This window comes from Carassius auratus, unplaced genomic scaffold (genome assembly GCF_003368295.1).
Source record: "Carassius auratus strain Wakin unplaced genomic scaffold, ASM336829v1 scaf_tig00016526, whole genome shotgun sequence".
Taxonomy (NCBI): Eukaryota; Metazoa; Chordata; class Actinopteri; order Cypriniformes; family Cyprinidae; genus Carassius; species Carassius auratus.
In genome coordinates this window covers 115,903-187,991 of record NW_020524685.1, presented here as the reverse complement: position 1 = coordinate 187,991, position 72,089 = coordinate 115,903, and the positions used below count along the sequence as shown (strand labels likewise).

Below are 72,089 nucleotides of genomic sequence, written 5' to 3'. Positions count from 1 at the left end.
TCAAGAGATGAACTACTACAAGAGCCTACACTTTGGGCCCTCCCGTCTATAGGTGTGGTGGGACTCTCTGCTCCCCCTCGTTCCTTCTTGTGGATTCTAGAATGGAGGACCAACTGATGATATGTCCGGAAGATCTTGCCACACTCTTCGCAGTTTGTTGGCTTGTCTTTACGAATCAGACTTTTTTGCTCAGGTGATGGTGAAGGAGTCTCGCTAGGCTTGAGGTCACTTCGTAGGCCTCGTCTGGGTTTATCTCCAGCCCCAGAATCCCAAATGGCCCCTAGTTCCTCTTTTTCAGAACCAGAGTCCTCGTTGTCAGAGTTGGAGTCGGCATTGAGCTCCTTGGCCAAGTTCGGACCTGCTGCGATCTTGCCCCTGGTGGCCAACTGCCAAGCCTGGTAGGTGTTAAAAGGATCAAGTTGGGATATCCAGCGTCCAGATGGATGACTCTGTTCAGCTTCTTCTCTTGCACCTGAAGGATGCAACTGTAGAGTCTGCAAAAATTCCTTCTGAGATACAGGAACCTCCTCAGTTGGTTGGCTAACAGAGGAGTCCTTCTCATCCACTTCCAGTTCTCGATTGTGGACCTTGCTGTGCTCAGCCAGAACTTCCTTGTTTAGGAAAAAGAAGCCACATACCATGCACATTTTGTATGACGTGTCCACAGGTGATGGAGGTTGGTCTTGGATGACGTCATTAACGGTGGCAGGGATCTCCTGGTCCTGGTTTTTGTTTTTAGCCTTTCCACCATGGGTTCTCATGTGGTTCTTCAGGAACCACGGCTCTTTGAAACGACGTCCACAGAGGCCGCAGCTGTACGTGAAAGAGTCCTTGTGTTTCCGCATGTGCGTTTCCAGCTCAGTTGCATCTGTAACGGCCTGGCCGCACACAACGCAACAGAGCTCCTCATTCTTTTCCACAGCTTGGCAGGTCTTAGAACGAGCCCTTTCGCTGGGAGTTAAGAATTCTGCTTCCACGCGCAACACTGCAGGAGCGTGGAATGTTGTGGGATGCTGGGAAAGAAGGTGTGGTCCCAGGTCTTCCTGATGCAGGAAAGTCTCCTCACAAAACATGCAGTCTAGAGGTAGGCTACTTTCTGCCAGTGTGTCTAGTTTTTCCACCACGCTGGCGTGGGGCGTCATGCTAGATCCAGTACCAGGCATGCTTGCATTGCTGTGGCTGAGAATGTCATGACCTAGTCCATCAGGACTTTCCAAATATGGGAACAATGGGTGGGTAGGCATGTCAGCAGGAATTTACTTGGGTATTTCTTTCTTATTTAGTTTCAGTTGAAAGCTTGTATGAAACCATATGTTGAAAGTTATGAGACATGTGAAGAATCATTCATTTGAAACACTCATGAAGGACATCATGCATTAGATTACACAATATCAAATAACTCAACACTTCCATGGAACTTGCCAAATTTTCCAAACAGGCTTTTTAAATTTCAGCACAGTACGTATGCTAAGAGTTTCAGTAAACCCCTGTGAGGCATCATGTACAGGAGAAGCAGTCGAGGCTTGCCAGTCACTGCCAGGTAATGGGGCATACACTTGATCAGTTGATTTCTTGTGATTCACACAGAGGAATTGTCCTGACAGGCAAAACCTGAAATGAAAAAAAAAAACAAAAAAAAAAAAACTAAGTCAGGTGTGGCCAGTTCTGTGGAATGTAATCAACTCTACCACTACACTTACAGATGATAAAATTAATGGGGGAGAGAAAACAAGTGCTCATCTCTTTTGTACTGTTACTTACTTAATATGAAACATGATCTGTCACATGGATCATTAAAAAAAGATTAGCAACCACACAGGGCTAAGTTTGATGTTTTGCTTAAGTTTCTAAAGTAAACTCGAGACAAAAGAAAAGTTGTTTTATGTACACTTCACCAGTTGCAGCAAATGTGGATTAAATACAGAGCAAGCAATAATCTAAACTCATTTCTAAAACAAAAACAAGCATTCGATATTTTGTTGTTACAGCAGCTTTCATTTTAATTTAGAATACATGTATCATTATTTAAGGTAACATAGACTGGGTAAAACACAATAATAACCTTGCTGTTAAAGATCTGGGCTAACATCCAAAGCTTGTGACCCCACCCTAAAGTATCTGAATTGGGAATAAACCAGCAGCTAAAGGCTTCTAGACCAGTTTGGAGTAGACATCACAGTTACGTCACTTGCAGCTGCATGCGCATTGTGGTGGCAGAAAAACACTGGGAACAAGTGGAGGGAAACAAGTAAAAATAAGAGAAAAAAAATTTATGGTTGTGCCTTTGGACGTCAGAATCGGAATGAGAATAATTCTTATAACATACTGTTGTCAAAGACGCTATGTGAAGCTCAACGCAGACTAGGGCTGCACGATTAATCGCATGGGATTGTCATGCGTCTCTTTAGTAAAGCTGGTTCTGTGATTAGTACTAAATATCCATCCCCTGCTTTCAAATGGAGTGGCTTTTACTACACCGAGCCGTAGTTTACTGACAAGCTACACAATATCGGACGGACAGACTATGGATGAGACCTGCTATGATTACCCTGCTTTTAAAGCATAAAAATTATTTTAACAATATGTCTATATAATATTAACATAGGGGGCATAGTATAAACCAAACAGTTAAAGCATGAAATACTATTTAAAACTATAACATTTACATATTTTGTCTCACAATTTTCTCACAAATGCAAGTTTAAACCTCCCAGTTCAAACGAACTCGACCTAACTCAGCAATTTGTCAAATGTTTTTCAATTCTGAGAAAAAAAAAAATCAAATAAAAAATCCAGAAGTGTGGGATTGTAAATTCGTTATTCTGAGCAGAGGGGAAAAAGAGAGAATGATGAGTTTATTTTTCTTACCAGATTTAATAGGTATAATTTCGGAATTGTGTGGGAAAAAAATCTGAATTTTGAAATTTAAACTCAAAGATTACCTTTATTATTTTATCCCATGGCTTCCATAGACTGCTACTTTAAAACTCATTTTCTGCCACCAGTTAGGCTCCACCCACAACAAACATCACTGTTTGCAAACTGTGAAAATGGTCTATTGAGAATACAGTGTTAGTCTATAATAATTGTGCCCTTGAGAAAAGTTCTCTTTGCTTGTTGCTAAGTTATTCCACTGGGAAAGTCATGCAGCATGATCAAGACATGTCTTAATAAGATTTAACATTAAAAGATATAGGCCTATAAGTTTGTAAAGGAGATGCTGTAACTTGTTTGTTTGTTATTTTTTTCACAAGTTCATATTAATGCTCCAGCATAGCGACAAATTCATTTTTAATTGCTCAAACATTCATGTAGTAATCTCAGTTAATAAGAGGAATTAAAAAAAAAAAAAAACCTGCATGACCAACACATTATAATAATATATAATAAAAATTAGAAGCCACTTTATAGCTTTGACTAGCATTTGACAAATAATTTTGATGTTATTTGTCTTTATGTAAATTATAAAAACTAAAATGGAAACCACTGTTAGAATGAACTAATAAGAGAAATAAATAAATTATAAATAATTACACACACACACACAGGCATACATACATTACACAAAGCCCAAGTGAAAGTATAATTTCGGTGAATATGTGTCACGAACAAAGAAAAACTTTGTCTGAGATCTAATAAATTACACATTGGTCTGAAATCAACTGTTCTGTATTGGTACATTTACACAAGTAGGGAAAACCCAATTTCAGATCTTTTCGAAAATTTTCCGGGAAAAAACTGACGAAATGCCATCATTCTTTAGATGCATTACTGTGAGGCAACAGGAAGCCAGAGGTGTATCTACAGCGGTGTCCTTCACAATGTATGTGAAACCTCACTCGTGAGGTCTAAGGTGGAGTTGCATTGTTCTAAAACCCTGTTAGCCTTTCATTCATGCTGATACAAACCAATAAGTATAAAGAACCACATTTATCTATTATATAACACCCAAATGAACATACAACACTCTTATTCAAGCCCAAATGAGAAGTTTCAGGCATCTTGCCAATTAGTTCTGAACTGCACACACACAAGTGCTTATTTTACAACGCCTTAAATACAAAAGATAAAAAGAATCAATCATGAAAAGTCAACAATCTTCTGCTATTCCCTACACACACACACACACACCACAAGTTAAACTCACTTTTAGGGAAATGCAACACAAAAATAGGCTTCGCTAATGTAAGGCACCAAAAAAGAGAAACAGAGTCTGAAGATGAAAAAAAAAAAGAGAAACGGAGGCTGAAAAGGAAGCTTTAACACATCAGTTATCTACCGAATAACCACTGTTAAAAAAAAAAAAGTGAAAAAGAAACAAAACAATCTGTGAATTCTTTTACATTATGCAGACATACTCTAACGACAGGCCTCGCTGTGCTGATTTCAACAGTTTTGCTTCTCAAAGTCCTTTAGATGGTAATCACAAAGTAATCCTGAGCAAAGCCATTTACTTTCAAAAGCATTTAGATAACTTAAACAGTACAAAATGATAAAGTTAATGGCCCCACCTATGCTTGAGTCATTATAATAGCCTAAAACACGGTTAGTTGACATGCTGAAGAAGAAACAGCTAGAGACCAGCTGCTGTTTGTCTTACTCTTTTGTTTGGGCTTTGCCATGCAACCTGTTCACAAGAATAGCATGTTTGTTGGCCCCCAAACCATCCAAATCTATCAAAAGAAGTTCTTAAAAAGACACAGTGTCTGTTACACTTGTAATAATTGTCTTATAGAACAATAAATGGTGTGGACGGCTCATGCAAATAAGTGAAAAACTGGTTAAAAACACACCCGCCACTGGGAAATTATCTTAGAAGAAGCTCAAAACTGAATAAAACATTATATGCATTAAGTCTATATTATATATGACGTGTCTATGTCACACATAATACATATATACACATATATACATATTTGGTGTGTAAAACGGGGTATTCAAACAAATCTACTTCTGAACACAAGTGACGTCACGCACAAGTGGAGAGATGTAGCGACGTCTGCTAATTAAAACGACGGTTACTGACGTAATGATGCAACGTTTAAATGTATCGGTTTTTAAAAACATAATAGACACTATGGAAACGACGCGCCTTATAAACAAAATCATGGTTTGTATGGATAATAATGCCTCGTGTGTGGAAGCGTGTCTTTAATGTGGCTGTAATTTCCTGACACGTGATCATTCTAACTTGATCAGCAGCTTTAGTAGTTATTTTACTACACACCTCGCCAATATACCTGATTGTCTATATATATATTTTTTTTTTTTCTTCGTCTTTTTGGAAGGTGATACAAAACTCCTCCCTAACTACAGTCGAGTTGTTTTTCCTACAGAACAATGAGATCACTATATGGTGAAGCAGAAGTTAAAGAACTTGAATAAATCACTTATCTTAAAACCATGTGTGTAGTTGGATGAAAGAAACAATAAAAACAAAGCGGAATAGATATTCAACCAAAAAGAATAAAATAAAATCATTATTATGACCAACCAAACCAGACTTACACAAAAGTACATTCTTCTTTGTAGCTATCTTAATAACTTGTTTGATCACAGGGCTGATATATATATATATATATATATAATGTTATATATATAAACAACTTTATGACTTTGTTTTGGGGGCATGGCTGAGACGTTTGTTGAAAGTTGTTTTCTATTCTTTCCCCTTTCAAGATAAGAAAGAACATCAAAAGGTCTTAATGCAGTTCCTGCATAACAAAAAGAGACACCAACTTTATCATCCTCTTCTATTTCGTTTCACATAACAGAGTTTCGGTGTTAAACTAAAGCATATGTCCCAGTTCGTTAACTTTGGTCAGGTTTGATCAACCTGTGCTCGTGCTGATAATAGAAATTTGGCTAACGACACGCTAGCGATGAGTGATATTGAAAATAAGGAACTCACCCTCCATAACGTACCTACCATTATGTTCAGACTTCGTCAGGTATTCTTATTGTGTGCCAACAATCGTTATATTAACTAATTATATCTATGGGGTGTTAGTTTGGTAGCTTCTTTCTTTCTGGAAATCTGATTAGCTGAGTTAGCCAATTGTTAGCAGGACGAAATGCCTTGCTTTCAATGTTTGCAAATCACTCACTATGCAGCTGTTGCGTTCAGAGAGAGAGAGAGAGAGGGCGCGCTCCCGTGGATGTCTGATTCGTTAACGCACAGTTGAGTCGGATCTTTGCAACGAATCATTTGAACTGGTTCGCGAAACTTTTTTTTTTTTTTTTTTTTTTTTTAAACAGGGAACAAAAAAAAGCAAAGGGAAAGAAAATGCACATGCAACCAGCCATGTTAGATAACAACAAAGTAAATTTACGTCTGAAGAAGACACAAATGATGAATAAAGAATCAAAAACACAGCCCGAGCTGTAGTGTTATTATCAAATGAATCACTCGTTTTACTGAATCAAATACATAAAGCTAGTTTGATTCCCATGAACAAGTGAATCGTGATCCCGTTCCTTTTTAGTGAATCAAAACATTTATGTATCAATCCCAGCGGTTACTTAACTCATCACAAGAATTACTTTTGTTACTTTGTTCGACACGTAATGAACAAAAATGTTAATAAAAACAACAATATCAAAATAGCACAAGTGTTTAAAATAAAATGCATTGGAAGTTTATAAGAGCAAAAATTACCCTGGAGGAGTTGTGAAAAATGATTGCATGAGTATTAAGTATATATTATTAAGTATAGGCTCTGAATGAATTGTTTATATGAACTGAATGTTGGCTCAACCAAACTGTTCTGGTAATCATTAAACTAAATAAAACATTTACTAAAAAATGTGGCTTTATTGAAATGGTCAAGAAGAGAATGCAGTATGCCACGCTGCCTGGACCACGTGGTGACGCAATAACGTCCTCGCGCAAAAGAATCACTGAATTGCTTCGACGAACCGTTCAAAAGAACCGTTCACGCAACCTACACCGTTCTATGGAGCGTCGCGACTCGCGCACCTCTGATCACATGGCCTCCTTAACTATTCTTCATCTAGATTGTTACAGTGGAATTGTGGTTTACGGTTGTTGCTTATTATGATCTGGGGTATGAGAGTTATGCACAGACTCTGACGCGAGGATAGCTTCCGTAAGTAGTAATGAAAAGGAAGTTAAGTATTTAGCAGTCATGAGCCCGCATTGTAAACAAATGTCCCTTCATAAACCACGACCCGCAGCTGGTACCCGTATGTAGGCGAAATGAAGAATAGACTAAATATGTTTACAAAAAAAGTTACAAAACACGTTTTTATAAAATATTATCTTTATTTTATATTCAAACCACGACAGAACTAACAATAATTTAAAGTTCACATTAGTTAATTGGTGTTTTCAGCTTATATATATATATATATATATATATATATATATATATATATATATATATATATAGGCTATATATAGGCCTATATGAAACAATGAACTCTGTTTCGCTAAGGTAGTATTTTATTGATTCTAAAACTCTCTGTAAGCCTAAATATACTTAAAACTAGTGTCATTTGACCGGAAATCATTCACATCAAAATGCATTGCTTTTTGTCCTGCAGCCTTTGACCTATTTATTCCAGTTCACATATATAGCCCCATCTCATGATGGCATCTTCCTAAAAACTTGTATTTCAAATTCCAGTTTTTGCATTTAGCTGTTACTGTGCAGAATAGAAGTGGGCGAAGTTGCTTTCTCTCCTCCCTTAACCTTTCCAGTCATTATTTCTTCCGCAAACACAGATAAGCATTGAATCATCTGCAAGTGCATGAAACTGCAGGAAATTTGGCTGTTATTTGAGAGAGTAGATACCTATCATGTCCCCTGCTTCCCTCAACACACACACACATACACTTTTCATGTAGAGTGGGGGAGGGGAAGAGACACACACACAAGAAAACACATGAATGTAAAGACCATAGAACAGGGTTTGTTACTGTTACTTTAAAAGCTAAAATCCAGAATTATAAAGCATGCTTAAAACTAAAGATCTAATTATTCAAGCAAATGTGAAAGAAAAGCACCATAAAGCATCTGTATTCAAATAAGCAAGTAAAACTTGTGGGTTGCATGAACTTTGACATAAAAATTTTGTAGTACAATCATACAAGGAAATAACATTTATATTTGTGTTCAAAACATAATAACTGTTATGACTCTTAATGCTTAATGCTAATAGAGCATGCATTTGTGTGACACAGAGACCATGTTGATTGTAACTGGAACAGGAGAGTAGTCGGGATGTAATGCTTCTTCAGAAGTGAGAAATACTTTAAACACCCTCAGGCGAAAAAGCTCACAACTGTTAAGTTGTGCAATCATCCAGTCGGGGAAACTTTGTTATTGAAATTACTCAAATACAAAGACCTTTGTGTTAGCATAAAAAATCTGACCTTCAAGACATGAAAGGTGCTTTCAACTTAAGGCAATGCAACAACTTGTATACAGATTCTGTACATTTAATATGGAAGGCTGGATGTCCTTCTGGATCAGTTCAAATCTTGATTTTAAGTTTAATATTATGCATGTGAATGAAGCGTCAGCAATCCTCATCACCAACCCACATGGAAAGGAAGATGCAGCTTTTGGGAATCTCCCTAAGGCCATGTGCTCGTGGATTGTTCTTGTGTGAGGATTTAAAAGTTATTTTATTAAGAGAGCCTCATTGGTTTGATGTTTCAACAAAGGAACCACTGTGATGTTTTGCGGTATATATTCAGTTTTGCTCATTATAATGAGCCATTGATTATACAAACCTTCGTATAGTGTCATAACGGATTTCTTTGGTAAGAACTATTAATTTCAGTATCCAAAGTCAAACCTCCCATTCTTTTGTAGCTACAGTAAATCCATTGAAGAGTGTCTGTGTTGTGTGCTTCCCATTCATCTGTGCTCTGAATGCTGGCTTACAGACGGATGGGCTATCGCAGTCATTTCTCTGAGAGAGAGGCTCTCAGTTACGGCTCACAGCTGTCAGCAGGCCAGACAGTCAACAAATCCACATCAGTCTCTGATAATATAACTGCCCAAAGACCTCAAGGAGCACTTTTTGTTGAAATGTTTAGTAGCTTACACACTAAATGATGTCATTCCAAGCAGGAGCGTAGCTTCTGGGGGGACAGGGGGGATAATACACCCCCCACCCCCCAGTGTTTGAATTGTGTCAAAGCTCTCGGGGGTCACCCTAACCAGTTTAATAAATAAAATAAAACGTTATATACATATGATGCAAATAGTTTGTTTTATAAGACCTAATTATAAGATAAAAGATTATTTTATGATGATCTGTGAATTAGGTTTAGCAAACAATCACTAAGCAAAGAAGAATTAAATATCAAGCCAAGGGGTGCGATAAAAATAAAAAATAAAAATAAAAAAAATATATATATATATGTATATATGTTGCGCTCACAAGAGTGACAGAAATGAATCTTTTCCCTCTATTCTTAAATGTAATCAAATAAAGTAAATTACAACAATATGACATTTGGGGCTGTTACCAAACAAATACAATCATTATCAACAAAATTCATGCAATGCAGAGGAAACACAGAAGCTGCGTCTGAAGTGTCATTTAGATGCATTTACACACTGTTTAATGCAGGACATGAATGCATTTAAACTGCATTACAAATGTATAAATAATGTTTTGGCATTTTAATCCTAAAATGCTGAATATTGATATTTAAAAAAAAAATGTATAAAAAAGTACTTTAAATGTGAAATGAAACCACCAGTAGGTGGAAGTGAGTCACTGTTAATAAGTGAGTCATTGCAATTGAAACATTTAAATGGTTGATTAATTCAGGAACGAAACACTGACATGTTTTTCAGAGACTGTTTGTATTAGACTGAATCATGAAGTGAAAAATTCTGTCAAACTATTGCCAATAAATAATATAATATGGGTTACATCACACACACATACACACATATATATGTGTGTGGGCATCTTAATATTTTTGTAGTTTCAAAATACATAAAAAACTTTTTGCCAATCAACCTCTTTATTAGACTGCTGATTGCCTGTATCAACAAGTATACAAAAATACTAAAAACCAAAAATTACTAAGATTAAATGTATTTAAATACAAAATACATTTGACTTTTTTTCAAATGTATTTAAATACAAAATAGTTTTTTGCCCATCCCTGTGTGTGTGTAATTGTTAACTATGATGTTACTTTATTGCACCAACTTTATATATAAATGATAGCACAAAAGACCATTTTCACATTATTACAAAGAGTCAGTCTTGCCTGGGTTTATTTTGGTGATAATGACTGACTCATATACGATGATTCACATTTTCTCAGCCTTGTGTCATATTGGTCACATAAAACATGAGGTTGAGATTAACAGAGATGTCATCTCTTTTTCTATAAACATACCTTCGAAAATCACTGTGGACCAAGCGTAAATATTGACATAAAGATAGCATTTCAATCCACTGCTGCCACCTTAATCGAATTAATCATTAATATGACTTAAATGACTGTATTCATCTGTTTAGGTAAAGCGAAGATATTAATAGCACCTGGGTTATTCTTGCTGCATCCTGAGTGTGTCACACACAGCAGTGTCGAATGTTAATCAAAGGCAGCTCATGTGACTCAGAGGCCTCCCGCTCACTTCCTTTTGTTCTGACATCACAAAGGCTTTGGGGGCAGCAGGAATCAGGAACGGCATTATTATGTCTGCCGTGATCAACCCCTGTAAAAGACCTTTTGAGATCCAGAGGGGAGAAGAAGTTGAGCTGTTAGAAAGATTTCATACACAACATTATTATCAGTCATATTTTAGAATCATTGATAGAGTTCGGTTAAGAGTTTTTTTGTTTTTGTTTTTTTTTTAAATAGGGATTTTTAGTAAATTCACCTTAATTTGTGTAGCACTTTATACAGTGAAGATTGTTCCCAAGCGGCTTTACAGGAATACCAACCTGTTAATGATCATTTCAGTTCCTTCCTTACAGTTAGAGTTTTGTCTTTCATATAATATAGAATGCATAGTTTTTAAATTATTGAACATTTTTCTAGTTAGTTTTAGATACAGTATTTTAGTCCTTTGAGTTAAAGTAAACAAAGACGAGAAATTCTGCCTTGCCAACAATAGCTGAAATAATTTTATATTTTGTTATTATTTTTTTATTTTTTTTTATTTCAGTTAACATTTTTTTTGTCCATGTTATTTTAGTATCATTAACATACTATTAGTTTTGATTAATATTTCTTTTAATTTGTATGTTTTTTATATTTAAATGTTTTACTTTAATTTTAGTTCAAGTTTTAGTATTTTTGTCGTATGTTTTTACCATTTTTATTTTTATGTTTAAATGTTTATATTTGTATTAACTTTCATTTATTCGTTTTATAATTTATTTAGTTTTAATCATTTTATTATATATATATATATATATATATATATATATATATATATATATATATATATATATATATCATTTCACTTAAATTTTAAAGTTTTTTTTATTTTATTTAGTTTTATAGTTTATTTACATATTATTTTAGAACTTTAATATTTCTTTATATGCTTATAGAATATTTCTATGTTTTATTTCAATTATTGTTAATTTCAGGTAAAACTATTTTTTTTTAATGTTTTTAATTTGAGTCAACTATTACAATCTGATTCCTCTCTCCTCCGAATGATGTGTTTTGCGGTTCAGCAGATCTGGATCATGGTTCTGTGATGCCGATCAGAATCAATGACAATGTTTGTGCCGCTCAGATTAGCCTTTCTGAGGAGTTCACTCAAAAACACGTCACCAGGATCCTCCTGATCTACATGAGTTTACAACTTCATCTTGGCCATCCAGTCTAACTAGATAAGTTTGTCCGGTTTCCCTGTTAGTTTCACTTCCTAATAAGCTAGTTTTGCAGGGGCAATAAATGGCAGTGTCCCGAGCGTTAGCTGGGAGGGGGTTGTGTTGGTCCCCTGAGGATAATATCAAGCCAAATGGCCGCTCAGCCAATAATGATGGAGAAAAGTGGGGCAGAAAGCATCATCACAGCGTTTGGAGAAATACAAACTACTCACTGATTAGGGTGACACATGAACAACTTTAGATAAAAAAAGAGTGATGTTAAAATGCACCAGATTTATATATTATAAATAATAGTTAACTAAAACCATATCAGACTTTGTCTTTACTTCAAATAAATTTAACATTAACTGAAATAAATCAAGACAAACTAAAATGTTACAAAATACTAATATGTATAGAAATAAACTATAAAACTAATAAATAAAATATACGTATTAGCAACATTTCTTATTTTTATTTGGAATAATAATAAAAATAATAACAAAGATAATAATAAACAATCGGTAGAGAATATTATAATTATTATTATATTATATTATTATACAGATTTTTAGAAAATATTTATTTATTGGCAATTTTCTGTTTATATATAAAGTTCTATAAACATAACAGCACAGCTAAGTTAACAGAATTTGTTGATGAAACTGGAGTTCTTTAAGAGTATGTATTGTGTGTGTGTGTGTGTGTGTGTGTGTGTTGAGCAGACAGCACACGTGTTTGCTGAAGCTGGTTTTGTCTCGATGGGTCAGGAGCAGCTGACTTCATTGTTCTGCCTCCACTGCTCTCTGTCAGGAATCAGCTCTACACAAGTGTTTCTCCCATTAATGCAAAGATTGTATAAAAATATATGAATGATGTCTAAAAGACTTTTCACCTGTAAAATGGTGAATACGTTGAAGCAAGGATGAGAATGTCATAAAGATTTCAACGTAGATTTTAAGCATTAAACCATTGTTTAAATGATAAATAAATAGTAAAAAGTAAAATATATATGAAAAATAATATGATATTATATTAATAAAATAAAAAAGTTCTAGTCCTAATTCTATTATTTTATAGCTATATAATTTTTTATGCAAAGTTGTTATCTTTAATTATTGTTTAAACCATTGTTTAAATAACAAATAAATATTTAAAGTAAACTTAATAAATAAATAATATATGATATTATAAAATCAAAAAAAAATCCAGCTCTAATTACTATGAATATTTAATACAGAGTTGTTATCTTTATTGTTTTTGCAATGGTGCTATCATAATTTATTTTAATTGTTTACGTTAAACCATTGTTTAAATGACAAATAAATAATATAATATAATATAATATAATATAATATAATATAATATAATATAATATAATATAATATAATATAATATAATATAATATAATATAATAAATATAGGTCTTATTATATATTTTTATACTTTTTTTAGCTAAATTATTTTGTAATTTGTAATCTTTAATTATAGTTTTTTTTGAGGTGGTGGTATCATGACTGATTTTAATTGTTTAAACCACTGTTTAAATTATAAATAAATTACATTAAATATGAACTACTTTCTGCTGTACTTGTTTTTTATTTATTTCTTTTGTGTGTTTGTCTTGATTTATAATAATGTATTTTTTTTTCATTTAATTATTTAATAAATAAACAAATTTAAAGATATATTTAATTTAATATTTAGCAAGGTTTTTTTTCTACAATAAATTATTATATACTTAAAATAATTTATTTAACCATTTTAAATTTAATTTTTCTGTTGTTCAGTGTTTGGTTGGGTGTAGGGCTGAAAAAAAAAGACTAGCAAACTTTAGATCATATTTACTAATAAATCTAATCTCTACAAATCAGCTTACGTAAAGCCAGCATTCTAGCTTTCATTTTTTATAACACCAAGGTTAACTATTTGTGTCTTCTGCATGAGTGGTTTTGAAGGTGGTGGGTTTTTACCAATAAACCGAAGTGAATGTGTGTGCCGAACTCCAGGAGGGTTTGAACTCTCTTATCCTTCAAATGCTGCAGTGAGGGTGAATATCTTGGAGCTTTTGAAATGGAAACATGCATCTTTGTCATGATGTGAGCTTGACACAGACAGCTTTCAGCTTCACTCGCGCTTCACGCCTCATCCTGCTGACTGTGACTTTTCAACAAGTTTGTTTTCTAGTGAGGGTGGATTCTACTGAAATCAACTCCCCTACACACACCAGATGATAGAATACGGGAAAACACCTTTGAAAATAACTTCCTGTTTGCTCGAAAGGAAGAATACAATTTCCCCAGTGATGGACTCTGAGAAATGAAAAATATGTAAAGTGAAAGGATCTGCCTGTACAAGAAAGTAATTAAACAGGATGTGCTGCTCACAGATCAGTGGTGCGTCTCAGACAGGAGCAATGCCAGTAATAATGACGAGGGGGCGCTAGTGAGTACCACATGGAGTAGACCTGTTTTTCTGTGCTCTTCATTTCCCTTGATAACACCTTATTTTCACCAATAATTTTATAGTTAAAGTTAGCTCATTACCATCCTTTACCAAAATCAAAGAAAGTGCAGGTGAACAAGGCGTCTGTCTGTCATTCTGTCAGCTCCGAAGACCCTGTTAATCTCGCTGACATTATGGAGACCATCAAATCAATGAACGGCTCCATGAATGAAAAATCGCTGTCTCAGATGTTGGCCAAGCGGACTGAAGTTACTTCACGAGTTACAGAACTCAAAAATACTTTTTGTGTTTTCATATAGACATAAACATAACTTTTCTACAAGAGTCTCACATTAAACATGGTGAACAGTATCGTATGAAATGCAATTGGATTTCCCAATCCACTTTTCGTAATTCAGTTCTGTTTAAACATAAATCCACCATAATGGTCTTTATGTTCTTGTCACTGGTTTAATTGCCCCCAAACACTTGACTTTTTAAAATCTCTATGTCCCTAATTACTTTTACTTTTTACCTAATTACTCTTCTCATCCAATTGCTCTTCTTAAAGGGTTAGTTCACCCAAAAATGACAATTAGTCACCCCTGAGGCATCCTAGGTGTATATGACTTTCTTCATACAGACGAATCCAGTCAGAGTTATATTAAAAATTGTCGTTGATCTTTCTAGCTCTATCACTGCAGTCAGGTGTTGCATTGCATCAGTCCAAAAGACATGAAATAAAAAGTGCACTTACTTTAAAAAAAAAAGTGTCTTGGGGGAGTGAACAAAAGCCTCCTGTAGCAACTCGATGCGTTTTTGTAAGAAACATATCCATATTCAACACATAATAATCACTTTGATCTAGCTTGCACCAAAAGTTGTACATGACGTAAGATGTCAGCGTTGTACATGCGCCGGTGAGTCTCTTGAAAACCAACGTTTGTTAACAGGAGCAAAGTTTCCTCACATTAGCAAAGGAAAACCAGTCTCCCTTGGCTTATACAGAAATCCTCCGTCATTCTTCTTTACAAATCCTTGTTTTGTACTTCTAATTAGTGACCGTTGTTTTGTTTTAATCTCTCCGCTGCATTTCTGCATTCGTCACTTCTGAGCGGCGCATGCACAAAGCTGACCTTGAATGTCTTTCACCCGGAGCAAGCTAGATTTAAGGGATTATTACATTTTGAATAATCGCTATATGGTTAGCGATTCACTACAGGAGGCCTTTGTTCACCCCCCGGAGCCATGTGAGACAGTGTTTTATATGGATGGGCGCTTTTTATTTCATGTCTTCTGGACTGATGCAATGCAACACCCGCTGACTGCAATGATAGAGCTTGAAAGATTAAAGACAAATTTTAATATAACTCGGACTGGATTCGTCTGAAAGAAGAAACTCATATACACTTAAGATGCCTAGGGGGTGAGTAAAACGCAGCCTAATTGTAATTTTTTGGTGAACTACCCCTATAATACTGATTTGAAAGTGTTCATCAAAATTTTGGCAACTAGATTTCAACTATTATTCATCACCCTGACCAGGACGGCTTTGTCCCATATATATTCTCCATTTTCAATGTCAGATGTTTTCTAAATATAATATAGTCCAAACAAAAGAATATATTCTTATATATAACAGAGTACACTGTTCCACCCCTGTTGGATTTATTAAACTTACCTAGTAACCTTTTTTATGTTATTCTGTTAATTGGCAAAAAAGCGAATTCATGCCCATTTGGCAACAATACAGATCCAGTCTTCATGCAGTGTATGCCATTTAAATTGGCTCCAAAATACCTTGGCGTGGTTGTCCTTAAGAATACAAAGGCTTTAGTTCAATTAAATTCCCTCACGCTACTAGACAACATGAAGCAGGACATATCAATGATTGCCCCCATCCATGTTAAAATGGTGAGCCTTCGGAGATTCTTATATCTTTTTTAAAAAGTACCCTTCATACCCAAACCACTCTTTAAAACTCTTGACTCGTTTATTATGCCTTTTACATTGGGTTTTTAAAAGTGCTTGTATATCCACAAGTCATTTGCATATACTTAAGCATTTAGGGAGTTTGGGTTTGCCTTACTTTCGTCAGTATTACTGGGCAGTAAATTGCACAGTTTTAATGCATTGGCAGGATTCTTTTCCAGGCATTGTTCAAGCAGACACTCCCTTCTGGTAAATGATAGAACACAGTGACGCTCATTCTTCTCTTTCTGCTTTGCTTTTTTTTAGCTCCCCTGCCTTATAAAGAGATTCCCAGAAAAAATTTAATCCTTAATAACTTTATCTAAATATGGTACCAAATTAGAAAGGTAGGCCTAATTAGGTTACGTCTCCACTGTTATAATCATGCAAATAATAATGACCAAATAGTGTAAAAAATAATACAGATCTAATACAATAAAATAAAAACATGAAACGGTTGAAGAGGGTAGGTGGAAAGTTTTATTTAGCTTTGTTTCAGTTCCTTTTTAAGGAAAGCAAACAAAGCTATATGACGTATGTAATGTGGATGAAACTTGTAGCAGATTATATGTGCTGCTTGGGGAGTTTTAAGCCTCTCTCTCTCTCTCTCTCTCTCTCTCTCTCTCTCAATATATATTAACGTTTTAAAGATAAATAATTTCTAACATAACATATTTCTGGTTTGGTGTTGATGAAGGAGTCATAGAGCCTTACACATGGAGCTGTGAGATAATTAATAATAATAATAATAATAATAATAATAATAATAATAATAATAATAATAATAATAATTTAAAAAAATAAATAAAATAAAAAAAGCTTGGAAAACATGGTCTAATGTAAAATCTTGGACCTGGAGCAAAACCAGTTGAGAACAACAGGAGTAGAGACACCTTGTGGTAGAGCGAGGAACTTTACCAAAGAGCTTTTATAATTCAAACCAAATTAAAATAATAAAAAATATATAAAAAGGAATATTTCTTTATTTTATACATTTATATGATAGAACAATGAATTTCACCAACAACTTTTTAATATCAAATAAAATATCAAGTAAAAAAGTAATGAAAAAGAGGAATATTTCTTTACGTAATATATTTCTATTGTAGATATAATAGTGAGTTTAATCAATTAAATGCTTCTTTGACAACGTAAATAAAATGTCCACAAATTTACCATAAATGAGTGTTTCCTGCTAGTTAAATATGACATACATAAACAAAAATCGGTCTCTAAACCTCTCTTTTTTTGAATCAAAGTTTATATGGAAACTATCAAAAGCTCTGCTAATACTATAAAGCAGCCAACAACTGCATCTCTATAGATTTATCCTCAGTGTCCTCTTATGGAGTAAATGTATTACTTTTATTTATTTATTGTTTATTTTTAAAAAAACAGCTCCATGTGTAAGGCTCTCTCTCTCTCTCTCTCTCTCTCTCTCTCTCTCTCTCTCTCTCTATATATATATATATATATATGATTTTTTTTTTTTTTACCAGGTTAAATGTTGATTATTAGTTACTCAAACCTCTTTATCTAAACCTTTAACTATCGGTCACACGCACCCATCATGTTTGTAGTTTTTTTATGCTATTTATTCGTGTTTGTAGTTCTCAACCGAATCATTCATAGAAGCACAATGGATTGTGGGTAATATTAGCCGTCAGAGTGTGCACGGATCCATACTATGCTTTGGGACACACTTATTCTAATCTCACATACTATTTAGGATGGATAGCATGAACATTGGGACACAGGGCTGAAGTTAATCAAAAGATTCACGTTATGTCCCCTAAAGTCCCAAACTGAATCAAATGATTCGCAAACCGGTTTCAATCCCGATATAAATCTTTATACACACTGCTTGATTTTATCAAGCCAATAAGATCATTGCAAATCACACTGTGTGACATGGATCTAATAAACTTGGGTACAACATGCATGCAGACTGTATGATGATGATGACACCTATTGACTCATATGATACGACACTTGTTTTTATACAATAATAAAACATCATCAGCACGCACTAGTGGTAAACTAAAAGAGCATGATGAATCAAACTTTGGCAGTTGTAGTTTTTAGGTGTGCGGAGAAAGAGGAAGCAGTGAAAGAGGAAGGAATAAGAGCTTGAGATATGCAGTTTTATGTTTTAGCGCCATGTCATGTTGATTTCATGTCGCATTTTATTGGTGGTCAGTGAAAATGAGTCTTAGCAGCAAACACACTGTGTGATGATCATGCTGAATTTCTGTCACTGTCTGGCTCTGATCTTTTCTGAAAGGATCTTTGGTAGTAAGACGTTGACAACGGCTGTCTTTGAACATCTCTCACTGTACGACACAGGACTACCGATTATGAGCCACGGTCACTCACAGAAATCACCACGATTGTATCACGATGCCAAGCTTTCATCTGGTACAGCCAAAAATCGTGCATGTGTTTTGTGCTCTGATGTCCCAAAAATTCGGGAACCTACTCCGAAGTGTCAATCTAAATAAAAATTTTGCAATCCTCCAAAATTCTGTGGCAATTATGTATCAGAATCATATATGGAATGCATTTGAGTGTGAGCTGTAAGAAAACAACATCCACAGAAAAACTGAAAACATAAACTTTATCATTTAGTGGAACTGTGCACATACTGTGTGTTTGAAACACTTCGGCTAACTTTATGTTCTTATTCTGCAAATGTATTTGTTACTTTTCAGGTAATATCAATAGTAAGACTTATTTCAGATGCAGCATAAATTACAGCATTGGTTACTTGTGCATATATTTAATTGCTTGATCAAAAGTATTGGTAGGGACACGTCTCTAGCATCCCTACTAAATTCTACGCTGACTCATGTTCTTCCGACATTGCTCATGTCATGTTGAACTATGTCTTTAATAGTCAGCAGGCCTCACGTGAGGTTAGCGTGAGGGTCTCAGAGATATCACATCTCTCAGAGAAGCATTCATAACAGTTAGGAGAGCGGCCGTGAGTCTGCGGGACAATAGCAGCTCTGTTCTGCCTCCCTCTGTCAGCAGCTCTCTTAATTTACAAATACTTGAAGATAGCACACCTAACGAATCCTCCTCAAGCACTTCCACAAATGCTGGAACTCTATAGCCAACATAGCTGCATTTTTATCCCAAGAATGCTTATGTCTGTGAGAGAATGTGTCTAGATGCTTCTAGAGCAGGAAATTAGAAGGATTTCTGAAGATCATGTGACACTGAAGACTGGAGCAATGATGCTGAAAATTCAGCTTTGATCAGAGGAATGAATTAAATTTGAAAATATATTACAGTACAAAACAGTTTTAAATTGTATTAATATTTCACAATTTCACTGTATTTATTGTATTTTTAATTCAATAAATGCAGCTTTGGTGAGCAGAAAAGGCTTCTTTCAGAAACACACAAATCTTACCAACCACAAATTTTGGGGTTTATAAATATTTAAATAATTGTGGGAGAATAATGAAGACTCTGGGAAGGTCCCGGCCCCCTGAGGCTTTAGGAATCTTATCCAGACTCTGATCTCTCTGTCTGTCGGCTGTGACACACATTAGTGCTGACAAGGGTTCTCCAGCCCCAAACCCATGATCTCGTGCACACACACACACACACACGCACACACGCACGCGCGCGCGCGCGCACACAAACACACACACACACACACACACACACAGCTGGGACAGTGCGCCTGCGTGAGAAAACACCAGCCTGAAGAGCACACTGCCATCACAATAAGTGCCTAGAATGCCATGCATCTTTTGTCACATGTTAATTGTTTTCCAAATATGTGCTGCCATTGCTGATAGCGAATCATTTGAGTCAGTTCGGGAGTTCGGAGCGGGATCACGAATCATTTGAGTCAGTTTGGAGGAGCGGGTTCGCGAATCATTTAAGTCAGTTCGGGGATCGCAAATCATTTGAATCAGTTCGGGAGTTCGGAGTGGCTTCGCGGATCATTTGAATCAGTTCGAGAGCTCGGAGCGAGTTCGCGATTCATTTGAGTCAGTTCGGGAGTTCGGAGCGGGATTGCGATTCATTTGAATCAGTTCGGGAGTTCGGACCAGGTTCGCGAATCATTTGAGTCAGTTTGGGGATCGCAAATCATTTGAATCAGCTCGGGAGTTCGAGCGGGATCGCGAATTATTTGAGTCAGTTTGGGGATCGCAAATCATTTGAATCAGTTCGGGAGTTCAGAGCGGGTTCGTGGATCATTTGAATCAGTTCGAGAGTTCGGAGCGAGTTCGCGAACCATTTGAGTCATTTCGGGAGTTCCATACGGGTTCGCGAATCATTTGAGTCAGTTCGGGAGTTCGTAGCGGGTTCGCGAATCATTTGAGTCAGTTCGGGAGTTCGTAGCGGGTTCGCGAATCATTTAAGTCAGTTCGGGAGTTCAAAGAGGGTTCACGAATCATTTGAGTCAGTTTGGGGATCGCGAATTATTTGAATCAATTCGGGAGTTTGTAGCGAGTACATCTTTGTGTACTCTCGATTTAAACACTCAATTTAAACACCCTCTTTACTGTCAGGTATTTTGTCTTCTTCTGATGGTGGATTGACAAAAAAAAAAAAAAAAAAAAACTCTAGGATGTGAGTATCTGACTTGGGGCACTTAAAAGTAGGCCTAGGCTAATTTAAAGTTGAGCTGGAGTGAGTGTCTTTCTCTTCTCTTGGTCTTAGCTCAACCTGAATAAACAAATTATGAAATGGATAAAAAAAAAAAAAAGGTTTTATTCCAAGATAGCATGGAATAGATATTATAACAGCATATTATATAATCTATTCCATGCTGTCTTAAAATGAATTTATTACTTAATAATCTTAATTAATTTATGCAGTAATTAATCTTACTGCACAAATAATAATACCACATCTAAATGAAAATACACTATTACAAATGTAACTTCTGTATTCTAAATTTTCAAAGTTTGTAGGCACTGTAGGTACTGTAGGCGGTCCTGACACATGCCCTCTTTGGAAATATCATGTCCCCCCCCCCCCCCCAGGAACATGTAAAACTATATATTTAATGTCTTAATGTCTTCATGTTGTAAATAAAGAACAAGTCATTTTACAGAGGAGAGAAATAATTATTTTATTTTTATAAATTGGTTAAATAGACAAAAATGCAACAAAAGAGATACAGAAAGTCTACGATTCATGGATATTGTCTAAATTCTGAATTAGGCCCATCTATTCTTTACAAATGTAGCGATAATTAGGAAGAAAATCATAAAACACATGTGATTACAGCTGAGTTGAATGTACATTATATATTGCATAACTATATACCGCATATTTATTTCATACTGTTCTAATAAAAACTACAATTTTCAGAAAATAAGAAAGAAAATAAAATATTTTACTAGCTTAATTTCTTTTTAGTCTACTCTGGTCAGAACTGGACGGCCAAGCAAATAAAAAGACAATAATTGTAATGTGGTTTAGTTAGTAAGTTATGTTTAATAAACAATCTTAGAAATGAAAACAATTATTATTATTATTATTCTATATAGAAACTGGGCTGAACTTAAATAAGCAAATAAATTGGAATAATAATATATGGTGCTCTATTTGATTGACATTATGTTAAATAAATACTTGTGATTTCTATGGATTTATTAAAGTGATGCAGAAGTTTTGCATGGAATTCAAATTGGCTTTATAGGTTTCAGTGATTGAAATCAGCAGACGACGGGTCAATGTTTTCACAATCAGATAGTGTATGATTACATAAATAGATTCTTTTCACATGCAAACGCACATGATGTTTGCTTTATCCCGGGGAAAAGGCATCTTAATGCAGCGGCTTTAATGCATGATGCAATATGAGTAGTGTTAGTATGGTTAACATATTTGACATTTTAACATGCACATAAAAAAGGGAGTTTATCTTCAATGCAGGATAACATTTTCACTTTCACTTTTCCATCTCATGCCACACCACACAACTCTGACACGTTTCTCTGTGAAAAACAACACAAGTTCCTCCCTCTGGTCATAAACACACGTAGCACTTGCTTAACAGGGAGATCGTTACACTTACTTCTGCTCTCACTAAATGCATGGAGATTCAGATTATAATTTCATAGTTACTTCAAACTTTGGCCTTGCAAATCAGCATAATACCTCCCAACTTTGGTAAATATGTTCTTATGTGCATGGCTGCCAATGGTTTTGGCACAGATGAGCGATCAAAACAAAGGCAGGGTTTTATTTGGCCTTCTCGGGTGCCACAGGGTCCGTTTGCACTCCGGCATCAGAATGGCGTTTTTGGCCCTGTGAGACACACCAATGCATAACGCAACATTAGTGATCCTAACTTAGTAAGAAAGTGTGTGTTTTTTACTGCTCGTCCGTAAGGGTGCCTGAGGCAAAACCTGTTTGACAACTGGGCCTTTATTTGCAAAAGCGGATCTTGCTCCAACACGTCTTCAAAGCGCAGCTTTGGTGAATTTGTGTGCTTTATTATCTGAGATCATTTAGCTGTCATCACACTTTTGTCCGAGATACATTAACAGGGATGATCCCGTTTGAAATAACCATAATTGTAGATAGATACAATTATATTATGTGACAAAAAGTATTTTTTTATTTATTTATGAAGAAGTTATATATCGCAACAAAGATTAGAATTACATGTTTAGATGATGAGATTGAGATTTCATGCAATAAAAAGAAAATTACATGCTAAATTGTAGTGTCCTGTTTAATTAAATAATTCTAAATATTTATTCCACTTTATTAAAACGCAACACAAACAAGCTTCTGTGGAACGGATCGAATAATCTAGATAGGTTGGTAATTGAGGCCATCTAGTGGTCATACACTGTAAATCTTGATTTTTGTCACCTCATAGATTACTGTTTTCAGATTAATAGCCAGCAATATCGGAATAATCAGGATGGTTAGATGTTGGACAGAATTACGAAATGTTTCTCGACAGCATTTAACTGGAAAACTACATACAACTGAAGAGTTAAACTACACAGATGATGAATGCTCCCACAGTTGTGTGGGTGGGATCCCTAGCCCTGGAGAATCTCTGGGTTTCTACTTAACCAGGTTTTTGAAGAACAGCTGGAGGGAGTTCCTCTTCTCCAGCTTGCGGGGCATGTTGGGGGAGGCGTTCTCTGTGCTGTCGGTTGATTTGTTGTCCAGGGCCCCTTGCGTTACAGGAGTGGAGGGTCTCGGCTCCTCTTTGGCCTTCGCGGGTGGAGCAGCTTCTGCCACGGGAGGAGCAGCTGGAGTCTCCTTCTTGGACTCTGGTGCCTTGTGTTGAGAGTAACGAATGGTGTTTAATGAGATGATTTTTTTTTTTTATTGTTTTGCACATTATATTTTAGATTTTGTACACTCTTGTTCGAAAGTTTGGAGTCAGTAAGTTAATGTTTTTATTCAGCAAGAATGCATTAAATTGATCAAAAGAGACAGCATTTGGCATTCATAATGTCAAAAAAAAAATATTCTTAAAATAATTATGTTCTTTTAAACTTTACGTTTGACAAAGAATCCAAATGAAGAGGTAAATCTGGTTTCAACATCAAAAATAATTAAAGTTGTTATTTTTTCACCACGTAAGAATATTATAATGATTTAAGTCATTTTAAATTGTAATCATATTTCATAATATTACTGTAATATTGATCAAGTAAATGCAGCCTTAGTGAAGACACTTCTTTTAAAACCACATAACATTTTGGTCTTCAAACTTTTGAATGGTAGTGTATACACACACATACACTAACACACATGCATACACACACTAAAGATATTAATATATTAAAGATACAAGAAGACTAAATCCACTCGAAAGAAAGAAAGAAAGAAAGAAAGAAAGAAAGAAAGAAAAGGAAGGACGGAATGAAGGAAGGAATGAAGGAATGCTATTTAAAAGTGTTTGAAGTTTGAAGTTTTGAAAGGAAAGAAAGAAAGAAAGAAAGAAAGAAAGAAAGAAAGAAAGAAAGAAAAGGAAGGATGGAATGAAGTAAGGAATGAAGGAAGGCTAAAAAGTTTTGAAGTTGTGAAATTTTGAAAGGAAGGAAAGAAAGAAAGAAAGAAAGAAAGAAAGAAAGAAAGAAAGAAAGAAAGAAAGAAAGAAAGAAAGAAAGAAAAGGAAGGACGGAAGGAAGGAATGAAGGAAGGATATTTAAAAGTAAGTTTGAAGTTTTGAAGTTTTGAAAGGAAAGAAAGAAAGAAAGAAAGAAAGAAAGAAAAGGAAGGATGGAATGAAGTAAGGAATGAAGGAAGGCTATTTAAAAGTTTGAAGTTTTGAAATTTTGAAAGAAAGAAAGAAAGAAAGAAAATGAAGGACGGAATGAAGGAAGGAAGGCTATTTAAAAGTAAGTTTGAAGTTTTAAAGTGTTGAAATTTTGAAAGGAAAAAAAGAAAGAAAGAAAGAAAGAAAGAAAGAAAGAAAGAAAAAGGAAGGATGGAATGAAGGAAGGCTATTTAAAAGTTTGAAGTTTTGAAATTTTGAAAGAAAGAAAGAAAGAAAAGGAAGGATGGAATGAAGGAAGGAATGGAGGAAGGCTATTTAAAAGTTTGAAGTTTTGAAATTTTGAAAGAAAGAAAGAAAGAAAGAAAAGGAAGGATGGAATGAAGGAAGGAATGAAGGAAGGCTATTTAAAAGTAAGTTTGAAGTTTTGAAGTTTTGAAGTTTTGAAGTTTTGAAAGGAAAGAAAGAAAGAAAGAAAGAAAGAAAGAAAGAAAGAAAGAAAAGGAAGGATGGAATGAAGTAAGGAATGAAGGAAGGCTATTTAAAAGTTTGAAATTTTGAAAGAAAGAAAGAAAGAAAGAAAAGGAAGGACGGAATGAAGGAAGGAAGGCTATTTAAAAGTAAGTTTGAAGTTTTAAAGTGTTGAAATTTTGAAAGGAAAAAAGAAAGAAATAAAGAAAAGGAAGGACGGAATGAAGGAAGGAAGGCTATTTAAAAGTAAGTTTGAAGTTTTAAAGTGTTGAAATTTTGAAAGGAAAAAAAGAAAGAAAGAAAGAAAGAAAGAAAGAAAGAAAGAAAGAAAGAAAGAAAGAAAAAGGAAGGATGGAATGAAGGAAGGCTACTTAAAAGTTTGAAGTTTTGAAATTTTGAAAGAAAGAAAGAAAGAAAAGGAAGGATGGAATGAAGGAAGGAATGGAGGAAGGCTATTTAAAAGTTTGTAGTTTTGAAATTTTGAAAGAAAGAAAGAAAGAAAGAAAGAAAAGGAAGGATGGAATGAAGGAAGGCTATTTAAAAGTAAGTTTGAAGTTTTGAAGTTTTGAAGTTTTGAAGTTTTGAAATTTTGAAATTTTGAAATTTTGAAAGGAAAGAAAGAAAGAAAGAAAGAAAGAAAGAAAGAAAGAAAAGGAAGGATGGAATGAAGTAAGGAATGAAGGAAGGCTATTTAAAAGTTTGAAGTTTTGAAATTTTGAAATTTTGAAATTTTGAAATTTTGAAAGAAAGAAAGAAAGAAAGAAAGAAAGAAAGAAAGAAAGAAAGAAAGAAAGAAAAGGAAGGAAGGAATGAAGGAAGGAAGGCTATTTAAAAGTAAGTTTGAAGTTTTGAAATTTTGAAAGGAAAGAAAGAAAGAAAGAAAGAAAGAAAGAAAGAAAGAAAGAAAGAAAGAAAAAGAAAGAAAGAAAGAAAGAAAGAAAGAAAAGGAAGGATGGAATGAAGGAAGGCTATTTAAAAGTACACTAACACACATGCATACACACACTAAAGATATTAATATATTAAAGATACAAGAAGACTAAATCCACTCGAAAGAAAGAAAGAAAGAAAGAAAGAAAGAAAGAAAGAAAGAAAGAAAGAAAGAAAGAAAGAAAAGGAAGGACGGAATGAAGGAAGGAATGAAGGAATGCTATTTAAAAGTGTTTGAAGTTTTGAAGTTTTGAAAGGAAAGAAAGAAAGAAAGAAAGAAAGAAAGAAAGAAAGAAAGAAAGAAAGAAAGAAAGAAAAGGAAGGATGGAATGAAGTAAGGAATGAAGGAAGGCTAAAAAGTTTTGAAGTTGTGAAATTTTGAAAGGAAGGAAGGAAAGAAAGAAAGAAAGAAAGAAAGAAAGAAAGAAAAGGAAGGACGGAAGGAAGGAATGAAGGAAGGATATTTAAAAGTAAGTTTGAAGTTTTGAAGTTTTGAAAGGAAAGAAAGAAAGAAAGAAAGAAAGAAAGAAAAGGAAGGACGGAATGAAGGAAGGAAGGCTATTTAAAAGTAAGTTTGAAGTTTTAAAGTGTTGAAATTTTGAAAGGAAAGAAAGAAAGAAAGAAAGAAAGAAAGAAAGAAAGAAAGAAAGAAAGAAAGAAAGAAAGAAAGAAAAAGGAAGGATGGAATGAAGGAAGGCTATTTAAAAGTTTGAAGTTTTGAAATTTTGAAAGAAAGAAAGAAAGAAAAGGAAGGATGGAATGAAGGAAGGAATGGAGGAAGGCTATTTAAAAGTTTGAAGTTTTGAAATTTTGAAAGAAAGAAAGAAAGAAAGAAAGAAAAGGAAGGATGGAATGAAGGAAGGAATGAAGGAAGGCTATTTAAAAGTAAGTTTGAAGTTTTGAAGTTTTGAAGTTTTGAAAGGAAAGAAAGAAAGAAAGAAAGAAAGAAAGAAAGAAAGAAAGAAAGAAAGAAAGAAAGAAAAGGAAGGATGGAATGAAGTAAGGAATGAAGGAAGGCTATTTAAAAGTTTGAAGTTTTGAAATTTTGAAAAGAAAGAAAGAAAGAAAGAAAGAAAGAAAGAAAGAAAGAAAGAAAGAAAGAAAAGGAAGGACGGAATGAAGGAAGGAAGGCTATTTAAAAGTAAGTTTGAAGTTTTAAAGTGTTGAAATTTTGAAAGGAAAAAAGAAAGAAAGAAAGAAAAGGAAGGACGGAATGAAGGAAGGAAGGCTATTTAAAAGTAAGTTTGAAGTTTTAAAGTGTTGAAATTTTGAAAGGAAAAAAAGAAAGAAAGAAAGAAAGAAAGAAAGAAAGAAAAAGGAAGGATGGAATGAAGGAAGGCTATTTAAAAGTTTGAAGTTTTGAAATTTTGAAAGAAAGAAAGAAAGAAAAGGAAGGATGGAATGAAGGAAGGAATGGAGGAAGGCTATTTAAAAGTTTGTAGTTTTGAAATTTTGAAAGAAAGAAAGAAAGAAAAGGAAGGATGGAATGAAGGAAGGCTATTTAAAAGTAAGTTTGAAGTTTTGAAGTTTTGAAGTTTTGAAATTTTGAAATTTTGAAAGGAAAGAAAGAAAGAAAGAAAGAAAGAAAGAAAGAAAGAAAGAAAGAAAGAAAGAAAAGGAAGGATGGAATGAAGTAAGGAATGAAGGAAGGCTATTTAAAAGTTTGAAGTTTTGAAATTTTGAAATTTTGAAATTTTGAAAGAAAGAAAGAAAGAAAGAAAGAAAGAAAGAAAGAAAGAAAGAAAGAAAGAAAAGGAAGGACGGAATGAAGGAAGGAATGAAGGAAGGAAGGCTATTTAAAAGTAAGTTTGAAGTTTTGAAGTGTTGAAATTTTGAAAGGAAAGAAAGAAAGAAAGAAAGAAAGAAAGAAAGAAAGAAAGAAAGAAAGAAAGAAAGAAAGAAAGAAAGAAAGAAAAGGAAGGATGGAATGAAGGAAGGCTATTTAAAAGTTTGAAGTTTTGAAATTTTGAAAGAAAGAAAGAAAGAAAAGGAAGGACGGAATGAAGGAAGGAATGAAGGAAGGAAGGAAGGAAGGAAGGAAGGCTATTTAAAAGTAAGTTTGAAGTTTTGAAGTTTTGAAAGGAAAGAAAGAAAGAGAGAAAGAAAGAAAGAAAAAGAAAGAAAGAAAGAAAGAAAGAGAAAGAAAGAAAGAAAGAAAGAAAGAAAGAAAGAAAGAAAGAAAGAAAGAAAAGGAAGGACGGAATGAAGGAAGGCTATTTAAAAGTAAGTTGGAAGTTTTGAAGTTTTGAAATTTTGCAAGAAAAGAAAGAAAGAAAGAAAGAAAGAAAGAAAGAAAGAATAAGAAAAAGAAAAAGAAAAAGAAGGAAATTGAGTTTAAAAGGAAATTTGAAATATAAGAAATGTAAGGATGAAGGATTTTTATTGAAAATGAATTTTTCAGAAAACAGAGGCCATATTACACTGCTGAAATATTAAGTTGGTTAATAACTGTGATACTGCAGATATGTTTTGACTCAGTTGAACTTGTATTGTCAGAGAACAGCTATGAGATTGAGAAGAGTGAAATCAGTGAGTCTGGTTAATGCAGAAGGGGCCTGATCTAGCGGCGTTTACCGCTGCAGCAGACATGAGGGAGATGCTGGTGGCAGCGCTGGACGCCGCGGCCTGGATCCTGCTGCTCACCTGGCCGAGCAGAACCTCGAATTCACACACAGCTGTTACTGCATGCACTAACACATCTGATACACTCACACACCTGCACTCCATGCATCCCTTCTTTACCTTGGGTTTGAACATTTTTCCAAAAGTGGATTTCTTCTCAGTTTTCTTCTCCTCTGTTTTTGGCGCTGGAGGTTCTTCAGGTTTGGCTGTGGCCTCAAGAGTGCTGGTCTTAGACGCGTCGACCTGATGTGTCAGAGGAAGATCAGAGAAGACTGTTTTATATACAGCAAATGAAAAGAACAGTGAGAGGATTCAAGAAGATGGTCAAATGATTGTGTGAAAGCTTATGACTGAATCATCAATAGAGTGACTAAAACAGATAAGCTTAATAACTGACTACTGACAACTACAAAAACTCTTTTTTTTCTTTTGGCACATTCCAACATTAGTGTACAAAATAGTACAAAATTAAAAGAAAAGGGAAAAAATAAAATACAATTTTGTTAACTGGGTTGCATATATATACACACACACACACATATATATATATATATATATATATATATATATATATATATATATATATATATATATATATATATATATATATATGCCCTAAGACTGGCAAGAGTGGCTTCCAAATCGTCTATACTTCTATTTTTGGATCTGTCCACTGCTTTTGACACGGTTAACCACCAGATCTTCCTGTCAACCCTATTGGCAAAGGGCATCTTGGGAACTGCACTCCAGTAGTTTGAACCTTATCTCTCAGATAGATCCTTCAAGGTATCTTGGAGAGGTGAGGTGTCCAAGTCGCAACATCTAACATCTGGGGTGCCTCAGGGCTCAGTTCTTGGACCACTTTTCTTCTCTGTCTACATGGCATCATAAGGCACATTCAGAAACATGGCTTTTCATATCACTGCTATGCAGATGACACTCAACTCCTCCTCTCATTCCATCCTGATATCTTTCATCCGAAGATAGCTGCTCGCATCTAAGCTTGTCTAACAGACATTTCTTGCTGGATAAAGGACCATCACCTTCAACTCAGCCTTGTGGTTCCATCAAACCCATTGTTTCATCAGTTTCCCCATCCAGTTAGACATACCAACCATAACTTCAAAAACAGCAAGAAACCTTGGAGTTGTGATTTATAATCAGCTGACTTTCTCAGACCACATTGCTAAAACTGTCCGGTCCTACAGATTTGCTTCATCAAGAAAATTATATTATTTTTGTATTCTATCTATTTTTCTTTTATTTATTATACAATTAACATAAAAGCAAAAAAGGCCTCTAACACTAGCTTGCTCTGTTCTTTTTCTATTCTGTCCGTTTTCTTTTGATTAATTATATATTTAAAAAAATAAAAAAAAAACATTAGCAACCCAGTTAACAAACTTTAAATAAATAATTGCAAAGAAATTGTTAAATTGCATGAAAACCAATAGGGCAAATTTTTTATAAAAATGTAATAATTATAATAATAATATTTTTTAATCTATATATACACATTTTTTTATGGCCAAAATACAATATATTTCATTTCAAGCTTTTACCAACCTTTTAACCTTATACCAAAATATATTTCTTAATGTTTTACAGGGGCAAGAAAATAAATTTCCAGTCTTACAGTAGCCTACATTTAAGCTAAATACAAAATACAGATGGCCTATTAGTGATAAAAAGAAGATTTTAAAGTGATTTAATAATGTTTAATATTTTTATAGATTGCAAAATTTGCATTTTTGGTAGCACTTTAAATTATGTCCCTCACTGATTTTTATTTAAACAAGTAATATGTTTCCAAACATTATAGTAAAACAAATCAAGTGTTTCTTTAAACGATATATAGATGGTAAAATATATTTTTAAATGCTTTATAAATATATATTTATACAAGTAAAATATAAAAAAAATTGTAATCGTTTTTTTTTTTTTTTTTTTTTTTGCTGTAAGGGAAACTAAATAGATTAATTTATTAATTTATTTTTTATTTATTTGTTTGGTTGTTTTTTTTATTAATTAATTAATTAATTTTTATTATTATTATTATTATTATTATTATTATTATTATTAATCAAAGATAGGTAACAGGGTTGAAGATAAGTCTATTTTTTTATATTTTGGGACCAAATGTTGGTTTATAGTTACTAATATTATTATATGTCCCATAAACCTATTTTGGTAACAGGCTTGAATGGCTGATTTTGATGAATACACCCAAAACTATAATTTGTGTAAACATTGATTGAAAATATTTGTTTCGGTCAATGTTTGGTCACTTTTATATAATTTAAAATATAAAATATGTAAGAAAAAAAGAAGAAGAAAAAAAAGCACAACATTAGATAAAATCTTCACATGCTGGTAATGCAACACTGTATACCCATAGAAAGTGCCAAGTACAAAAGTGTAAATATGAGATGAATGATTTTATTTAGGAAGACAGTCCCACCACCGTGCAAAGAAACAATCGATCAGCTAAATGTATTTACCTGCACCTCAACCGGCTTTTTCTCTTCCACCACAACAGGCTGCAGGCAAGCACATATTGGTATTAATTTTGCAATAATCTACAATTCCTATGGCACTTTACACCAGCCGTTTATCCTAGCAAGGACAAACACTGAGTCACTGGTTACGCCAAGTCTTACAAGAGCCGCTGGATAAATCTGATGTCAGTTATGAAGTGGTGGAGTGGAGAGTCACATGGTTTAGTTTCGGATGTTGTGACATGAGGTAATGGCTGCTGTCAACATGATGTCACCATAATGGACCTTCACTGATTCATTCATTATTTACAATGAGTTTTCCACTAATTGAATAGCATAATGTATCTTGCCTGTGTGGGAAAACATTGCAAACACATCTTCTACCTTTGGATATTATGCATTATAACCAGAGCCTAAAATGAACACTCGCCACACACCAAATGTGAGTAAAGATCAGCATTGATATATATGAAACTGTGTTACACACCGGTTGGCTGGTAACTTTTTTATTAATTCTAACAATGTCAGAGAATGCTACATGGTTTAAGGTGATAACTAAATTGCAAAGACTGTGCTGAACATATAGACCCCTTAATCGCCTCCGTCACTGTGACGTCACCGCTCTAGCTGGAGGCAAAACATAAGGCAGAACTCATTGCAGGTGCGCTAAAAGTTTGAAGTATTGACTTTAAAATGTCTTCTTGTTGGGTTTTTGGTCGCCAGAATAGAAGGAACAGCACTTTTGTTTCAAAATTAAAGTTTTACCAGATCCTGGCAGACATTACTTCACAGAAATCAAGAAGACAATTGTGGTTGAATGTAATACGGCGTACAGACTGGACGGAGATGATCATAAATAATGCTCGTGTTTGCAGTGCTCACTTCATATCAGGTAAAATAATCTATGTATATGAACTGGTGTGTTGGTTTTATCTAGTAAATCAGCAAGTTTCTGTTTTATAGGTGAAAAGTCGCCAACCTTCAGCGCACTAGCTAGTTTAAATGTTAAACAAACATACAGCGATATATGTGTGTGCCATCCTTTGAATGGTCTCTTAAAATAATAAACATTGCTTATCCTAGTTAGCCCAGCGATAGGTTACATTAGAAAATAAGCCTTGACAAAATTCCCCATACCACCCAAAAGTAATTCATATGGCCGTATGGCATACGTGTCAGGTAGCCCGCTTCCATCCGCGAGAGTTAATAAAAATAAAAAAAGCTGTCACGGTCCTGCAGTGTCAGGGACTGTACATATTCGGACAGTTCCGAACCTTCTTCTGCATCCATGTTTAATAAATCCCTCCTAAAATGTGCCAGCTTTACGCTTGTCAACATTGCGTCCGCGCCTCTTTTTGCCTCCAGCTAAGCCCCGCCCGCCCGGAGACGTTGTAATGTTTACAAACTTTTAAGGGGTTTATATATAATCTATATAATCTGATAAATAAGAACTTCTTTCACAGTTTTCAGTAAATGCTGCTCCACCTGAACTGTGAGTTGGAGTTGCATAATTAATGCAACATGCGCCAATCATCACTTATACCATTATTATGTAGTGGTATAATTATTTACTTATTATTATGTTATTATTAATTATAAAGAGAAACTTTTCAATTCAACCGCATTACAGTAATATTTTTTTATTGATTTATTTACTTTTTTAAATTTGATTAACTACTATTACTACTACTACTACTACTACTAATTATTATTTTTTATTACTATTATTATGAAATTAATTATACAAATTAAATAAATGTTTAAATAAATAAACTCTATTATTATGAAATACTCAATAAAATTATAGTGATATTTATTGATTGATTTGTTAACTTTTTATAAATGGATTAAATATAATAATAATTATAATAATTATCATATACACTCAGATTATTATTATGAAATATTTCACAATTCAGTGGTATTACGGTGGTATTTCTTTAGTGATTTGTTTTTATACTTTGATGAAATAAAAGTAATAATAAAAATACTAATCAAAATATTATGAAATATTTTACAATTGGAAAAAAAATATAGCGATATTTTAATTTATTTAATTTTATAATTTGATAAATAATAATAATAATAATAATAATAATAATAATAATAATAATAATAATTATTATTATTATTATTATTATTATTATTATTATAGCTATAAGATCTGTTTCCCCAATTTGTTCAACCGTTTTATTTATTTTTTTTATAAATGAAATAATGCACATACAGTTTTATGGCTGGTAAAAAAAAAATAATTCAGTAAATTCTGGCATTGGCAGGTGTGGCAAAATGTTAGATTTAGGCTCTGATTCCAGCTCTCTCACACAAAAGGAAAAACCACAGTAGCTTTTTATACTGTATTAATTTGCACGTCTGGAGTTAACAGCAATGGGTCAGTTCTGTTAATATCAGAAGAGCCTGTGCTTGTTCTCATTTACCACTCCTGATGTCTTAGCTCTGGCTCCACTGCTTGTCGCCGCCTGAACTTTTGACACCACCTTGCCTAGCAACACCTCAAATTCACATTACTCTGTTAAAGTGTGCCACATACGCTACATGAAGATTTGACATGTATAATAAGAGTCCAAGGCTCACCCCAGAACCAGACAGAAAGACTTTATTAATATGATTTATTGTTACTGCTGTCAGGTTGGAGCTTACCTTTGAACGGAAGAGTTTGCTTAATGCACTGTCTTTAGTTTTGCTCTTGGCAGATCCCTCTGCTTTTGTTGCAGCTGCTGTTGCTGCTTTTGTTGCAGATGTTTCCTCTTTCTTCACCGCCGGCTCTGCTTTGCTTTCCATCTTCGGTGGTGCTGGGGGAGGAGGAGGAGGTGCCTTGGGTGCTTCCTGTACCTTAGAAAAGAGTGCCGTTTGGTTTATTTTATGCATATAACAGGAGTTCGGTATACATTTTTATTTATTCTTTTATAAAGCTTTATTGTCAACAAAAGCACTTTTTAAACAATTCTTTTTTACAGTAGCTTTCCTGTAGCGTTGTTGTATCGCTTAAGGTGTTTGCGAAAATATGATTATAAAAATGATACAAAAAGGTGGAAATATTATAAAAGCAATGAAATATGTGATGTAAATACAATGGCTCACATTTGTTGATGGTGCTGGCGGGGTCTCTTTCTGTGACTAAATAATAAAAATGAGGACAATAAATATTATTTAATATATATATCTTACTATAATATACCCCCCTCCCCCCCCCCCCAAAAAAAAAAAAAAAAAAAAAAAATCATAAATGCATAAATAAATAAAGCATGCTTACATAAATAAGTAAATAATTTAAAAACATTTTATTTCTACATTTTCTATTTATTAATAAATTCATAATTCATTAATAAATTAACCACCCGCAGAAAAATAAATAAATTTATTTTATATTTATTTTATGCATTTATTTATACATTTATAAATAATGCATGCTTAGATAAATAAACAATTTAATAAAATAATACATTTTGTCTTTATTTTATATTTATTTATTAATACATTTATAATGCATGCTTAAATAAATAATGCATCCTTAGCGAGATTATAAATAATAAATAAATAAATAAATAAAACCTTGATAAGTCAATACAATTAGCATTTATTAATAAAGCATTCTTTAATGAATGGAAGAATGGATGAATGAATTAATGAATTTAGGGAGTCATATAAAAAAAAAAATCAGCCCTAAAATAATTATGAAAAACAATTTGCAAAAATAAAAAACTTATATTATAATATATTTAAATTGTAATATTAAACAATATTAATACAATAATTTCATTTCTTAAAAATGATAATATAATATATTATAATATAATGTCTCATGAATATGAATGAGTAATGCTGTGACAGTCAAGGCTTTATTACCTGCTCTTTTGAAGCATCTGGAGTGGCTTTGGCTTCTTTGCTTGTTTTGGTCGGAGTCACCTTCGCATGCAGAAAAGAGAGCGGAGACACGTAAACATTAGAGTGACTGTGAAACACCATCAGAGTGGCATGTTTAAGCATATACTGCTCCTTCAGGTACTCCATGACTCCAAACCGGGCCTAGACATCAAAGATTGAGATATCAAAAATATAATGGCTGTCTGTCAAACCCAGACGCAGTTCAGCAGAGCTGGCTTTGCCACCGGCACACAAAGAGCTCGCTGGCAGGGGCCGATCCCAGCATGTTTCTGGTGTTGAGTCAGTCATTGTCCTCTGGAGATGGCGTAGGCCTTCCCGTGCTTTATCACAACTCCAAACGCACAGGCCTCCCTTGTGAGCTCACATTATGCAGCAAACAAAAGCCTGCCACAGTCTGACATGTCCAAAGGATTGATTTAGCAGATTAAAGACGCAGTGTAAAAAACACCACAATGATGGAGTAAAAATGCATCATTGTAGTCTGGCGCAACAAGTCTAGATTGTTCAGATATAGACAAATGCACACTTGTTATGCTCATAAATCATATTCCATGAACACTGCATGGTTAAGTTTCTCACTAATATTGCAGTTGATCATTGTAGCTTAGTTTAAAACACCAACGAGTTCATGCATTTCAGTGCCATTCACTCTCATTTGAAAGAGAATTAGAACTGCATTCAAAAGTATTTAAAGAAACAATGCAATTAAAATATGTACTTACAAATGTTTTGAAAAAGTTCATAACTGTCTTTTCTGCTGCTTTGACCTCCTCTGATGGGTTGTTTTCTTCTGCGGCTTCCACAGGACTTGGTTCGAGAGCTTCAGCCTCCGGCTCCGGCTCTGGCTCAGGCTCTGCACTGCTCTTTATGTCCACTGGATCCTATAGACAAATCCAGAGAATTAGCCCTTGGGAATGTGTTACAACCCTTTACAGCTGATGTGCAATAGATGCATTGAAATAGGGGCACAATTCCATCCATGCCTCTGCCTACTCCAGCCAGCGGCAACAATCATCCTTTTATTAACGCCTGTTTCCCCCCCTCACTCATTGATATTCAGCAATGTGCTGGACTTCACGTCTGCGTGTGCTTTATCTGAGAGTAAAATCGGTCATATTTAGATTATACAGTATATGTTTTGCTTGTTATATTTTAGTGGAAATCAGTTATGGCGAACATATGACAGAACAGCTGGTTGGTGATGACTGGTGTACAGTTACAGGAGCCGTTCATTAGTTATCAGATATTATTTGCCTTTCATGCAAATGTAAAATACACAAGGAAAAGACAAAACAAACATGTCTGAGACAGATGAACTACCAGTGAAATGTGTGGAATAATATATATATATATATATATATATATATATATATATTTAGTATTACACAACAGTGAGTACACCTCTCACATTTCAACAACCATATTGGTATAATTAAACTTGGATATATTTTAGAGTAGTCAGTGTGTTGCTTATGTAGCAGTATAGATTTACTATCCTCTGAAAATAATTTAATATACAGCCATTACTGTGAATATAGCTGGCAACAGGAGTGAATGCACCTAAGTGAACATGTCAAAACTGTGTCCAAAGTGTCAATATTTTGTGTGAGCACCATTGTTTTCCGCTCAGTAGAGTTCAGGTCTGGAGACATACTTGGCTACGCCATCACCTTCACTTTCTGAGACAGCTGTCGCCTCTGGCTTGCTTAGTTGGGGTCACTTCATCTACAGCGATATCGTTGACTTGATTGCATATAAATGCACAGACACTATTTAACTGAATAGAGATGACATCACTGAATTCAATGATGAACTGCCTTTAACTGTCATTTTGCATTATTGACACACTGTTTTCCTAATGAATGTTGTTCAGTTGCTTTGACGAAATGTATTTTGTTTAAAGCGTTATATAAATAAAGGTGACTTGACTTGACTTTCAGCTTTTCTCAGAAAGGCAATTGTCATCTTGGCAGTGTTTGGGGTCATCAAAACTGCCGTCCTGCCCAGTTTCTGAAGGGAGGGCATCATGTTCTGCTTCAGAATGTCACAGTACATTCTTATGATCCAGCTTCAGAAGAGGCTTCCTTCTGGGACGACGGCCATGCAAACTGACTTGTAGTGTGTGGCCTATTGTCAGAGCACTGGCAAGCTGACCGTCCACTTCTGCAACCTCTAAAGCCATGCTGGCAGCACTCATGCATCTGTTTTTTGAAGCCAGCTTCTGCACCTTGATGCACAGCACGAGGACTCGACTTCTTTGATCGACCCTTGCAAGGTCTGTTCCAAATGGAGCCCATCTTGGAAAACTCTGTATGACGCTGGCCACTGTACTGTAAGTCAGTTTCAGGGTGTTACCGATCTTCCTATAGCCTTGGCCATCTTTGTGGTGAGCAACCTTTCTAATTCTCAACTACTCAGAGAGTTCTTTGCGAACCATGAGGAGCCATGTTGAGCATCCAGTGGTCCGTATGAGAGAACTGTACTCAAAGCAACAAATCTTAACTGCTCTAATACAAGACACACCAATTTGTATGCTCCTGTCAATCAGACAAAAACATGAACATGATGAACAGGACATGCAGCTTTGTTGTCACTTAGGGTGTTTTTTTTTCTTTAATAATGACTGTATGTTAAGTTATCTTCAAAGGATATTACAAGGAGCACATTGACTACTCCAAAAGATATCCAAGTTTCATGTCTATAGTATTGTCCCTTGAGAAGATATACTAAAATGGTTGCTGAAATGTGAGAGATGTAGTCATTTTTCTGACATACTGTATATGTGTGTGTGTGTATGTATGTATATTTATTATCAATGTTGAAATGTTTTTGTGGAGACCATTACACATTTTTTATATCTGTTTTATATATACCATTCAAAAGTTTAATTCATAAGTAACATTTAAAATAATATGAATAATAATCCAACTTTAGAAAGTCACAGAATATTGATCAAAGTTGACAGCAAAGACATTTATAATGTTACAAGGATTTTTTTTTCAAATAAATGCTGTTCATTGAACTCTATTATCATCAAAAATCCTATACTGTATTTTTGTTTCCATACAAATATTAGGCAGCAAAAATAATTTTCAACATTGATAATAATCCATTATTAATAACTGAGCACCAATAATAATTGACATTAATAAAGAACGTTAGAATGAAAAAAAATTCACATATTCAAAAACAAAACAGTTATTTTAAATTGTAACAATATTACGGTTTACACTGTATTTTTTGGTTAAAAATAAGAGATTTATTTCAAAGACTTAAATACATCTTAATTATTTCAAACTTTTGATTGGTAGTGTACAGTAAATAGAGACAAAACCTTTATGGTTTTTGATTCAGTGTCATCTTTAGGAATAAATCTGATCGTTGATGTTAATTTATGTTAATTGATGACAAGCATCTTGAGGAAAGGAGTTACTAGTACATCTGAATCTTGATTGAATCGCATGCGTTGAGGTCGTCCACGCTGTGGCTTTCTCGTCGAACGATCGACGGTATTTGAACTGACTTTATTCAGACATGTGAGCTCATCTGGACAAAGCTCAATCGTGACGTGAACACTGCTTTTATCAACATATACATCGACACTGAACACCTTGTAAGAAGCATCTTCAAAAACCTTAGTGCACACAGACCTCAGCTGGGAATGCAATTGAGAAGAGTCTGCTAAATTACATTTACTTCTAGTGAGCACAGGTTCTTCAAAACTCCCGGAGATGTTCACTGGTTCCTCAAGGATCTCCCAGCTTTCCTCATCTACAGCCACTGATCCACTCACGGCTTCTTCTTTAGCAATCAGCACTGGTTTCACAGAGGTTGTCAAAGGTCCCTGTGCAATGAGCAATGTCTTCTTGAACTTGTTCATTTTAAGTTCTTCTACATCAAGGCTTTCTTGTTCCTGAGTGACCTGCATGATTTCTGCAAGTTCTTCAGCAACTAGCGATGGCTCTTCAGCTCCAATGACTCCGAAAACCTCGATGGTATCAACTGCTTCATCAGCTACTTTCGTCAGGTTTTTGGAAATAGATACAAGCTCTTGTTTGGTTCCATTTGGTTCGCTTTCACATGCTTGTTCCTTTTCATCCAATATTATGTTTTCTGCAAGTTGTTTCAGTTCTTTGTCTTCTTTCAAGGCCTTGTCATCCTCCTCAGTCTTAGGTTCTGCATCTGCAGACTTTGGATATCGTGTATGTATCTCATTGGCTTTTCTTTGAACTGGCTCTTCTGTTATTGGTTTTTCTACAAAAGCTTGTGTGGCATGCAAATCTGAGAGGATCTCATCTGTTTTCGAGGAATTCTTTGTCAAACTTGAACTTACGGGTTTCGCGGGAATGGCATCAACCAATTGCAATTTGATCTGCTCTGCGACTTGCTCAAGAATCTCCTTTTGGTCTGCATTAATGAAGACTTTATCCTTTTGGAATGAGAAATTGGTCACAGTCAGAGTGTAATAAATTTTTTTTGCGATTTACTTGGATTTGTTGTTGCCTGGTAGATGGTCGGCAGAAAACTTCCTGCTTTATGATGAATGTGCTTTTTTATATAATACATTTTCCAGTGTCAAATAATGTTTCTGTCCACATTAATAGCAAAAATACTGTGCAAGGTGACAAATCATAACTAATTACTAATATTTGATGTTTAAAATACAGCCCCGGTTCACTGTGGACGAAGCCACCAGAGAAATCTGGAGACTGGGAAACAGTTCAATAAAAAAAAATAATAATAATGAAAATTTGTTGAAACTTTATTCACTCTCAGGCCATCCAAGATTTAGATGAGTTTGTTCCTTCACCAGAACAGATTTGGAGAAATGTACCATTGCGTCACAAGTTCACCCATGGATGCTCTGCGGTGAATGGGTGCTGTCAAAACGAGAGTCCAAACAGCTGATCACAATAATCCACAAGTTCATAATCCATTATAACGATTCCCTAGTGAAGAAGTTCATCCGCTGTTGTCCATTCATATCAAAAATCACCCACACATTTAGACTTTTTGGACTGTTTTTGGCTTGTAAACTATGCTCGATCTGTGCATATTTTTCTCCTGATTCAGAAAGTATAAATTTTTTACTGGAGAAAGCATTATTATGGATAGAGGAGCAACAATTTAAAAACATTTCATTGATGTTTTATGTGTTTTACGTGTTTTATGTCTTGATTGATTTGTTTCTTGCAAACAAGCAGCTTTTCACTTCATAAAATGTTAACTGATGGACTGGACTGGAGTGGAGTGGTGTGGATGATTGTGATGTTTTTATCAGCTGTTAAGACTCTTATTCTGATGGCACCCATTCACTGCAGAGGATGCATTAGTGATGCAATGCTAAATTTCTCCTGTACTGATGACGAAACAAACTCATCTACATTTGAGGGAGAGTACATTTTCATTTTTGCAACTTCTACTTACAGTCTGCATGTTGATTTTGAGATCCACCGCTTTGGCCGGTGCATCAACTGAATCGTTGTTTTCTGCTGCAGGTTTCACAGGTTCGCTCTTCTTTTTGAACATTTTACCAAGGAAGTTGGACACCTCATCTCCACTGGGCTTTGGGGCTTTTTTGGGTGGCTCTGCTTCTGTTGCGACTGTCGTTTTTTGTTCAGGGGTCGCATCCACATGTGCGGTTCCGTTGGCTTTACTGCTGTCTACCTCCTCTTTTTCTGGTGGTTTGGGTTCATTTGTGACAGGCGCTGGCAGGGTTTCACTCTTTTGCTCCACTGCTTCTTTTTTGCTTGTCTCTAGACCAAAAACATGAAAGAAACAATATATGCAGTGTACAGGGACACATAATATCTATTGCCTTCAGTTATCAATATGATAATCATTTTGACCAGTCATAAATTACAATACACACCCACTTCTTATACACACTTGACATTTCAAAGGACATTTGAGGTTACAGCCAAAATAATGCCAGAGCACATATATTTTTAACAAGATGCATTTGCATTCAAGCTTAAAGTGGGTTTCAGGTCTATTTCTATGTGCATTGCTTTCGTTCTCTCATAAAATGTGCATGAACAAAAGCATGCATCTGTATCTTCTATAAAGGCTTTGTGAAAGTGTTAGCAATAATAAACTAGCAATGCACACAAAATGCTAATTAAACATTGCTTTATCCACCATGCATCCTACTACAACACCCAAAGTTTATACAGAGCTTTGAGTCATGTTCTTGATTGTTGGTTGAGTTCCTGAGCTAATCTAAACAATGTAAACGCCTGTCTGTTTAACTTTAAGTAGCTTCTGTAGATCCTCACATTGAAATTATGTGAGAAGATACATTTAGTCACATGAACAGAAATGTGCTGTGTTTCAGATACATACCAGGTTCAGTTTCATCTGGAGCTGGTACTGCATGTCCATTCAGCTCTCCATTTTGGGCTTTCTTCTCAGCATTTGCCTGGTGAATGATATTAGTTAGTTTCGTGATCTTTTTTATAAATATATAGTTTAATTGAGATTCTATTATGGTGTATATTTTATGTTATATTTTCCATTTTAATTTCAATTGTATTTATTTATTTATTTTTACGTCTGTATAGTTTTTCTTAATTATAATTTTCGTTTCAGTTAGAAATTTAGATTTTAAAATTTTATTTAAATTAAATTCAATTAATATAAGTTTATATTATATTATATTTTCTTTCTTTTCTTTTTAATTGTATAGATTTTTATGGTTTTAATTTAATTAATTAAAATAACCCTGGTTTAAATAGGCAGAATTGTCTGAGTAAACATAAAGCTATCACATGAGTTTAATGTGATAAAGTTTTTAATCAAATAATTGAATTGGAAAATGAGAATTATAATAATTTATATGAATTGATAATGCATAATGTATAATCATTTATAATCTGCCTTTTCTGAATGGAGAACATACACAAATATCTACCAAATCAAACACGTAGCTGACATAAAATCAGTTGCTATACATTGAAAACTATCGTCTACAACTTATTTCAACAAAATATTATAAAATATTACTAAATATTATATTTGTACATTTAACAACTGTATTTGTGATGTTGCTAAAATGCTGATTACAAAATTTTTTAATGCTGCGAAAGAAATTATACATTTTTCTTCCTGTATATTTCACTGAAAAACATAGATGTTGCATAAAGCTTGTTAATATAAACAACTTTAAAGAATCACCTTCTGAGGTTTATTCTGTGTTGACTGCTCGTTTCCCATGGTCGCTTCAAGTCAGCAACTAAATATCAGCACTGACAGTGAAAATAGTTGTTAAACATATATATGATGGAAATATCCAAAAATCCTTTTTCATGCATCTGAGTTAAGAGTTAAATTGAATCATATCACAAGTCCTAATAAGAAACACTACAGATCGCTGCAGGGTGGAGTGCCTCATGACCTGTTTTTGTAAAGGCTATTGGTTCAATCCCATGCACGCTTGATAATTAGAAACACTAAATACTATTTATGATTACTATATATCTAACACACAATTGCATATACTGATTTAATAAAAAATACTTCAATTAATAAAAAAAAATATTTACCTTTCCACTGTCTTTTGCCCAAAAATGACAATTCAGTCAGTGTACAGTTTCCAAAGCTCGATTAAAGTAATCTCCAGCAGTCTGCTGTCTGTCAGCCCGTGTGTGTACACATATACCTGTCCTAAGAGAGGGTGGGGCTCCAAACTTATTACCTTGAGATACTTGTGAGACAAAACTGTGGCCTGTGAACCTATTAGCACTGATGAACTCATGATCATGTTCTATTGTTTCTCACTGATGAGCTATTCCACCTAAATAACGGTGACATGATTATCACATACAGTACATCAAAGATAAGACATCAGACGTCTCGTCTCGTCTCTTCACTCAAAGCACTGAATCGGCGAGAGCGTCAGGCTGATCTGAGAACAGCTCTCGCGGGGCACAGCCTGTTTTGTAGGTGTGGTTGAGCCCAAACAGGATGTGTGTAGAGGATATAAGTTTATTTGCGCAGTATGACTCCCATCCAGGGCTTGAGTACAGAGAACATGACATCAGGCTTACCAGCCTAAGCCTTTATTTATTTAATGACTGCTCGCCTGCAGAATACATGGGAAGAAACATAAAAAAAAACACTTAATTGTAGGAGTTATATTGTTCTTTTGAAGTTTCCATTCATCAAAGGTTCCTGAAAATCCACAAAAATATGAAGCAGCACAATGGTTTTCAACATCGTTAATAATGAGGAATGCTTCTTCATCATACTAGAATGATTTCTGAAGGGTCATGTGACACTGAAGACTGGAGGAATGATGCTGGAAATACATAATAAGAATAAATTACATATTCAAATAAAGAAGAGTTAAATTATATTGAAATAATATTTCACAATTTAACTGTTAATCAAATAAATGCAGCCTTGGTGAGCATGAAAAAGGGTTTAAAAAGTACTGTAGATTGAGATTATTTCAAAGAGCATCTTGTGCTTTAACTTAAGTAAGAAAAATCCCCAAAATAGTTTACTTTAATGCTTAAATTAGATTTTTACTCATATTCTGAGTTATATTTTATTTTTCTTATATCCGTTTCTATTTTAGTCAAATCATTAGTAATTTTATTTTGTGTTTTTGTCATTGTGATTTTTTTTATTTTTAAAAAATTGAAGTAAAAGTAATAGTAACAAAAAAAGCTTTATATTTTATTTTAATTTAGTCAACCTTTCTTTCTTTCTTTCTCTTTCTTTCTTTTTTACTTTCTATCTTTCTTTCTTTATTTAGTGAAACGGTTTTAGGGGTTTCTTTTAGCACAAAACCACTGCTTTGGACTTAACTGAAGATTCATTGACCAGACGATCTGATCTTTCCAGCCTGTTAAACTCATCAGTTTAAGCTCATCATCAAACATTTTTGTTGATGTGTTTGGGCATCGTGATGAACCCTGGTTTTGATCAGTGGCTCCAGATTGGCTCCAGATCAGTTTTTTCTCTTTAAAATAAATTCTAAAGCATACCATCTAAATACAAAGTATTTGTACAACAGACTGCTGTACACTACAGTGGCTCATGTTCAATAACATGGAAACTATATTTCGACTTCTAAAGCAAGTATTGACATATGAGATACACTGCAATTCATTTGATTAATTAATCAGATAATTGTATAATAATTGTCAAATATAGGAATAATGATATAGAAAGTACATACAAATCTTGACAAGATAAAAAATACTATCACTGAAGGAGAAAAAACAGACAACAAATGTAGTTAGGCTTACATAAAGTTGATTGTTATCTTGTGATGTGATTAAATACATGTCATTGTGAACCCTATATTCCTGGCATGCTTTTTCTAGATTGTTTTAGCATAAATGATTCATCTAATTGACCTTTATGATATTTTCTCAACATAATACAATTCTTTACATGCATTATGCACAACATGCTTAAATACATTCTAAACACATGCAAAGTCAGGCCATTTCAGTCATTCTCCATTCCCATTAAATGCAGCTATTCAATTGACACATGTATATTTGTGCTGAGGAATCCTCTCGCTTTGCCAGACTGTACTGTAAACTCTTTAATATCTTATTAAATGTCAACCAACACTCTACAGCACGCTGCATTTTCCTCTTCAACAGAAAGCATGACAAGGAACAAAGGAGCAGATCAGCCGAGGGTGAGATTTTGTCATGTAAGCGGCGTTCATGGATACAGAGTCACATTGTAAATGTACACACTGGGGGCGAACAGCAAATTCCTTCGTGGTCACTGTGAACTTGATCTGCCACCATGAAAGGAATTCTTGCAACATGCTAAAAACCTTGAAAAACCTCAAAGGCATTCCGCTAAATCATCCAAACGAAGCAGATTTTCATTAAGATATACGGCCGCACCGAATTCAGACATGTTTTCACTTTTATCGAATTAATATTTGTCATCGAGAATCAAATATACACATGTAAATTAATGACAGCTATTAAAAACAAACATATATGAATAGCAATGTTGAGAAAAATTGAGGAAATTGGATATCATCCCAATATTTGTCTTTGGGTGGAACGCTGTTTACAAAGAGGATGTTTAAGAAACTAGCACTAGCAACCACAGTGAGTTTGTTCAGCTGTCATTATGTTAACTAAATATTCAAGAGCTCGTCCATTCTGTGGCTCGACTTAACAGGAGCACATTGGGATCATGTGGCTATTCTGAAGCTGAAAGAGAGAAAGATTCATTTCTTAAAGACATTTTGAAATGTCTTTAGGTTCGGTTTTTCTACTTAGCAATATAAAGATTGAATTGAAAAAGAAAATACATCGGAAAAAAGCACATAATTTATCACACATGCATTTGAAAATTACTAAAAAAAATACAATGGGAACCATCAAAATAAGTACAGTAAATATGGAGTTTATCAAGACAAGAGCAAAGCTGAATGGAAGTATCTGGGTTTTTCTTCATATGGCCACTTGTGGCCCTGTGGGTTTTTAGAAAGTAAACAAGTAGGCCTACAACAACGTTGTGAAACATGTCATTTTTGAGATGCTTATTTATTTATTTATTTGTGGTTCTTTGAAAAGGCTATATCGACAAGTATAAAGGTGGAAAATGGAAATCAACACCTGGGACAAGAAAAAAAAAAAAGAAAAGAAAAGGCTACTGTTTCAATTTCACTGTTCTACTGTATGTATATATCACTGTATGTACATTTATATATATTTATATATATTTATTTGTGGTTCTTTGAAAAGGCTATATCGGCAGGTATAAAGGTGGAAAATGGAAATCAACACCTGGGACAAGAAAAAAAAAAAAAGAAAAGAAAAGGCTACTGTTTCAATTTCACTGTTCTACTGTATGTATATATCACTGTATGTACATTTATATATATATATATATATATATATATATATATATATATATATATATATATATATATATATATATATATATATATATACATACTCGCGATCCACAAACTGACTCAAATGATTCGTGAACCCTCCTTGAACTCCCGAACTGACTCAAATGATTCGCGAACCCGCAACGAACTCCCGAACTGATTCAAATAATTCGCTATCCCCAAACTGACTCAAATGATTCGCGAACCCGCTTTAAACTCACGAACTGACTCAAATGATTCGCGAACCCGCAACGAACTCCCGAACTGATTCAAATAATTCGCTATCCCCAAACTGACTCAAATGATTCGCGAACCCGCTTTGAACTCACGAACTGACTCAAATGATTCGCGAACCCGCTACGAACTCCCTAACTGATTTAAATAATTCGCTATCCCCAAACTGACTCAAATGATTCGCGAACCCGCTTAGAACTCCCGAACTGACTCAAATGATTCGCGAACCCGCTACGAACTCTCGAATTGATTCAAATAATTCGCGATCCTGCTCCGAACTCCCGAACTGACCCAAATGATTCGCGAACCCGCTACGACCTCCCGAACTGATTTAAATAATTCGCGATCCCGCTCCGAACTGACTCAAATGATTCGCGAACCCGCTCCGAACTCTCGAATTGATTCAAATGATTCGCGAAGCCACTCCGAACTCCCGAACTGATTCAAATGATTCGCGAAGCCGCTCTGAACCATAGACATATAAATACCTAGACGCCTCATTGGCCGCTCGACCACACGTCAATGTCGCCGCCATATTGGAGCGGGCAACTCTCATAACTCTCACATCAGGACAGAAGAAAATGTACCTAACTCATCGACAGATTGGACACCTACAAACCGTCACACGATAATAAAAACAGATCTCGGGGTGTTATCTTTCACAGGTAAGACTCTGTTCTTTCTCTATGTTTTTTGGTCATTTTTAACATTATGTTGACAGCCAGTGTCAGACTTTTATTAAATAGCTAGCAATATCGGTAACGTAGTTAGCAGTGAAAGCTGAGACTTCATAAGAATTCAAAGTTTAAATGAATTCTTATTACTTTTTTAACTTATATTGCCGTTTATATAATAAACTAAATGGTGTTATGAGCACAATATACAGAGTGAGCACTTTGAATGTCTAGATTAATGATGGAGCTAAAGCTTCTCTCTTTAATTTGACTAACGTTACTTATTTACAAAGATGAAGTGGTAACACTTTAGAATACTAGTCCTTTAGTTAATGTTAGTTAATTCATTAATGAACATGAACAAACAATGAACAATACATTTATTACTGTATTTATTCGTCTTTGTTCATGTTAATGAAAATACAGTTTTTCATTGTTAGCACAACTTTTGATTTAAATAATGCATTAGTAAATGTTGAATTGAACATCAACTAAGATTAATAAATGCTGTAGAAGGATTGTTCTTGCTTAGATCATTTTAACTAAAGTAGTTTACTAATATTAACTAATGGACCGTTATTCAAAAGTGTTACCGATTAAGTTCATCATCACTTGATTATAAGGATTTCATTGCTTTTCATAAAACTGTGAACTTATTCTATGTATTCTTTTTTCTTCCCTTTTAGTCATTTGCAAACAGGACAAGGACAGCCTTATGGAAAGCTGAGGTTAAGCTGTTCTCAGAGACAAGACTATACCTCCCTAGACTAGTGTTGTGTTTGTACTAAACCCAGAGCAGCCCTGAATGAATCGACAGAATGACCCAGCTCATATTCTAAAGTGATTAATCGTTTGAAAGCATTAATTTATACTAGAAAACAAGACAGAAATACTAAGGAAGAAAATCTATCTGATTCTGATTCATTCAGACATTTCTAATAATGTTGATACAAATGCTAATACTGCACTCATGTTTATAATAAAAGATGACATAAGCATTCTTAAAAAAAACTTAAACCCAGCAAAGAAATAATGGATGTTGCATTAAGTAATTTATTTTCTCATTACATGACATTCAAGTATATTACAGATCTCTTCATACTCGATATAAAATTAGATTAATTGGCGTATATATTCAGATTTGAGAGGTTAAAGGGCAGAGAGCATGATCACTAAACAGCGGATTCATCACTGCTTCCTCACATCAGCAATAATCTGGGGAAGAAAAAATTATTACACTCTGTATTCCAGTGCTAATATATGAACATCATGAAACCAAGACATTTGCATGGGATGCATAATTACCTCAGATATGAATTTTTTTTATCTACTCAATATATTTATTTGTAGATTTTTATTGGTTTATTCTTAAAACGGGGAAAAAAAATTCTGCCAAAGGTGAAAACTATTGTTTTTCTTAGCCGCTGACAGATATTTGTTCTTGTTTTAAACATGAACTCATTTATATCCTCGATTTAAGGATGTTCAGATATTTTAGCTGGAAAACAAGAGGAAGAGCATCATTCTCTGTGGTGAAGAAGAACACCATGACCTTCATCAAATTAAAATCTCTCGTGTTTGTGTCCGAGTCGAACGGTGACAGGTAAAAGAAAAGAGTAAAAAATAAACCCTGGACAATCTTCCTAAAACATACGTCTGCAGGAGCCTCTGATTATAAATATGCTTTATATTTATCACAGTATAATTTCATCAAGCCTTGTGTTCAACTCCATATTTATACTGAAAATAAAAGTAGCTGTGATCTTATTCTAGTTAGCGGCTCTGAAATCGAGTGACAGCTGATTGGTTGATTCACATATGTGTTCACACACAAAAAATGCTTCATATTCAAACACAGTTTAGATTAACACTCATATAACTGTATTGTCTGTGTGAGAGGAATCAAACAATCAAATCCTGCGATCGTTTACTCTTCCTCAGCCTGAACAAGTTTTTTTTCTGCTGAACAGTAAAGAAGATGTTTTTTTTTTGAGAGCGAACAGTTGACGGCACCCATTGACTTCTATGCTACAGGAAGAAATACTATGGAAGTGAATGGGTACCATCAACCAATGGTGTTTAAAGCATCATCTTTTTAGCATTCAGCAGAAGACAGAAACTCGTACAAAAAAATATATAATTTGTACATTTTATTTAAAAAAATAAATATGTAAAATAAGCACACACAGTTAAACTTGTATTCCTAACTAGTAATTTCCAAAGCATCCAACTATGTGTCATTGTTGTTAACTAAGACTGAAACTACTAAAAACAGTTTTCTGAAATTGAAATAAAGCTAAAGTAAAATGATAAAGATAAATCGTGTAAGCTACTACTAAATATTGTAGAAACTTAATTTTCTGTAAAGTTGTTTTGCAATTATTTGTAAAGTAAAAAGCACTATAAATTAAATGAAAACAGTACTAAAATTAAAGTAGTAACTTTTTACAAAAAAGTTGAAATGCTAAAATTATTAAAACTGACATAAAGGCTAAAAAAAATAAAAATAAAACTAATTACTAAACCTCAAACTGCAACGATGAGGCTAAAAGCTATGCTATGTGTCACTCTGAGTAAGTGCTGTAACAGTTTATAAAGACCTTGATGTTGTTTGGGTGCCAGAACCGTGTGTGTGTGTGTGTGTGTGTGTGTGTGTGTGTGTGTGTCCACCTGGATGTTCCCGTGTTTGGCTCCTGGGATGATCTGAATCCTCTCAAAGTCCCTCCCCAGGATGATGATGTCACAGCCAGAGTAGTACGCCTGTCCCACGAGCTGTATAACACTTGATACATCTAACAATACAAATAAAACATACTATATTTGATTAATGTCTATAGTTGCCGATAAGCTTTTAATAGAAGTTATTGTTTTTAATATAAGTCACCATCTCGACATTTACTGCTCTGCACCACAAACATCCCGTTTTGTAGCGTGATTTAACGTCTCCACTTTAACTTCCGATTTAACTTTCCACGCAAACCTGGAAGGCACAAAACATTTGATTCAGATCGGGACTCCGAAGCACGTTTCGCGAATCATTTGATCGGGGCTTCGAAGTTTGCAAAACATTTGATTCAGATCGGGACTCCGAAGTGCATTTTCATTTGATCGGGGCTTCGGAGCGAGTTCGCAAAACAGTTGATTCAGATCGGGACTCCGAAGCACGTTTCGCGAATCATTTGATCGGGGCTTCGGAGCGAGTTTGCAAGACATTTGATTCAGATCGGGACTCCGAAGCGCGTTTCGCGAATCATTTGATCAGGGCTTCGGAGTTTGCAAAACATTTGATTCAGATCGGGACTCCGAAGTGCATTTTCATTTGATCGGGGCTTCGGAGCGAGTTCGCAAAACAGTTGATTCAGATCGGGACTCCGAAGCGCGTTTTGCGAATCATTTGATCGGGGCTTCGGAGTTTGCAAAACATTTTATTTGCAACAGACTCCTGATTTAATTACATTTTTCATTACAGAAGTTACTCCTATTTTCTTTTTCCAGAAATGAAAATTATTAATTTAGCATTAACTTTATTTTACAATGTATTCAAATCTATATAGTACAAAAAATAATATCAATCAGCAAATCAAAACATTTTACAGTTATTACAGTTTTTTTTTAAAGGAATTTGCTTTTGGCAAAAATACCCTTTAAAATCCAATATGAGTTTATATTAGTTTGATTTTGTCAACTCTCTTTGTCTGAGTCGCAAGGTGTCAGGTCCAGTGTTGGGAAGGTTACTTTGGAAATGTTATAGGTTACAGATTACAAATTACCTTATTTAAAATGTAAAATGTAGTGTCACTGTTTCAAGTGACTTTAAGTAAAGTAACTGATTACATTTGATTACTTTTTGATTACTTTTCTAAATTTCTATTGTTTTCAAATTTTGATTATTTTGAATCATTTAAAGCAGGCAGGGTTAATGTTACAGTGGTACTCAACACTGATTACTCTCAGATTTCAGAATCCTTCTTCACTTGAATTAAGATTGTAAAGTACAACCACCTCAAAATAGGACTTTAGCAGCTCTTTTTACTTTGCAATCTTTTTTAGGTTAAATACAGATCAATAAAATCATAAGATATAGTTTAATGGCTATGATACTGTTTTTAAATCAAATCTTTGCATAGCTATTACAGGAAACAATGGCATCTAACAATGCCTTGGAAAAAAGTTAATCTAAAAATAAAATAAATAAATAATCATTTACATAAACCAAAATAGGAAATAAAACAGTTATGGAATAAACATGTGTCATATTCTGTCTTCAACTCCAGAAACATTGGTTTCTCATATTTTAAATATGTATGTGAAAATATTAAAATGTAACTCCCTTTGTAATCATTAACAATATCATAATTAACTGTAATTTAATTACAGTTTACAGTACATTAACAGATTGCTACATTTATTTTGCAATTAAATTACGTAAATTAGTTACATGTAACTAGTTACTGCCCAACACTGGTCGGGTCTGATGATAAAAGATAAAGGACTGAATTTTTCAAATTTCTCAAGATGAGGGACGAAACAGGGACGTTCACAAACTGTCTCAGACGAATGTCCTCCGAACGTCCGCCAGCAGCCGTCAAAAGCGGAGTCCCGATCTGAATCAAATATGTCATTCTCCACTTGACAAAAGAAGCACATTTTTGAAAACGCAATGAAAGCCCACGTGCTCCATTCCGCCGCCGTTCACGCGCGTGCACGCAGTCCGCTTCCAGTTCAAGATGGCAGCCACCATGAAGAAAGGAGTGGTAGGCCTATGTGTTCAAATAAACGCCGTTCTGTCTACATTGCCTTTCTATATATTTGTCCTTCTTTAGTAACACGTTAGTGGCTCTGAAACGGTGAAGGACTGAGAGAGCAGAGTGACTCTGGAGAGTGTTTGTTTTCACTGGCTGTGAGAGCAGCTAAAGGGCTAACGTCACATTATTGAGACTTTCTGAAAGACATTAAATTTCTTTTATTATTATTTACATTTTATTTAATCTTTCAGCTGAAGATAATTTTCCTTCTGCTTATGTGCAAGTTAATATCTGCGAACATCACTGTGTGCTTATTTTTATTAAGTTACAGTTTTATGCCTTTTTTCTATATGAAGAGTTTGCAAAAAACAATCAACTCCGTTTTTCAAAATGTTCAAACGTCATGTTTTGTATTATGTAATAATGTTTTCACTGCGTTAATTAGCTGTATTTTTTAGTTATTTATTTAACCTAATCAAAATAACACAAATTTCTGTTGACTGAGATTAATTAAAATGCACAATGAAAAAACATTTTGTTTAAAAATCTGTTTTTGCAAATTAACTCTTCATATATATATATATATATATCAGCTTCAAGTGTTCTGTAACAAAAACATATATAAAACAAATAATTGTAAATCAAAGCAATTGGTGATATATTATAAAATTCAAACAGCAAAATTCAGTGCATCAAAGAAAATGATTTTATCAGAATTTTTTATAACATAACTTTTAAACACAATTCTGTGTTTATTTGCTCTAAACTATTATTTTATAATAGTTATTGCAGGGCATTATTTATTGAGTTTATACTTAAAAAATATAATTGATTTTAACTTCCAATGTGCGTTTTAATGTGGAGAGCAGAAGGATTAGTTTATATTGGAATAAATGCATTGTTTTAATCGGAAAACTCGCTCGAATCGTAACAGGCAGCTGAGGATGTCAATGTAACATTTGAGGACCAGCAAAAGATCAACAAGTTTGCCAGGAACACAAATCGGATGTCTGAACTTAAAGACGAAATCGAGGCCAGAAAGGTAAATAGATGGTTTGAAATGCATTCTAGTTTACATTTTGTTCAGGTGGTGGCTGATCAAACTCTTTTCATCCAGAAATCCTTACAGAATCTGGAGGATGCCAGTGATGACCTCATGATGTTCGAGGACGACGCACTGCTGATCCCTTATCAGATCGGAGACGTGTTCATCAGTCACTCTCAAGAAGAGACGCAGGAAATGCTGGAGGCTGCGAAGGTGACCAACCGAACCCTCAGAGCTAGGCAGCCCGACTGAGCCCGGCCTCAATCTGAAAAAAACTTGTAGCCTAGTGGTTAAAGATCTGAGCTGGAAAGGCTGAAGGTTCAAATCTCACAAGAGTTGATTCGACTCTAATCATTTTGTTTTTGCACGTGACTTAAGCTCAGGTTACTGCAGGAGGATGTATATAAGACCTTTTCTAGATTTACTGGCTATTAAACTGCATTACTTAATTTCTTTTTGCTTGTATAAAAAGTGTCTAGCTCGTATTTGAGGCTTAAAATAGATGTGCGTGAACTGTAAAATGTATTTAGGAGCACATGTGCAAATCAAACCAGTCCCTGCAGGTATTTAAAAAGTCTTCAATATCTTAAATTGTATAACAGACATCTTTTTTATATTTCAAAGTTTGCAATTGGTGAAAACTGCACATTATGTCAGTAGATTCATTATTATCGACTGTTGATGAAATATGATGTTTTATTCATGGTGTTTATGTTGTGGATGGTTGTAAGAGTCCTCCTTTTTCTGAACAAGTAGCTAATAATAGTAAATCATATGCATTTCAAAATAAAAGTCCTGGTGTATTTCTGGATTGTTTATAATGAAAAGTCCTCCATTAGTTTATTTTTTTTCCTGGTTAATATTGGTATTTTGGTATCTTGATCTAGCATTTTATTAAAAATTAATTCTTGTAGTTTCTGTCTGGGCTGCCCTGTTATTTAACACATATTACTCAATATACAGATTCGGCTAGTATTCACACAAATTAAGTTGCAATTGAAGACAAATAACTAACGCAAAACCATCAAGCAAGAAAAAAAAATGACTAGATACATTTTTCCCAGAGATGTCAGATGTTAAATTATTTTTTTATTGCTTGCCGAGTTTGATTTGAAATCTGGTTGTAGTGTTTAACATTTCCATGCTTACATTCTGGTCTCCACAGGAAGCTCTGCAGGACGAGATCAAAGCTTTGGAGGGTCGTGTGTCTTCCATACAGGAGCTCCTCGGAGATTTGAAGGTTCAGTTATATGCCAAGTTTGGAAACAACATCAATCTAGAGGCAGATGAGAGCTGAGACCTCAAACATGTGGACTTGACCTCACAGACTGTCAGTCTCCTACAGGAAATTACATTTCTACTCAGACAACGAGTTCTCACCCGGTTCACTCCTGGTGATGTTTGTTGCATTCACATGTCGTTATGTTTAGTGAGTTGTTTGAGCTGTTGCATACAGGTGGTTTACTTAAAACATCCAGCAAGATAGAATGAGAGGCACTGATATCAAAATAAAACAAAGCTTAATATTTACATTGTTTCTATCTGTTTTCATTTTCTAATTCATTTTATTATGGTATTATTGGTGCAATTATGTAGGCTTAGCATAGTGGGTAAAGATTTGAGCTGAAAATAGAAAACTTTCAGCTGATTTCTAACCAATGTGCCCTTGAACAAGACTTTTAACCTCCGAGGGAATAGCGTATTGAGTGTACTTTGAGTCGCTTTGGATAAAAGTATCAGGTAAAAGTTTTTTTTGTTTTTTTTTTATGTTTATTTTAAACCTTAGACTATCATTAAAAAGTTTTTGAGGTCAGTTTTTGAAATGAATACTTTTATTCAGCAAGGATGCATTAAATTGATCGAAAAAGTGACAGTATATAAGTTTATAATGTTATAAAATATTTATATTTCAAATAAAGGCTTTTGTAAATAATTTTGTAAATAAAAAATTAAATGCATCATGGTTTCCACAAAAACATGAAGCAGCACAACTGTTTTCAACATTGATCATAGAAATGTTTGTAAATCAGCATATTAGAGTGATTTCTGAAGGATCATGTGACTCTTAAGACTGGAGGAATGATGCTGATAAAAATGTTAAAATATATTCAAATATACATTTTTTGTTCCACGATGTTTACTGTATTTTTGATCAAATAATTGCAGGCTTGGTGAGCATAAGATAATTCTAAAAATATAAAAACATGTTACTGACCCCAAACTTTTTGAACAGTAATATGTTTGAAATGAGTTTAATGGTGAAATCTTTGGATTCATTCAGTGCAGTTTACAGACTAATCCAAAGGAGCTTTCAGTTTGAGTACTTACTGTTATGATAGAAGTGCAAATAGCAGTTGTTTTTATAGGTTTTAAGCTAAATGTTTGGATTCACACAGGCCCCAGCGAGGATCGAACTCGCGACCCCTGGTTTACAAGACCAGTGCTCTAACCACTGAGCTATGGAGCCAGCTGATACTCACTGCTCCCTTGGTTTCAGTTTCTTCACTTGCTTCTCTAGACAGGTTATGCAAATCACCAACAATTTGCAAGATGCTGATCCACCTGGAAATGAACATTTGCTGAATGTTTACTCACCCTCAGGCCATCCAAGATGCAGATGAGTTTGGTTATCATCAGAACAGATCCAGAGAAATGTAGCATTACATCACTTGCTCACTCTGCAGTGAATGGGTGCCGCCAGAATGAGAGTCCAAACAGCTGATAAAAACATCACAATGATCCACAAAACTCCAGTCCATCAGTGAACATCTTAAGAGCTGCATGTTTGTAAGAAACAAATCCATCATTAAGTTGTTTTTTTTGTATTCAGACATTTACTTCCATCTAAAATATCCTCTATCCATAATATTGCTTTCTTCAGTGAAAAGGTTGTCTCATCCGAATCAGGAGAGAAACAGGCAAAGATCAAGCACCGTTTACAAGCCAAAACAGTCAAATAAAAGGTGGATTTTGGACAACATCTGGATTTTATCTCAAAATCATAGTTGAATAGCAACTTATTTATGTGTTGTTTTGATTTTCAGAAGGATGCTTAGAAGAATGCATTGGCTGGACTCTATTCGTTTTTGTGTGTGTGTGTGTGTGTGTGTGTGTAAATACAGACAGCTGCATTTGTGCATTAAAAAGCTGTGACCTTCATGCATTATTTGCACAAGATATCATCATAATTAATCACACACAGTTTATTCTACTGAGTAAGTAGTATAATTATTACCCTCTGTAATAGCATCATTACACTGTAAGCACAGTCACTACATGGTGTCAGAACCGTGCTAATTGGCTAGAAGAAGTGAGTGCTGAATTCCAGCTGTTGGGATTTCTTCATCTGCGCAAACAAATGCTGGTTTGGTGCTGCTGGAGTCGCGGTGATGGTTCTGGCCTGATTAAAGTGAGCAGCTGATAAAACAGCAGATAAATAAATGGAGTTAGAGTCTGCAGAGAACCCAGATCTCAGTGAACAAGCTCCTCTTCCCTGCAGGCACAAAGACAAGCTCCGCCCACTGAATCCTCAATCTCATTTCTCACACAACTCTTCTTCCTTCACTTCATTCTATCCTGTCTTTCTTCATTTTTTCCATCTTGTGCCTCCCCCTTTTTTCACTCATGTCAATTCTTTCTACACCCTTCCTTCATTCTTGCTATATTTCATAAACTTTTTTCCTCCCATCCTCCTTGATTTCCTTCCTTCCTTCTTTTAATTTCTTTAAAGTTTAAGCTTAAGTTTCCTTTCTTCTTTCATCTTCTTCCTTTTCTTCTTTCTTTTTCCTTCATTTTCTTCTTTCTGTTTTATTTCCTTTCTTTTTTAATCCAGCCATCCTGCCATCCATTAATTTCCTTTCTTCATTTTCTTTCATTCTTCCTTCCTTCATTCTATTCATTTTCCCTTCTGCCTTCATTATCTTTCTTTTCTTGTTTCCTTCATTCTGCTTTTATTTCCTTCCCTTTTCATCCATCCTTTCTTCACTCCATCCTTCCTTCTATTAGTTTCCCTTCTTTCTTCATTCTGCTTTTATTTCCTTCCCTTTTCATCCATCCTTTCTTCACTCCATCCTTCCTTCTATTAGTTTCCTTTCTTTCTTCATTCTGCTTTTATTTCCTTCATTTTCCCTATCCACTATTCCTATGTCTACATTTCCTATACCTTCTTTTTCTTTATTTCGTTTGTTTGTTTCTTTATCTTTTTTCATCATTTCCTCCCTCCTTCCTTCTATTAATTTTCTCTTCTTTTCTTGACCCTACTTTCCCTCTTTAATCATTATTCTTGAGTGTGTGTTGGTTTCAGTAAACACTCGGTGAGGCGGCAGGCACTGAGCTGGTGTTATGAGTATAAAGTCGTCACAGTAAATTACACCTTATGAGCCTTTTGCACTTCAGATCAACAGTGTTTAACTCAAGAGTGTTACTTGTTTGAGCAATTAGAATTTTTTTTTATTGATCAAATCTACTGTGCTTTGGAAATCTATCACCCATTTTAGCATCTACTGTTCCAGGTGAAGCTATACTCCAAAATATGACACCTAAACTCTCCTGAGGTGACTCAGCAGCTTTAGAAATCCAAATATGTGAAGTCCACATCAATTATGCAATTTGATGCCAACTGTGACACCAGAACTTAAGAATTAGTATTTACAAATTCCGAAAAGGTATGATCCATAGTCCCATGGTTTGCAGTGCACTTCCCCAGTCTTTCCACTAGGGGACTCTGTTTCTCAAGTAATTCCATTCTAGACGGATTTATTTTAGACTCCAGATATTCAAACCAGATCGTCTATGGGGGTTATACCGAAATGTCACCACCAGCAAATCAAGGTTTCTGAATCTCTCATTCTAACAAGCCCACTGGAACGTGTCTTGTTTATTCATTTTGATCACCGTGCAGCATTATTGCCCACAAACAGATGGCAAACACATGGTGCGCTGTGCCGCCCATGGGAGAACAACCACAAATCTATCTCCCAATACTCTCTCCTTCCCTCTGAGGGTTCATAGTCATCACTCAATATCTCCCTCGAGCCCTATAAAACTGCACTACTCATGCTTCTTTTTTTGTTTTAGGTAATCTCAATTGCCAAGGAGCGAACATCACTAATTTGTAATGCTTTTTTATGCTGCATGCGGCTACTTGTGGATTATTTAGGAGTATGAGAATCCCTAGTCTGAAATCGCTGTGGTGTCCTTGTGTTGCCTTCAATCTATTTGTACCGTCTAGTCTCTGGATAGATTATATTGCTCATTTTGAAATATGAAACAGACTTTTACAATTCTTTTTGAATCCAGACGCTCAGGTGTAGGAAATATTTTGTGAAAGATATACTGCAGCAATCCATCTCGAAGCCCAAATCTGATAGGTTGCGTAATGAAGTTCATCTTTTAAATATCTAATGCACTCAGCAGGGGTTTTAAGTCTTGGAGATCCGTCTACCTGCAGCGTTTTTGCTGAAATTTCCTACTAAAAAACAGTGCAACTGAATGTCGCTTGACTTGAAATGCATGTGGGAATCTAGTGCTCTGATTTTTCTCAATGTGGATGTATCATGTAGACAGCTTATTGACTTCGAAGCAAATAAAATGCATCAGTGAGCCAAAGGTCACACAAAGACATGATAATAAAACCTGTTCAGCAAATGTTTGCAGAGACAGGTGTGTAGAACACATTAGACCATCTTCTATGTTGATAATAGTACGCCTGTCTAACAAATGCTAATGTTGCATTGCTTTGTTTATCCTCTGCAATTGAGCAGCTAAGAGACATTTTTAAAAAGAATCATCAAAACATTTGCAGAGTAAACCGCTGTCTTGTTTCTAGTAGGATATCAAGTACAAAGCCAGCTTACTAAAATATGTTTTAAGAATGTTTTACTAATGTTCAAAATGTCAACTTTTAAATGTTTTAAAAACATTATTTTCTTGGTTATACGAGGAGTTGGTGGATGCCATTGACTTAAATAGTAGGAAAATAAAATACCATGGAAGTAAATGGCAACCATCAACTGTTTGATTTCCAGCAATTTTCAAAATATCTTCTTCTATGTTCAACATAAGAATATTTCTTTCTTTCTTTCTTTATTTATTTATTAAATAAATGCAGCATTGCTGAGCAGAAGAGACTTCTTTCAAAAACATTTAAAAAACATACTACGATGCCAAACCTCTGAACTTCAACTATTCTGTTTTTGAGGCAACTTTAAAGGGTGAAATGCTCGTTTTCACTCAGTATCCTGTTAATCTTGAGTACCTATAGAGTAGTACTGCATCCTTCATAACTCCAAAAAGTCTTTAGTTTTATTATATTCATAAGAGAAAGATAGTCTGTACCGTTTTTTCCCAGAAAAACACGACCGGCTGGAGGCGTGACGTGTGGGCGGAGCTAAAGAATCACGAGCGCGAGTAGGCTTTTGCGTTGAGAGCATGTGGAAGCTGTGACATTACCGTGAGGAAAAAAACATCATCCCAAACAAACCATGGCTAACAGTCAGATTCAGCGTATATTTATGATCCAGAATCCCGAGGCTGAAATTTAACAAGAGCAGCATCAGCAACGACGTCTCTATGTGGTATGTACTGAAACTGTATATATTTGCTTAGCGGTTTTGGAAAATGACTAAGTTCCACTTTATGTCGTCTTTTTTTTTTTTTAAGGTGTACATGTGGAAAGTGCAGTTTGATGACAACATCGCATGTTGTTTACTTGATGTGCTTACGCGCCGATAGCTAAGTTAACAACACAGAGATATTTGAAGCAGTTTTACTCACCGCCTGCGGTTCAAACACGATCGTGACCCTTTTTCGTTGGGACTGCATTATCCTTAAGAAATAAATGATGTGCAAATCCGGCGTCAAACTGGGCCTTGTTTGTAAAACAAGCATCTTCGAAATGCAGGGAACAAACAAAAACACTTGCACAACTCCGTTGATGCTCTGTAAAAATAAACTCCATCCACTGGTCCCTTAATGCTGTTTTTTTTTGGTAATCTGTTCAGGGTTGTCTTGCCCTGGCAACCAAAAACACATTTCTTTTGTGACATTTCGCGATGCTCTCGCTCTAATCAGTGAATGTCTCGTCTCTGCTCTGCTCTTCCGGCAGACGTGTCCTTAGGACCCATATAAGGAAATTCCGCTCCATCTAACGTCACACAGACCCATCCTCGAAAAAAACTTTCCGAAACTTGTGACAAACTGGAAGGAGTATTTTTGGAACAGAAATACTCCTTCAAACGTACACGTACTTTAAAGTGTTAAATGGATGTTTCTTTACACTGTTTTCCTAAATAATTTGACATCACAGCTCCAAGTTCCTCTTTTTTTTTTTTACACCAGAGAAGTATATACTTTTAAGTATGTAGTGTATGAAGTATCAGTGTGCGAGTTGACACTGAGACGTAAGATGACGTTTCTCTGCATCTAGCGCATTCAAACTGACAGAAACCAAAATTCAGCATCCTCTGCACACACGTTGGAAAACAAAAGCCTTAACATGGCAGCCCATGTAGAAGAGATTATACAGCCTGACATGTACGGGAGCGCCGGGGGATTTGTGGCAGATCCTAAACCTTGGCCCACTGCTGGATGTGGCATGGAAAAGAGCTCAGGGACACGTGATACGACGCACAGCGTGGGCCCTGTAAGAGAACTCATCGAGGATTCGGCGTGAAAGAGAAGCTACGCTGGTCCAGATGGACTTGCAGTGAGGAAGCAATCACTTGCATGGACGCTGAGATGAATTAATTTGCCAATAATTACATTTCAATCACTGCAGCTTGGGACGCTCTGCTAGGATGCTGAGGGCTTGCTGAATGAAGTCATATTAATGTGTGTTTGAACTTTGCAGGAAACAAACTCTTTGAAACCGAGTTTTAGAGCCATGTCTGTCATTATCACCAGCCTGTCAATGCCTTTGGGAGAGGGAGTGTTGTTTTAAAGGGATAGCTCATCCTATTCAATTAAACTTCTGTCATTATTTACTCACCCTCGTGTTTATCTAAGCCTTTGTGACTGTCTTTCTTCTGTACTTCAGGAATGGAGGATGAATATACCGGTCATTTTTTCCATTTATTGAAATTCATAAGATAACTAAGGCTGTCAAGCTCTAAAAATAAACTGAAAACACCATGAAAATGTGTTTGGATCAACAAAAGAGTGAATAAAAGATGATAGAATTTCAATTTTATCTTCAATTTTATTTTCAATTTGTCTCTTTAAATGTAAAAACAATGAATTTTCACAGCCTTTTTTGATCATATTTACCAAGGGTGCCAATATTTTTGGGCATGACTGTATATAATAGTAATTTTGCAAATGCACCTGCAGACAATCTTTTGATCCTTCTTCTTCTTTCTGTGTTTTATCCAGAAATGTATCACTCAATCAGAAAGTGCATAATAGTGCCTCCTACTGTATATCAGCGAAAACACGCAAAGCTGGAAAATTCTATCAATGGTGGGGAAAGAGTTAAATGTATAAACAACATTTTATGTATTGTTCATTTTTGTCATTCTGTTGGCTCGGTCTTCCCTCATCACTGAGGCGACACACTGATCATTGTTTGGGGATTGGAACACATCCATCTGCAAGCTCCACCATCCCTCTCTCTCCCTGTCTCTCTCTCTTTCAAGGGCACATATCCAAACAGTTTCTGATTACAGAATCACTGGTAATTTTGCTGCCGCCCTGCATTTGATTCATTCTCAGCATAAAATTACGATAAACCCATCCAGTCATTCCAGTCACGTCACATGTCCGCTTCTCAACACAGAGAGTTTTCTGTGTGCCTGCATCAAATTATGAGGAACACCGAATCCAGAGGCTCTGAGCATTGTTTAGTAACTTTATAATCAAATCAAGTTCTTTGTTCTAAAGCACTGAATTTTGAGTCTAAAGCAGCCTAAGAACAGTCCTGTAAACGTTGTTGTAATACTTTCCAATAAAGATCAATGCATTAACATTACCATGAACCAAGCAATACTTTACAGAAGATTTTAGATTTAGATAATAAATGGTGTAAAAATTGTTGTTCATGATTGAACCTTATCGCAAAGTGATAAAGTTTAACTATTAGTTGTGTTTAGAGTAAATTGATTTGAAAATGTATTGATTTGAATCTACATCCACTAAACTGATGAGAATCTTGACTTTTAACTTATAGGCCTGTTTTCATTTTTAAAGGGCACCGATTATACCCTTTTTAAAAGATATAAGTCTCGGGTGTCCACAGAACGCATCTGTGAAGTTTCAGCTCAAAATACCACATTTTGAAAATGTCTATTTCAAGAGAAAGCATTTTTTTGCATTGTCTCTTTAAATGCAAATGAGCTGCTGTTCCCCGACCTTTTTTTTTTTTTTTAAAGTGCTGTGCCTTTACAGCTTGTACCTCAGATACTCTGCAAAAAAAAAAAAAAAAAGTGTTTGGTTTTAGTTATCATGTCTATCATGCTGAAAACATGCATTTTAAAGCCATAAAAGTTTAAACTTCTGACATTTGGTTTCCTGAGCGCACAGATCTGCAGCAGCTGTCACATGGTGTGAGGGCACTTAAACTGTCAAAAACTCAGAAGTTTATATTAATAAGTTACAAAAACACAGTTGGATATGTCTGTGAACTTAAATCTCATCTTAAAGCTTATTTGTTTAGGCAGGCTTTTATGTGATTTTATGTCTGTTTGTTGTATTGGATTTTATTGTTTAATGTTATTTTTTTACTCTGTTTTATGGACTTTGTAAGTTTTTTTTTTATTATAATTATAGTTGGATATAATGCAAACATTTAATTTTGACTCACAGTCCTCAGTATTTATTTATTTATTTATTTATTATTATTTATTTATTTTGTGCAAGTTTGTGTAAAAAAAAATATTTAAGAATTATTTTAGTATTTATTAATGCTTTGAATTAACTTTTTCAGTTCAGTTTTTCATTCATTTTTTTTTTTTTTTTTTTTTTTTTTGTCTTTTTTTATTAGTTTGTTGGGGTTGTTTTCTATTTAGCAGTATTTTTATGTCAGGTTTAGTTTTTGTAAACTTCAGTAAACTTTAGTACTTCAACATATTTTATTTCTGTTACGTCTTTCATGTAATATTTATATTTTAGCTTCATTTCAGTGAATGAAATATTTACATGAAATATATATTTTTTTCATAATTTTAGTATTATTTATATACTATAAAAATATTTGTTAATACTTTGAATAAGTTTTTTAGTTTTCATTTTAAGTTTCAGTCATTTTAATGTGCTTTTTAATTTTCATTCGTTTTTTTTTTTTTTTTTTCTGTTTTGCTAAATTTCTAGTTATATGTTCTAATAATTTTAGTAGCCTACTTAAACTTAGTCCTAACTGCAGTTAAAGTATATATATATAATTTTAAATAATAACAATGCTGCTATGAATGAGATCCCTCCATCAAAGGATAACATGTCCATGCTAACAAGCCAAACTTAGACCCTTTTATTTTACCAGCTCATCCTCTGGGGATGACTCAAGGTGCCTCCTGATGCCGCGGTCCAGTTTACGTGAGCGAAGAAGCAAAAGCATTTCGAGGACATCTGCGGCTGGTAATCAATCAAAGTTCCCCTTTGTATCAGTCATCCATTGCCATTAGAAATGACCTAAAATTATTAGAATTGGAAACACAGAGAACTTTTATCATCTGTCTCTCCGTTCTGTCCCATCTGCAGCGCTCTGAGACAAAGCACTATTGGGTTTGGGATAAAACATTAATCTTCTTTTAGTAAGTGAGGTAACTGCTTTATTCCCGTGAGCCGACCAGAGGCTGCCTGGGCGACTGCTTCCTCCAAATATGTTTTCTGCTCACTTATGGTCTTATACTGTGGGGCACAATCTTCATACATATGCAGTCGCAGAAATTTCCCCTCCCATCGGCTCTGTTTTGGAATTGTGCTCTCGTGCTAATTTGCCATGTTTAGTGAAAATGGTGGTTTTGGTTTGTTTCACATACAAAGCTATGAATATGGAGCAAAAATTATTTTTAAAAGGGTATTTTCATCCTTTTTGATGATTTAAAAACTCTAAAACACATTTGGTGTTATTAGAAGAATCGTTCTTTTGAGTTGAATCTTATTGGTGAATCAATCGATCCAGTTCACAAAGCCAATATGATTGATTCATTCACAATTTGGACCGATTTGATTCTCGAAATCAGCTCTTATTAATTTTATTCATCATATTCATTTACTGTAGGTTTGTTTATCACATACAAATATAGCTCAAAATATTCATATTTTTTTAATGGAACTTTTCGCATCCTTTTTGAAGCTTCAAAACTTTGGTTCACATGTACAGTATTATTTAAAAAAAGAAAAAAAAATTATATATATATTTTTTTTTTTTCTGTTCTACAAAAGAAAAAATCATTCAGGTTTAAAACAAGTTCAATTCTTTGTCAGTAAGTGACCCTGACCAATAACCTTTGTGAGATGTGACTGTAAATATTTCAGAAAACAACTCTTGAAAAAGTATGTTCCAATTTGAGTCAATTAGAGCGCTCTCTCCCGATTTCTGCCGCACTGGGATTTGAATTAGAATGGCAAATGAGACAGCAGATGTTACAGCCAACCATCAGATGCTCGGGGATATTGGGGTTACAAACACGTCAACCTTCTCACAGTGGTCAACTTCTGGACAACAACTGACTGTGGGACTGTGTGTTTGTAGTGTTGAAGTAATGTTGCTTTTCACTAGACAGAACAAAGAAAATCAATGCAAAACAAAAGAAAATAGAGGCCACCTTTTAAGCCTGACATGAACATATGAAACTAAGGTCAGTCTCCAGAATCACACCAAGATTCCTGACTTGATTTTTAGTTGTTTGACCCCTAGAGCCAAGGTATGCATTCACCTTGAAAACTTCATCTTTGTTTCCAAATGCAATGACTTCAGTTTTTTCCTTATTTAACTGAAGAAAGTTCTGGCACATCCAACTATTAATTTCATCAATGCATTGGCAGAGGGAGTCAATGGGGCTGTAGTCATTTGGAGATAAGGCTAGGTAAATCTGGGCATCATCAGCATAGCTGTGGTACAATTTGGTTCTTTCTCATTATTTGACATAGTGGAAGCATATTCAGGCTAATCAAGAGCGGTGCAAGAATTGACCCTTGTGGGACTCCGCATGTCATGGACGTCCACTTAGACTTATGCTCTCCTAGACTCACATAATAGCCTCTCCCTTGTAATTATGACCTGAACCATTTGAGTACCATCCCAGAAAGCCCGACCCAGTTTTCCAGTCTCTCTAGTAGTATGTTATGATCGACAGTGTCAAACGCAGCACTGAGATCTAGCAATACCAGCACCGATATTTTGCCAGAGTCACAATTTAAGCTAATATAATTTATTATCTTAATGAGTGCTGTCTCTGTGCTGTGATGCGGTCGAAAACCAGATTGAAAATTGTCCAGATATCCATTTGAGTTTAAGTATTTGTTCAGCTGATTAAAATCACCTTTTCTATAATTTTGCCTATAAAAGGAAGAATATTGGTCTATAATTGCTCAAAATGGTGTTATCAAGATTGCTCTTTTTCAGGAGGGACAACTGCAGTTTTTAGGGAGTTTGGAAATGTTCCATAAAGAAGTGAGGTGTTCACCACTTCGAAAAGATCTGCTTCTAAACAGTTAAGCACACTTTTGAAAAAAGATGTGGGAAGTGTGTCAAGATAGCAGGTTGACGATTTTAGGTGATGCACTATTTCTTCCAAAATGTTGCTGTCAATTGCTTCAAAAGTAGACATAGTATCTTTTTGATCTGTCTGACCTCTGCATTACTTGAGGATGTGCCAATTGCCTTCCTGATATTGATGATCTTCTAAGTTAAAAGCCAAGTGTAAACGCACTTTGATTGGATCACAAATTCATTTGGGGGGAAATAGATCAATAGAATGCATTTAAGTAATCGTTTAAACAAGCCGATCGCGAGAGTCTTACATAGTGCTTGAAAATATAATAAAATTAACAGTAATAAAAATAAAAAATGAGACTTAAAATGAAAAAAAAAGATTAAAGTAAATTGTAAATAAATATACAAAAACGAAAATAAATGTAAATAAAATTACTTACAAAATATGATAAAATACATCAAATGTAATAAAAAATTGATACATTTTAAATAATAATAAAAATAATAATCAAATAAATAAATAAAAATAAAATTTAATGTGATTTTTGCACAGGTAAATAAGATCCATCACACCATGTTTGGGATGCAAGGTGTAAATGCAATCCAGCTAAAGAATTTTCCAGATGTGAATTAAAAATTAATGCCAAGTGCAAAGGGGCCCTTAATGACATCCATCTATCATGAAAATATCTGTCCATTTCTAAGAACTGTACTTGTTGTGTCCCCTCTGCCGTTCACTCCAGGGACATAAATACTGGATATACAGACATGTCTGGGACAAATTTGTCAGTGTCCCGAGCATCAGATGCAGTTTTGATACATATTTGGTTGTGTGTGCAAATGAGTTCAGTCAGCTGCATTTTCGGCATATTTTTTATTGATTTTAGCATCAACTTTAAAATGGCAGTGAAAAGGGCCATTTTATCAAGAGTTACAGGCATAAATGTGAAGCTTATAATTTAATACACACTTAAATTCATTATTCTGTTAAAACCTGTGTATAATTTGAGCTGTAAAAAAAGTCATTTTTTGATTTAGGGTGATTTAGGGTTTTATTGTTAATAGCGTAACACTGTCGTAGTGGCAAAGCTGTAGACTTGGATATAACTTCACACAGAAAAGATTAGTAAGAGATCATTCACTTAAAGGGACAGTTCACTCAAAAATGAAGATTCTGTCATCATTTACAGTCTCTGATTGGCCATTGCGTGTGATTGGTTATAATGCTCAATGCTGCAAAAAAATAAATGAATAAATTAATTAATGAAAAAAAAACATGCAACATGCAGTGTAAATATTTTTCTGTAAACTGCTGTAATTGATTTGATTTAATTGTGCAGGGGCAATTTTTGACCCTTATTCTTGAATTGGAGGGCATTTTCTTTCTGTTTGTCACTAAGGCCTGTTCCTGAGTAACTAAACACACTCCACAAACATCTGTAATACAGCGGGTGATTTACTAACAATGCACAAAATAAAGAACACGGATGCAACAGCGCAAATTAGCGTAGTCACATAAAGAAATAAAGAATCCATAGTATATTGAAAATGCCCGGAGGACCAAATATTGAAGGTTTGTTTGCAGTTTTGATATACTGATAGCAGCAACAATTGCAGCCATTTCAAGCACAAAACAGTTTAAGACATGCTTTTTTGGGACGTTAAATAATGGTGCAAATGCCAGTAATTTGACGAGCAAGATGTTGCATGATACATTTGAATACTCATCTACCATAACATTTTTTCATCTGAAAGGGAAGCTCCTACAAATGCATATTCAATATGATAAGATGCAAAAAATAACCGTGTCCACACTTTCAGTGCTAATGCTTCACTTTCAGCTTTAGTAAAACCTGATTTTTTACAATTTTAACGCCAAAAGCGCTCGCACAAGCTGATTTTTTTAGTCCCTAAAAATGTAAATAAAATAGTTCATGACTTTTGCGCTATATTCCATTCGTTTTGAAGTAGCTTTATGTGCAAAACAGACCAGCATCACTCAAATTCACTAATAATCAGATGAGTAAGAATTGATTTTGAGAATCAGATAATTTCCCAAAAGCATCTTTAACTAACTTTGATCACAAGTTTCATTAACTTAGTATTGATAATGTTGGAACTTGTGACCATAGTAGCTATTGAGAAACACACCCCAGTTTAATTTGTGAACAAATCACTCAAACTGGCTGGTAAACTGGATCAGTTGATTCATTGAGAAGATTTGACTCAAAAGATTGATTCATTCACAAACTGGGCACCACAACGAATCAAAAATGTTGTATTATTAGATCACTAGAAGTAAAAAGCAAAATGTACAGTAAAATGCACTACTTTTGTTGTTGTTGTTTCTTCTGTCGTTTTTTTAAAGCCCTCATCCACCTTCACTTTCATTTTAGAGAGCAGCCAGGATATTTTTAATGAATTCCCTTTTTGCTTTCCACTGAAAGTTTGGTAAATAAAGTCAAAAGTTTCATTTTTAGACAAACTATCCCTGTAATGCCAAATTTATTGCATCATTTCCATAAAATGGTGCTGTATAATTTAGTGAATCTATTTGAATCTCGGCTTCCTCTGCTTCTGCTCTCTTCTGCATGGCCGACAGACTTTAATGGAAAAACAAATGACTTGCACGGAGAGAAAAGTCTGCATCTCCCTAAAGTCTTCGCTGGTAATACATTTCCGACTTGATTAGAGGTAAAAGCTTGGAAGTTCTTTCGTTTCTGCTGATTTACTTGATTAGGGAATTAAATGAAAGGCCATTTCTACTTGCAACTGAAAGGTGCATTTCAAAGGGTCTGTTCTGTCTTTGCGTATAACCTTATTATTAAGAATTACATTTGTCTTCAGAAACGAACTTCTGTGCAAACTATTCCAGTCTGAGGAAATTATGACATATGCATGCAACGGCCATAACAAATACCAAAGTGCTCCTCTTTAAACCTCAACAAAAAAAAGTCTAAACAGTATTAGATTTGTAGTTATTGTTCAAGGAATGCAAAGTACAGGTTGCTTTTATTTGTATTAAGATGTGCCAGGGCTTTAAAAGCATGCTGTGCCATTTAGAAACAGAGTAAAGCAAACATATGAATAGACACTTTGTTTTGACCCGGCCTCTGTTTGTTAGACCCGGCTGACAATAGTTGTGGGTGGTAATGTGAGTTTCTGAGAGCTGTTGTTAACTCGGCAAAGCATGTCATAAAAAAGGCTGACATGGGCCTCCTATTGAGTGTGTTTAACAGTTAGAAGGTAGTTAGAGCCAAACTTCAATTCTCATTTAACAGTGAAAGCCTTTCGCCAAACGCAGCTTGAACTAAATATTCCACACCCTAATTCCCTCCAGTGAAACATGCTCATAATTCATTTTGGAGATGCGATTGTTTTGTTTTCTTTCAAAGAGCTGCTAAAAGTTTGTAGTGATTATTCATTCCAGTGCATAATACCTGTTCTGGGTCATTAGGGAACTGAGGGGAAATTATGAAGCTAGGAAATTATTTGGAGACAATTTCAGGGCCTGTTCAGATCAGGAGTTTGTAAATTAGCATTCGCTGCCAGTGTCAGCACGCTAAGACTTCATTTCAATAGTTTATGCAGAACATAATATACAGTACAGTATATTCATACATGATTGTAAATCAAATATGCATATTAATAACCAGGTGTATGCTTCAAGTGACAACTATACAACCAGAAAAGACATCTTCTGAGTAATTGTATTCATTGTAATTTTTTAAAGACCCTCATTAAAGTTTTGGCTTGTAGTTCAATGTGTTTTAATTCTGTGATATATTGTGCACCTAAACACTTTATGCATATATAAATTATAGTATTTTTCTTCTGGGAAAACTGACTAAAAGCAATATAACGGCGTCTTTAACCATTGTGCATCCTTGGGGACATTTTAGTTTTTGAAAATGTTGGCTGTATTAATGCAAACAGCAATTGTTTGTTTGTATGTTAAAAAAGTTTTTATGTTGTAGTTTTAATATTTGACCCTCATTTCCTTTTATTAATGTATGTACTGTATGTAGGACCTCAAAGACAAAAATGTGTCCATTGAAACCAATTAAATTTGCCATATTTAATCCCAGTGCCATTTTAAGCATAAAATCATGCATTCTTCGTTCATTAATTTGGCAAGTCTTCAAAAATGTTTTGAGAGTTTCTTATTTATTTATTTATTTTTTTAAAGTTTTTACCCTTTTAGCACCATTTTTTTCAGGTTTGGCTATGAGTTATGGTTATGGAGCAAATAACGTTTTCTAATCACTGATGTATCCAATGCTTTAAGAAAAAAGCTTTTAATTTAATATATGGAAAATGCATGTCTATTCATCTATGCAGTGTCCTTTTAAGGTGAAACAAAACAAAACCCATAGTTCCCTTTCAGTCTGTCACGTTCGACGTTACGAATGGGATCTCGCCCGAGAGCCCAATCACCTTCGAGTGGTACAAAACGAGCCAATGGTACACAAAGTACCTTGGTCTGCGGAATTTGCATCGCGAGCACCGCCCCGCAGAGCGGGTATATAAGGAGCAACGCGAGCAACTCCCATTCAATCTTTCGCTTCGGAGCCGAGCACATCGCTTGCTGCAATCACCGGAGTGTTTACAAGCAAGAGCTGGTGTTGGTGTGATGGCGCGATTCAGCGGTTCGTCTGGGTTTCCTGCGACAGCTCCCGCGTTCCCCTGAGCGCTTCAACACCTCTAAAAGAGACAATTTCTCTCACAAAAGAGATACGGGCCGATTTGCGTCTTTTTAAAGATGTCATTTCGCCCGTGTGTTTCTGGGTGCGGTCGATATATCGCTCCTCGTGACGGTCACGATCGCATGGCCTCACTTCAGGTCTATCAGGCCAAGCTGCTCCAGCAGCTGCACGAGGGCGGTGCTGACCCAGGGGTTTTGCAGGAGGCGCGCACTGCTACCGACCTCGCTCTCTGGGCGACGAAGGTCACTGCGCGCTCCTTGGGTCAGGTGATGTCCACTTTGGTGGTCCAGGAGCGCCACCTATGGCTGAACCTGGCAGACATGAGGGAGTCTGATCGGGCTCAGCTCCTCAACTCCCCGGTCTCCCAGGATGGCCTCTTCGGCGACGCGGTAGAGAGCTTTGCCCAGCAGTTCTCTGCCGCCCAGAAGCAGTCTGAGGCCATCAGACACATCTTGCCCCGGCGGCCCACTGCTGCTTCCACCCCGCCGCCGGCGCAACCTCAGCCTGCTCGTCGCCGAGGGCGCCCCCCTGCGGCCTCCTCCACTCCCGCTCAGCCACAGCAGCAGCCTTCACCCCGGCCGCAGCGAGGAGATGGCCGCAGAAGGGCGGCACAACCCGTCTCTGCCCCTAAACCTGCCAAATGCCAGGCCAAGCGGCGTTCCTGAGACAGGCGACCCAGAGTTGGAGACGTCAGCTCATCAGGAGATGGTAGCAGGACCACTCCCTCCCCCGGAGGAGGGCCGGGGGAGAATCCTTTGTTCTCGTTTTCTTTTTGTTCCGCCACTGGCCCAAACGTTCACTAAAAGAGCTGTTTCCTCTACCTCCGGGTCCCAAGAGGCCACGAACGACAGCTGGCTACGTGCTTCCTCACCACTCTCGTTCCCCTCTCCCCTTGCCAGTTTCCATGCAAAGACGGCTCAAGAACACCTCGCCTTCTCATGCCCTCTTTGCCACTTGGAGTCAGACGAGTGCCCGCACTCCGCCCCCACTAAGGGACGCTATGCCTCCCATGCCGGGGCTGTCTGCTCCACCACGCTGCCCCACTGTGGGTACGCCTGTAGTCCCCTTGACCCCGCTGTTTCGGTTCCTGGGAGCCTGGCTAGAGTTCCCCAGGCCTTCCCGCTGGCTCATCCGGACGCTCAGGCTCGGCTACGGGGGTGTCCACGCGACGATGGTGGGCAAAGATGCCCCTGTCATGCGCACGGAGGTCGCGACCCTGCTGGCAAAGGGCGCGATAGAGCCGGTCCCTCCAGCCGACATGAAGTCCGGCTTTTACAGCCCTTACTTCATAGTACCCAAGAAGACAGGTGGGTTACGGCCAATCCTGGACTTGCGTGCCTTGAACCGAGCTCTGCACAGACTCCCGTTCAAGATGCTAACGCCCAAGCGCATTTTCGAATGCATTCGTCCGATGGATTGGTTTGCAGCGATCGACCTGAAGGACGCGTACTTTCATGTCTCCATTCTTCCTCGACACAGACCGTTTCTTCGGTTTGCTTTCGAGGGGCAGGCATATCATTACAAGGTTCTCCCATTCTGGTTGGCCCTGTCTCCCCACGTCTTTACGAAGGTCGCGGAGGGAGCCCTGGCTCCTCTCAGGGAACAAGGTGTCCGTATCCTCAACTACCTCGACGACTGGCTGATCCTAGCTCACTCTCGAGAGCGGTTGTGCGAGCACAGGGATCTGGTGAAATATTGCATTAGTCATTTTCACAAAAAAGCCTATTGTTTACTTTTAAGTACAGTTAAATGGAGTCTTTTTTTTACTTTCACTCAAGTAAGCCGGGTTGTTTTGACTAGGACTTTTAATTAAGTCAAATTTTGACACTTAACCTATAATTATGCATAATTTCTCAGTACTTGTTGTAGCGCTGCCTTTGCATCTATTCAGGCGAGTTAATTACCTTACGGACTAAACTGATTTTGAATGCATTTTTGGGGTGGGCGTAAGTGCAGTCCTGATGAGAGTCCACTTCAGAGGTGTGTGACTTTTACTGTCTCCAGAAATAGCGAAAACATCAGGTTTGTTGTGTTTTAGTGGAGAAGATCCACTCGCAAACTTCTGCGAGTGCCTGTGAACTCTGATCCTTAGAGTACACTTTCACTTTCCATCATCATTTATTAATACGGCATCACCTGAAGTCTCTGTTCACAAAAAGGCGACAGCGTCCCCAGCCGACAATTACACTTAAACAACAGTGTGTCCTTCTAATGAAAACCAAGTTGCCACACACATGCAGCTCTCCGTCAGAAAGATT

At 35.3% G+C, this 72,089-nt stretch overlaps 3 protein-coding genes, 1 long non-coding RNA gene and 1 other non-coding gene across 11 annotated transcripts in view; 1 reads left to right on the top strand and 4 right to left on the bottom strand.

Moving 5' to 3' along the window:
* The window catches only part of LOC113075242 (zinc finger protein 217-like), a 10,427-nt gene extending 4,300 nt beyond the window's left edge, over positions 1-6,127 (bottom strand). The window contains exons 1-2 of one of the 2 annotated variants that reach the window (XM_026247910.1): positions 5,926-6,127; positions 1-1,611 (exon numbers count right to left, since the gene is read on the bottom strand). The exon at positions 1-1,611 is cut by the window's left edge and continues 65 nt beyond it. In XM_026247910.1, coding sequence (XP_026103695.1) covers positions 1-1,244 — 1,244 coding nt within the window. In that variant the 5' untranslated portion in view covers positions 1,245-1,611; positions 5,926-6,127. The remainder of the gene's footprint in view (positions 1,612-5,925) is intronic. The other variant, XM_026247909.1, reaches the window with a different exon arrangement.
* A 15,190-nt stretch (positions 6,128-21,317) lies between these two features.
* Positions 21,318-42,574, bottom strand: LOC113075240 (neurofilament heavy polypeptide-like). Of its 5 annotated transcripts, XM_026247903.1 has the most exons (15): positions 42,438-42,574; positions 42,070-42,140; positions 41,239-41,314; positions 40,321-40,649; positions 39,227-39,322; positions 35,616-35,774; positions 34,855-34,914; positions 34,090-34,125; positions 33,649-33,840; positions 33,426-33,500; positions 30,991-31,029; positions 28,610-28,732; positions 28,442-28,525; positions 23,311-23,520; positions 21,318-22,527 (listed from the first exon to the last, which is right to left on the bottom strand). In XM_026247903.1, the coding sequence occupies exons 2-15, from the start codon at positions 42,106-42,108 to the stop codon at positions 22,462-22,464; spliced, it is 1,584 nt and encodes a 527-aa protein (XP_026103688.1). In that variant the 5' UTR covers positions 42,109-42,140; positions 42,438-42,574; the 3' UTR covers positions 21,318-22,461. The 5 variants fall into 5 exon arrangements, with proteins under 5 accessions (XP_026103688.1, XP_026103689.1, XP_026103690.1 ...); XM_026247904.1 differs by lacking the exon at positions 33,426-33,500 and having other exon boundaries at positions 42,438-42,570; XM_026247905.1 differs by lacking the exons at positions 30,991-31,029; positions 33,426-33,500 and having other exon boundaries at positions 42,438-42,571.
* A 5,174-nt stretch (positions 42,575-47,748) lies between these two features.
* Positions 47,749-51,301, bottom strand: LOC113075239 (uncharacterized). Of its 2 annotated transcripts, XR_003280900.1 has the most exons (4): positions 51,232-51,301; positions 49,571-49,666; positions 49,357-49,478; positions 47,749-47,901 (listed from the first exon to the last, which is right to left on the bottom strand). It is a non-coding gene; the product is annotated as an uncharacterized LOC113075239 (long non-coding RNA). The 2 variants fall into 2 exon arrangements; XR_003280899.1 differs by lacking the exon at positions 51,232-51,301 and having other exon boundaries at positions 49,571-49,734.
* LOC113075238 (prefoldin subunit 4-like) lies at positions 51,279-54,006 on the top strand. Its single transcript, XM_026247902.1, has 4 exons — positions 51,279-51,440; positions 52,366-52,473; positions 52,549-52,689; positions 53,642-54,006. The coding sequence occupies exons 1-4, from the start codon at positions 51,414-51,416 to the stop codon at positions 53,771-53,773; spliced, it is 408 nt and encodes a 135-aa protein (XP_026103687.1). The 5' UTR covers positions 51,279-51,413; the 3' UTR covers positions 53,774-54,006.
* An 864-nt stretch (positions 54,007-54,870) lies between these two features.
* Positions 54,871-54,943, bottom strand: trnat-ugu (transfer RNA threonine (anticodon UGU)). The gene has a single exon. It is a non-coding gene; the product is annotated as a tRNA-Thr (tRNA).
* Between the last annotated feature and the right edge of the window lie 17,146 nt (positions 54,944-72,089).

Excerpts from the sequence above, each read along its gene's own strand:
- LOC113075240 (XM_026247903.1), bottom strand. The coding sequence starts at position 42,108 with ATGGGAAACGAGCAGTCAACACAGAATAAACCTCAGAAG. Across the intron at positions 33,841-34,089 it reads CGCCAGCACCATCAACAAAT|GTACAGGAAGCACCCAAGGC; the intron begins GTGAGCCATTGT and ends CTCTTTTCTAAG. Across the intron at positions 28,526-28,609 it reads GAAAAATGTTCAAACCCAAG|GTTCTGCTCGGCCAGGTGAG; the intron begins GTAAAGAAGGGA and ends TGTGAATTCGAG.
- LOC113075238 (XM_026247902.1), top strand. The coding sequence starts at position 51,414 with ATGGCAGCCACCATGAAGAAAGGAGTG. Across the intron at positions 51,441-52,365 it reads CCACCATGAAGAAAGGAGTG|GCAGCTGAGGATGTCAATGT; the intron begins GTAGGCCTATGT and ends GAATCGTAACAG. Across the intron at positions 52,474-52,548 it reads ACGAAATCGAGGCCAGAAAG|AAATCCTTACAGAATCTGGA; the intron begins GTAAATAGATGG and ends CTTTTCATCCAG.